Below are 72089 nucleotides of genomic sequence, written 5' to 3' on the forward strand. Positions count from 1 at the left end.
AAATAGCAATAAGACAATGGCAAAATAATGGAAAAACTACAATTGTTTTTTTGCAAAGTTGGTCCAGACTGGGGCCGGGAGCAAAAAAAGCTTACTCGAGGCTCGACCTATTTTCTAAATAAGTCTTATTTTTTTCCAAACCCATTTTTTAGACATATATTTTTATCCAAATCCTCTCACTTTCCGAGCGGGCCTTCGAGAAAGTCAATGTTTGACTTGAATTGTGAGTACTTTAACATAAATGCACAAATAATAATACATTTACGAATTATTATAATGAATGATAAAAAAACTAAAACAAGTGAGATTTAAATCGAAATAAACTCTAGAATGACGACAACTTTTTTAATTAAAAAGTTATTAATTTTGCCATAAAACAAAGTTTCAATGAAAATAGAAAATTTAAATACAAATACGATGAGATGAGATGAATAATACTAGATTATCTCAATATACTAATAATAATTATTTATGTATTTTTTTTTAAATCTAATTCAACTGTAAAAGTATCTAAAAGTTTTTAAGTTGATACAATGCTTAGAACTACACATAACTAAAGTTGTTCATGGGCCGGATTGGGTCCTAACAAAATTCTAGGCCCGATTGATAAGCCTGGGCCCAGCCTTGCCCGACCGTGTTAATTTTATTTTTTATCTAAAAAAATTTAAAAACATAATATTTCAAAAACACTGAAAATATTAAAATAAATGTTTACCAACAAATTGAAAATCATTTTTAAAAAAGTCTTTATACTTAAATAATATGTGTAATTTAACAAGCAAATACCTAAAAAAATAATAGCAAGATTAATATTAAAATAAGAGTTATACAATATCCAAACAATAACAACAAAATAGTAACAACATAAAAGTGAAATTGTAGCAAAATAGTGAAAAAAAAATAGAAAAACAACAGTAAAACAGTGGTAAAACAACAATAAAACAACAATTTTTTTTACAAATTCGAGCTGGGCTAGGTCCGAGGTCAAAAAACCTTACTTGAGGCTAGAAAACCTTACTTTAAGGCCCGACCCATTTTCTAAACGGGTCTTATTTTTTTGCCCAAGCTCATTTGTTGAGTTTATATTTTTTCTAAAATCCTCCCACTTTTTGAAAACCAGCTCATTTGTTGAGTTTATATTTTTTCTAAAATCCTCCCACTTTTTGAGCGACCTTTTGGGTTAGGCTATGGACAAGTCTACCCACAACTTAACTCAACCCTTAAATGGAAAGATAGGCGCACTTCAATATATACTCAAACTCACGTCCTTCTACACTACAATAATACCAACACTAATTAAATTAAAACTCAATCGAAAATTATCCATCTACTTTTAATTGAAACATTTGGTATCTTATTTTATTTTTTTGAACCTTTTAGATGTAGCTTATTCCATGAGTCCATGAAACATGCAATTTGCAATCACACTTAAATTCATGTGATTTTTTTGAAAAAATAAATCTTAAAACAAATTTAATTATAATAAATATCTAAATTATTATAAATTCTCCTTACATCAAATATTTAATTATTTTAAAAATTATAAATATATTTGTATTTGTAAGTACAAATATACACTCCAATTAATAAATCACCCTTAACCATTATAAAATATAATTCAAATCTAAATTAAAATAAATTTAGATAGAATTAACACAAAATAATATTAAACTAACTAAAATTTAAATTGTAAACTTACATATATATATAATTTACTCACTATATAATTCAAAATTAAAAATAAAAATTATGGTTAATTGAGTCTTAGCTTTAACTAGTATTGATAATATTGTCAGTACAATAGGACGTAGGTTCGAATGCGTTGAAGCGCATTATACTCTTATTTTATCAAAAAGAACAAATATGATAACCTATAATGAAATAAATTATGAACTTCAATCTTACCATTAACTCAGGCTTGAATGAGTTGGTTGTTTACCAAATTTTGAACAAACCAGTGACTAATATAATATCTCAATTAAACTTAAACATGCCATACCTAATTTTGTTTTTATTTCTAATCTTTTTCCACCAAACAAATAAACATTTAGTCTCAAAGATGAAAACAAAATCCTCAAATTTGTACTCAATACTACTAATACATATAGCTAATTTGGGTTTAAAATACTAAACAATCTAAAATTTAATATATCATACAATGAACTAGCTAGGAGGGAAGCATAATTCAAGAATGTCAGGACCCACAATCCATACATAGTCTTTTCACCCTTATCTAATTTGGGTGCTTAGCTACTTTATCATCACTCACATAAAGGCCACTACCTAGTTTTTGCAACATGTTCAATGCATCAAATCCAAAAAGAAAAGTCTCTCCCATTTGTCATTGAGCACATGTACATTAACTCCCTTGGCTCAATGACCCTCATCCACAAACTCACAATGGACCCCTATAATGGTAAAAAAGGAACCACCATTTAACTTTGTTGCCTTGTGTGTGTGCTTTGAATCTGATACATCAAGTACATTTTCAAAGATTGCAGCAACCAGACAAAGTAACTATTATATTTGATTTACCAAGTTTATTTGTTCATTGATGCAGATTTTTAGCTATGGCATTGGCATCTCTAAGTCATGTTTCTGAGTACAAGTGATTGTTAATGACAATTCTAACAACCACAGGAATTCTTACTACATGAATGCCATCTTCCCAGTATAGGTTTCCGAACGAGTATCTTCCTTGAACTTTTAGTTGAGAACAAAAGGTTACCTTGAACTTCAGCTTCTTTGTTGTTGAATTGAATGTCAAAATCCATGGCTCGACACTCACGTCAATGCCTGCGGGAGCTTGAATGCGGGCTACATAAATGGAGTTCACTGGACCGACATTTGTAACGGTTCTTGAGACGGTCATACGTTGCTTAAGCTCAGGTAATGTTATAGAAGGCAAATTTAGATTTCGGAGGAACTTGACTGATTTATGACATGGGGTGTGAACCCTAGTCATTAACCTGATGGCAGTGCTGTTATAACCCATTGCATAAAGGAAGCAGACATAATCTGAGGGTTTAATGTCATAAATGAGACCTGGGTCTAGAGCTTTATTTGGATCTACATTGCCACCTCCATAATCAAATGGGTCAGCTTGCTTGTGGGGTGCTCCCTCAGCTACTGTATTTTGGCCATATTCATCCTTCATAGAAGCTTCTCGAACCGAAAAAGAAAAAAAGAATGTTGCATTAACAAGTTTTAAAAGCAAACCAGAACTAAAAAAATTATGTTTTATTACCTGTTGTTACTAGTGCAGACTTAATTGCTGCAGGGCTCCACTTGGGATGGATTCCTTTGAGAAGTGCAACAATGCCGGATATATGGGGACAAGCCATGGAAGTTCCCGAATCAAGTTTAAAGTTAAATGGAGATGCTTTAGTTTGAGGAGAATTGAGTAGCTTGGATGAAGCAGCAGGTGACCAGGAGGCCAATATATCAACTCCTGGAGCAGCAATGTCTGGCTGAACAATGCATTGACATATGTTAAAACAGAAGGCTATGTAACTTCTCTATGGAAAAAGACTGCTAATACCTTCAACACTGATGGTGAAAGGGAACTAGGTCCTCGTGATGAAAAATACGCTATTTCTGGGGCTAGCTGTTGTCCGATAACCGTCTTTGAGAAGCTGAACTTGACGACTGGCTTTCTGTTACATGAAAGAGTTCATTAATATATCAGAGACCTTCTGATGGAATCTCAAGATATAGGGTTCAACTCATATCTGATGCAAATGACCTGCTTGCAGCCATGTAAGTCAGCAGAGATGTCCCAGCTTCAAAGTCCACTTGGACACAGGGAAAACTCCATGGACAAGAGACATCTTTAGTAGGAAACTGTGCAAATATAACTCCTGCACCCTTGAGCTCAAGTACAGATTTCGAAGCAATGGCAGCCGACCTCTGCCACCGAGATTGGAAACAAAGAATTACTTTACCTCTTGCTAGAGTGGCATTCAGAGTTTCCAAATCACAACTTCTGCAAAAGTAAACAATACCAAAATATTTAATCGTAGTCCGTATCTAGATCGCAAAGATTCATGTGACAAGAACCTAAGTACCAGTCTTACCCTGCACTGGTTCCATCAATATTAGTGGCTGCAATATCTGCTCCATATACAATAGGATGAAACTTGTTCAAGCCCCTTCCTGTATAGAAAGACTGGCCCTGTATGAAAAACGTAAAAGTCATAGCTAAATAAACAAAGAATACAATTGTACTTTTCTATCAATGACTTGCAATTTAGAATCGAATATCTACCAGTAGATGGTAGTTCCATCACGAGCAAAACATGTCAGTAAAACCTTGCAAAATTTTTTTGATCATTGAGAAGAAAATTATGAATTACCACTACAGTTTGGTTGTTCCCCAGGGTGATCACTGCAGGGAAATCTCGATCAATAGTGCTTGCAGCAACAGTCATAACCCAAGGAGCAGTATTAATGACAGTTTGAGGATAAGGACCAGTGTTGCCTGCAGAGCATACAACAGATATTCCTCTTGCTACAGCGTGGAAAGAACCAATAGCCAGCGCATCATCAACGTAAGTTGAAAGTGGAGGTGGTGAGCCCAAAGATGCCGAAATAATATCCACACCATCAAAGATAGCATCATCAATTGCGGCAAGAAGGTCAGCTGAGCTACAGCCACCAGTAGCCCAACAAACTTTGTAGATAGCTAACCATGATGAAGGAGCACCTCCTCTGGCTATTCCTTGGGCTAGTCCCCTAAAGTTTGCATTTTTTACTTCAGCACCACTTGCAGTAGATGAGGTGTGAGTACCATGGCCCACAGCATCTCGAGGAGACAAGAACTCAACCCCATCACTTGGGGAAAGCTTTCCAAATTCAGCTTCATACCCTTTAATGTACCAACGTGCACCGATAATTTTCCTGCTTCAAATACCCTAGAGTTAGATACCTTATACTTCAGCCAACCAGAACACCAAACACAACACACAGTTCATTTGAACTTCGAAATGTTCCCTTTTAACAAATTTATTAGATATTACTTTGACAATGAACTTTGAAAAATAAAAGAAAATTTGGTCTTGATACATAAGCTATATGAATTCGGCAGCATAGTACTAACAATGGAATAGTAATTGTCAACAGACAGCAGGTCTTCATAAACTTAAGCCAAATATGGCATCAAACTGCATTCATTCTTGAAAATCTGGGACTAAACAAATGTGAAAAAGAAAGGAGATTGCTCCTTAATAAAGGAATATTAATGGATTCTTGTAAATTTTAACCTGAAACATACTGCAAGTGTTAAGAAGTAAATTCTCCTATTTTGAAACTCATTAGATAAAAATTCCAGTGGTAACCCCTAAATTCAAGAGTGGACAGATATGAATTCCTTATGTTTATTTCAAATTATTCAACAAGTTGTTGCCTGCAACATGATGCACATAATCTTGACATTGATTTGATAAAGGATAGCAAAAAAAAATGTTAGAGCAAGAAATGGTAAGAGTATTGATCAAAGCAATTATACCTATTGCAATGCGAACGGTTAAATCTGTTTCCTTCCTGGCATATCCCTTTCCATCGAGATGGAAACTTTCCCATGCCATCATCTCTGAAGCTTTCGGACTCAGGCCATATACCTTCTCAGGAAAAAATGTATGATTAATGTCAAATTCCTAGAACAACAAAGTTATATAGCTTTCAAAAAGAAGTTGTAGGCTGACCAGTATCCATGACACCAATAATAGTCCCCAAGCCTGAATGGCCTTCTGAAAGAATACCATCCACAATTTGAGGCTTTACTTGCAGGAAATCCCAGCTTCTAGTAGTGTGCAGGTTTAGGATTCTATTTGGAACTACATGAACAACTCCGGGGACATCTGCATAGGCGACAAAAAAACCATCTAAAAGACTAGTTTGAGATAAATATGAAGGAGAAAAAAACAGAGTTTACAGTTCACCAACATTGTTACACCTGCAATAAGCTTAGCTTGAGACTGACTGAGGACTGCAGCAAACCCTGAAAACCCATGTTTGTAGCTGTATAAAATGGATTCCTTGGCAGATTCTTTGCTGTGTTCAATTGAGATCATGGCAGTTTTACTATTTTCCATGTTCCAATCAACTTGTCAAAAACAAAATTTGTTTATTCTTGTAAGCGGAAGTACTAACAGAACCAAGACACATTTCCTTCTTGAATGATATAATTAAGGATAAAGCTGTACCAATGGAATATAAGTGTATGCATATTTATAGCAAATCAAATCTTATTTATCAGTAATGGACTTTTTGCTACTAGTTCCATAATTGAACAACTTTTCACTATAAAATGAGTTAGCTAGCTCGAGATCTAGCATATCAACCACCTATACGCCATAGGTTATGGGGTCGATTCAAACCATAATATGAATAAAGATACAGAAAAGAAAAGCTATTGAATAACTAGTGGTGATTGGTGAAGAGAGTTGAAATTGAAACCTTCCAAGAATGTCTGAAAGAATCTGATGATGAGAATCTTCCAGTAGATTTGGCTCATCAGTGTGTCTCTCCCCCATATATACAATATAAACCTGTGAAAAACAAAAAAAAAACGAAGATTCTTATATTAAAGGCAAAGAATGATGATGAAGTGAAGCAAGAAACAAATAATGAAGAAAAACCCACATTGCTGGAAGCAAGCCCGAGAAGAAACAATGAACATAACAAAGCGATCAAAACAACACACGGCCATGAAGAAGGAAAAGAAGCCATAAGAGAGAAAAAGGAATATGATAATCAAAGAGAGAAGGGAATGAAAGAAGATTTACAGTACACAGTGATTTATATGATGAGCTTCTTGCTAGGTAAAAGTTGAGAATTTGATCGTATATAGACAAAGCATTGCGGGGACCGCATTTGATACCTGTTCCACTGCACTGCTACCGCCATTTACGATTAAAAGGCGCTTTGGGTGCTCCATGGATCAGTCGTTTGTCCGATTATGGCCATTGTTTTGTTTGCAATCTTCAGTGTCATCATGATTTGGAGACTGAGGGTCTAATTACGGTTTTAGTCCCTCTATTATATCAATTTGAGATTTAATTTTATGCTGTTTTAATATATGGTTTTGGTCCCTCTATTTTACTATATATGTTTGGGGTTTGTGGACAGTGGGGAATCTATAAATAATTTTATGAGGGGCTGAAATTGAATTATAAACTTTTGAGAGGTCAAAATATAATTTTATCATGTATTAGTTTATGATTTCATCATTTTTAAAAAGGACTAAACATTTTTTTTTCATTTTTGGGGGGACATGGCTCCTACCTACCCCTTTGCATTTCCCCTTATTCATGGATGTCTCTCTCAACAAAATGTCCGCTGGGCGAAGCCAAAATTTTGCTTAAAGTGGTTGAATTCGAATTATAAATTTCTAAGAGAGCTAAAAATGTAATTTAGCCATTGTATTGATGTAAAATCTTACAATTTTCAAGGGATTAAACTATAAATTTTATTTTTGGAGAGGGCATAATTTAATTTAATTTAAAATTTTAAGAGGGTCCAAAATATGATTTTACGATTATTAACTTAAAACTTTGCAAATACTCAAGGACTAAACTGATCATATTATCACCTTAACATGTTAATCAATTTAAAGTTGAGGATTAAATTATATCAAATTGAAATAAAAGATTAAATCTAAAATTTTAACATAGTTAAGGGACTACAACTATAATAAGAGCAAGACAAAGTTTGTGTGTGTGCTGTTTTTTTCTTCGTTTTAAGTTGAAATTTCGTAGTGGAAGAAGAAACGTTGACTTAATTTTGGTTGGCTGCATATTTTAGTAAACGAAAGGAGTTATGATGATATTTGATAGAAAATTTTGATTTAATAGATTAATGTTTTACTTATCAAAAAAATTGTTTTTAATTTTATATAATATAAATTATTAGAATATTACATTTTTCATTTCTAAGGGTATAACTGTTATACCCTATCCAAATTCGACATAGATTTTTAGCATTAGTGGCGTTTGGATTAAAAACGCCGCAAAGCTAAAATATTAACGATGTTTTTGCAAAAATGATGCAAAAAATAAAACAATAACAGCGCTTTTTCATAAACGCCGCCAAAGGTAAAGTAAGAGCGGCGCTTTTTACTTATATCGTGAGTATACCATACTCTATTATACATTATCTTTGTATTAATCACTAGTCTTTTTCTTGGCTTTCACAAAATTTGATTCCTTTATTTTCATAATATCATTACTAAGTCCAAATTGATAACGCCATTAGTTGTTGACGTTAAAGAGATGGCATAGGATTCTTTTACTATCATTTGATTACACAATCCGAGCTAAAAGAAAATTCAATCAACCACATTCAACTAATAATAAATTTATATGTCAGTTGACTATTTAAGAATGTTTTAAAAAAAATTCATATCATCACTTTAAGATAATAGTATTATCATTTTGGATCGAGTCATAACATTATAAAAGTAGAGGCACCAAATTATATCAAATTAAAATAAAAGGACTAAAACCAGAATTAGACCTTTTTATCGCCAAGCATTGATCAATCACAGAATGATGTCTCAAGTTCATTGCTTTGGCATGTACCAGGTTTTCTTGGTAAAACAGGTAGCTGAAATTACCTTGACATGGCTCCTAAAATACAAAAGAGGGAATGAGATGAAGAAATTAAAACTGATTATACAATGCTAAATAGGCACATAATCATAAACTTAATTCACCAAAAATAATGACTCTATACACACTCACTAGCCACACTGTATCTATTGGCAACCCTTCAAAGCCAACAATGCAGCTCCATAGGCAGCCTCGGTTTGAGTTGCTCGACTCACAGGTAGACCAAGTACTCTCTCTCGAATCTTTGTCCATTTTTCGTTCTTTGCACCGCCTCCGGCGGTGAACACTTCATCGACTTGGGTCGCGCCTAGATCCTTCAACAACATGTATGCCTTTGCCTAATGTATATCTCACCAAATTAAGGTGCAATTTAGAGTTAGCTTTCATCTGTACTAGCAAATAGAATGTTGAACAAGGAGCTATCTCTTTATACCTCTATACGGGCGATGGATTCCAAAATGCCATGCAAGTACTCCACGTCACTTTCTGGTCGTGGATGTAACCTGAACAAAATCGAAAACTCGATAGCATTTTGATCCAAACGCAATGTTTGTAAAAGCTATGTTGATCTCTGACTCTTCCTTTTTTTTCTTTAAGTGTCCATGTACAATGTATACCCGTACATGGGTGTGGGGATATAACTCTCTAAGACCCTCCAAATATAAGGAATAACTTAGAAAACTAAAAATACCTGTGTAAGATATATATCCTTATCCAACACTGACACACCCGAGTCCAAATAACATGGTTCCCCCTCTTCCATGTTCCAAACAAGCATTTTCACAATTCACCTAATGAATATGCCAGTCACTAGATTTCTTATGCAGTCAACTAACTTCAAAATCCTCAACAGTTCTCAATAACGCATTGTTATCGAGAACTGTAGAGTATCCTATAACAATGTTCTAATGTGGCGAGAGAGATTAAATACCTAGGCTCCATCTTCGGATTTGCCACGGGAAACCTCTCTCCAACTGATTTTAGGGGATAGTAGTCTAAGGGAGAGGCCTCCATGGGATTAATATGTTCACTCAGTTTTTCCAATTGCTCATCACTGAAATTTTCCTTTAAAACTGCTCCGCCAGTATTCGAAGCTCCTCCGACAAGCCACTTATCGTCAAGGCGATGACTGTACACTCCGTATCTTGCATCCTCTATCCTAGTAGTACTTAGTAGTTTAATTGCAAGGGTTGAACCCAAAGAGGTAACCTACATAAAAATAATAACCAAAATTACTGTTGAGGTCCCCAAAAAACAGCTGCAAAATGCACCATGGCAGTCAATAGACAAGAGCCTTATAATTTTACAAACAGAATTATAGCAGAAAGATGCTTGTCTATAGTTACTTTGGCAATAATGAACCCCATATGACACAGCCTGATGAATATAAGTATGACAACCACAAACAAAGACGCTTCCCATTTCCTGATAAAACACAAACTAAAGTGTAAGTCCGAAAAAAAAATACAAACCGCTTTCCCTGGTTTTGTTGCTCGTGCTGCAAGAAAGGCAGCTATGCTATCAGTGGTCCCGGTACATACAATACAATCTTCTGAAAAACCTGCTATGAAAGTGTTAGTAAAATATTAATGGCAGTTTCAGCAGCTTAGGCAGGTTTAACTTGCAATCAAAGAATCAACAGCAATCAGAACAAATAAATATAAAACTCAGAGCTATCATCACTTCATAATGCTTAACTCTTTTACAGGTGCTAAATCTCAAATTGAACTATTCCCAATGTAAATGCAAAATCTTACATTCTGAGGAGTGAAAAGTATAATGCTTAAACCCCGAAATTTCCTGCCCTTTGAACCATCTAGGAGGCACAGAAAGATATTTAATGGAACAAATTCATACCAAATTGTGTTCTAATATCGCCTTTCAAATGGCCGATTGAAGTTCCCGCGCCTTGACCATAGGTAAAAGTTGAGCATAAGGCTGAGATAACAACCAATCTGGATAGGAGTCAGCTTCGGGATCATAACCAACCTAGACACACATGAAGCAATATCTTAGCCATTTATTGCTTAAATTTGTTCTAGCCTGTAGATTACCAGTTAGGAATCAAAATCCTATACAGTGACTAACGAGTTATTGCATGCAAGACCTTCAGAGCGTTGTTATAATCAGAAACTCCAAGCTGACCATGAAGAAGCCACAACAACCAATCAGCTTGGTGTAATAACATTGTGGATTTTTTATCTGAATCGTCATTGTTCCACCATGAAACAAGCTTGCACAGAGTAGATGAACCAGAGCACACTGTATGGTTTATAGGAGCGATGGACTTTACCAATGGTAAAGCGTCAGGACAACTCTCATTGTAGAGGTAAGGTCTGGCTAATGGTTCTCCTGTTTTGCTGCAGGTGATAAAATTCATACACCATATTGAAATTCAATCCAGTAATTGAGGAGGAAAATGCCACATAGATCAGCAAATGGTAATGTTTAGTTCTTTTAGATAATAACCTGTCGATGATCAGCGTAGTGGCAGAAGTCCCATCAAGAGAGATGGAAGCGACAAGAGGCCGGAGATGAACCGGAACATCTTCAAGCAATGAGAAAAGAGTTGTTTTCCATGACAGCGCCCAATCCAGGGAGTCTTCCTTCTTTCTAGACAAAGAGAAACAGCTTCATCAAATATGATCACAAATCCAAATTTTCGAACTCTTAAACACATGCAATTTGTAAGGAACAATTTAAATCATCCAAGCAACTTAAAACTAGCGTGAAACATTATATCAAGGGTTTTTTTTCTTTTAATTCTTACCATGTAATTAGGGTACTCTCTTTTCCTTCAGCATGAATTGTCCCTTGCTTGTCAATCAAAGCATACCTAGCACCAGATGTACCGAAATCCATTCCAAGATAAAGCCTCTCACTAGCTTGAAAACCCATTTCTTGATTCTCAATCTTACATCCAACAACCATAGTTCTCAGCTTTACTGATTTCTCTACACTCTTCTCCCATGGATGAATTCGTACATTCAACTTCCTTGAACTACAACATCCTGGAGAAAGGGTGCAAACGATTACTCAATCAACCCTTGGCAATATACATCATGTTATATACGCCGTTTAAATCAGTGAATGACCAGTGGACCCGAATTTTATGGATGTCAAAGAGCTACTACTACTAAAATAAACAACTTACAAAAACTTTACAGTGACATCTTAATATGCAGAACATACACGAATTAAGAGAGACTTGAGAAAATGCACCATGGCAGTCAATAGACAAGAGCCTTATAATTTTACAAACAGAATTATAGCAGAAAGATGCTTGTCTATAGTTACTTTGGCAATAATGAACCCCATATGACACAGCCTGATGAATATAAGTATGACAACCACAAACAAAGACGCTTCCCATTTCCTGATAAAACACAAACTAAAGTGTAAGTCCGAAAAAAAAATACAAACCGCTTTCCCTGGTTTTGTTGCTCGTGCTGCAAGAAAGGCAGCTATGCTATCAGTGGTCCCGGTACATACAATACAATCTTCTGAAAAACCTGCTATGAAAGTGTTAGTAAAATATTAATGGCAGTTTCAGCAGCTTAGGGCAGGTTTAACTTGCAATCAAAGAATCAACAGCAATCAGAACAAATAAATATAAAACTCAGAGCTATCATCACTTCATAATGCTTAACTCTTTTACAGGTGCTAAATCTCAAATTGAACTATTCCCAATGTAAATGCAAAATCTTACATTCTGAGGAGTGAAAAGTATAATGCTTAAACCCCGAAATTTCCTGCCCTTTGAACCATCTAGGGAGGCACAGAAAGATATTTAATGGAACAAATTCATACCAAATTGTGTTCTAATATCGCCTTTCAAATGGCCGATTGAAGTTCCCGGCGCCTTGACCATAGGTAAAAGTTGAGCATAAGGCTGAGATAACAACCAATCTGGATAGGAGTCAGCTTCGGGATCATAACCAACCTAGACACACATGAAGCAATATCTTAGCCATTTATTGCTTAAATTTGTTCTAGCCTGTAGATTACCAGTTAGGAATCAAAATCCTATACAGTGACTAACGAGTTATTGCATGCAAGACCTTCAGAGCGTTGTTATAATCAGAAACTCCAAGCTGACCATGAAGAAGCCACAACAACCAATCAGCTTGGTGTAATAACATTGTGGATTTTTTATCTGAATCGTCATTGTTCCACCATGAAACAAGCTTGCACAGAGTAGATGAACCAGAGCACACTGTATGGTTTATAGGAGCGATGGACTTTACCAATGGTAAAGCGTCAGGACAACTCTCATTGTAGAGGTAAGGTCTGGCTAATGGTTCTCCTGTTTTGCTGCAGGTGATAAAATTCATACACCATATTGAAATTCAATCCAGTAATTGAGGAGGAAAATGCCACATAGATCAGCAAATGGTAATGTTTAGTTCTTTTAGATAATAACCTGTCGATGATCAGCGTAGTGGCAGAAGTCCCATCAAGAGAGATGGAAGCGACAAGAGGCCGGAGATGAACCGGAACATCTTCAAGCAATGAGAAAAGAGTTGTTTTCCATGACAGCGCCCAATCCAGGGAGTCTTCCTTCTTTCTAGACAAAGAGAAACAGCTTCATCAAATATGATCACAAATCCAAATTTTCGAACTCTTAAACACATGCAATTTGTAAGGAACAATTTAAATCATCCAAGCAACTTAAAAACTAGCGTGAAACATTATATCAAGGGTTTTTTTTTTCTTTTTAATTCTTACCATGTAATTAGGGTACTCTCTCTTTCCTTCAGCATGAATTGTCCCTTGCTTGTCAATCAAAGCATACCTAGCACCAGATGTACCGAAATCCATTCCAAGATAAAGCCTCTCACTAGCTTGAAAACCCATTTCTTGATTCTCAATCTTACATCCAACAACCATAGTTCTCAGCTTTACTGATTTCTCTACACTCTTCTCCCATGGATGAATTCGTACATTCAACTTCCTTGAACTACAACATCCTGGAGAAAGGGTGCAAACGATTACTCAATCAACCCTTGGCAATATACATCATGTTATATACGCCGTTTAAATCAGTGAATGACCAGTGGACCCGAATTTTATGGATGTCAAAGAGCTACTACTACTAAAATAAACAACTTACAAAAACTTTACAGTGACATCTTAATATGCAGAACATACACGAATTAAGAGAGACTTGAGAGAGAAAAAAAAATACCTGGTTTTGGGGACAATGGATAAAGCAGGATGGAGAGGGTGGATGAATGGTTAATAGAGCCAAGCATCTTTTGGCACCTTTGTTGTGTTGCCTTTCCTGTCTTTCACACTGTGAGCTTGTAACGGATAATGGGGAAATTTATTGAATACCGTTGTTGGAACTTGGATTATTGGACTGATTGATTATGTGTGCTTTAAGCTCCACCCTTTAATTGGACTGGGCTAGATAAACAGGCTTGGCCCACTTTGGTCCAATTCATTGTTTTCTCATTGATTGAGTCTTAACTCGATTGGCATAGATATTATTGTCAATACAGTAAGATATGTGTTCAAGTGCACTGAAGCACATTATCATCTTATTTATGGGTTGGGGAGAGGCTATGAGTAGTTGACACAATGCTTAGAACTATCTATTGCCCTTCCCAACCCATAAATAGGAGGATAATACGCTTCAACGCACTTGAACCCACTCCTGCATTGACAATAATGTTCATGCCAATTAAACTAAGATTCAATCAACTTTTTTTATTTTTTTTAATATATATTTTTAAGTTATTTTCACAAGTTTATTTATAAATATTTGCTTTTATACTATAAATATTAAAACTAATTATGAATCAAATAAAAAATTTAATTTAGTTTAAATAATAGTTGGTTTTAATCTTGTGAATCGAAAAACTAATCGAACCGAACATATTTAAGTAATAATTAAATTGAAACCAAATTAAATTTAAGTAATTGATTTTTGTATTTTTCTCAATCTATTATAAACCTTTGAAATTATATATATTTCCTAGTTTTCAAAACATACTCTTTTTTTTTGCTAACATTTTTACTCTCTCCAGTGACTACAATAATTTAGTATATCTAATAACATGTCCAATATTTTCAGTGATTGAATAAAAATTTTATTAAAATGTAAAATCTATTTGTTTAGTACTTTTGAATAAAAAATAATTAAATATTCTCACATGTTAATTAGTATAATTTTACAAGGCTTGTGGAGTTATGTCTCGGATTTTCAATCAAACAGTGTATGACATTGTAATGAAGAAATGTTTTTTGTCCCGACAATGCGATGCCACGTCACGACGTGGCGATATGCACCTCAAATTTTTTTGATTTTCTTCTCCTTGTTAAACTTTATATTTAGTTTCTCACTTAAACTATGGTTAACTAAGGGGTGTTGTAATCATATGTGCTATGAATTTCAGCCTATAAATAGTAGGGGTGTGCAAAATTCGGGTAAAACTGAAAAAATTCGGTTAACCGACCGAATTCGGTTAATCGGTCGGTTAACCGAATTTTTTCGGTCGGGGGTCGGTTAATTATTTTTTGATTTTTCGGTTAACAGTTAATTCGGTTCGAAACCGGTCGATTAACCGAATTTTTTCGGTTAACCGAAAAAATTAATAAATAAAATTATAATATATAAATAGGCCCACTATTCACCTAAACCCAATCTAAACCCAAGTATTCAACCCAACCCAACCCAATCATAAAATTAAATTACAAATAATTTAATAAATAAAGTAAAATTTTAAAACTAAGACTAAAACTAAAGTCTAAAAGTCTAAAAATAATTTAATTATGTAGTGATTCAATTTGGTTAATTCGGGTAATTCGGTTAATTCGGGTAATTCGGTTAATTTTTAACCAAAAATTAAAAAAAAACATATAATTTTCGGTTAATTCGGTTAACCGACAAAATTAACCGAAAAAATTTCGGTTCGGTTAATGGTTAAAGATTTTGAAAGGTCGGTTAATTCGGTTAATGTTATTTTAGGTCGGTTAACCGGTCGATTAACCGAATAAACACCCCTAATAAATAGGCATTAGTTACTCTAGATTTTACACAACAGAAATATTTAGATTGAGAGAATTGTATTCTTTGTTTTCGAAGGGTTTATTCTTTTGGGGCTTCAGGTTTTTCTTTAATTCTCTCCATCTTTGCATTCTCATTTATTATAATGAAATCTCATTTTACCCATGATTTTTTCTTCTTCTTTTAAGGAATTTTTCACGTAAAATTTACTTATTCTATATTTTTATTATAGTTTATTCACTAGTTCATTGCATAACACGGGTTAATTCCCAATAACGCTTTTAAATGTTTTTTATTGAAGTAAGATTTTAAATAAATTGATTGATTGAGTTGATTTTGATATACAAACTCAATAACCCTTTAAATATTTTAAAACGATTCAACATATTTAGATGAAATAAATTATTTTAAGATATTTTAATTTAAACAGTTGTATTAATAATCTTTTAATCTTATTAATGGTTATTTAAAGAGTAAAAATAATAGTTTTATTTTTAATCAAGTCATTAATACTAAATTTATAATTAAACATTGAATTAAATGATTAATGTCGCTACACTTTTATATGCTTTGTAGTGGGTCTTTTGGGATTACTCTTTTGTCTACCTACGTGCTTTATGCTGATTCTTTTTGGATGATAGGATTAAAGATGATCTAAAAGGTTGTTTACTTTTGCAAATACTAAAAAATAAAAAAGTTGAAATACACCGAGTTCTGTTCAAGTAAAATGTAAGTAAGATCTCTAGTTCAAATATTATAGATAAAGAAAATAACATTTCGAGAGCTTCGTCACTTGTTTATAAATCTAATCTCATTCGACTTTATATTTAATCGAAATTTAACGTGGTTACTAAATACTGAAAATAGATATCGAAAGAGACTTTAGAGGTTAGTTTTTTAATAGGTAGGGTTTGATGTTTTTAGTACTGTTTTGGGTTGTAGCTAGGTGTTAATATCTTTTCCTTCTCAATGAATATAACATAAGAGAAAAAAGTAGTAAGGTGGTTGATTCTCAGCCAATTCAAGGCAACAAACCAAACTTGATATATCAGAATTCCTACTGACAAATTGATTGGGAAATGATACTTGTAACCCTATGAAGTACTCTATATGAGATATTATATAAATGAGATATGAAAAAATATAGACTATACATCAAAAGTGGAAACCCCCCCCCCCCAACATGTGAAACGAGACAGGTAAGGTCTAGCATGTGAGCCATTGCTGTTAGCAACTCAAAAGCAAAGAGAAAAAGAGAGAGAGAAAGAGAGAGAGAGAGGTGACAGGTATGAGGGTTATGCTCTCTCACAGGGCTCACAATGCCAGCACTTAAAGTTCACATTTCGAAATCATTAGGCCACCAAGAGGACCCCCCCCCCCTCCTACACGAAGCCCCTCTCTGCACATGCTCATCAGTAAAATGGAAATGATAACCTCACACTGCTCTCACCCTTTTACCATTATTCCCCATTCTTTGCTTGCACTTCTTTCTATGGCATCATCAAAAAGTTTTTGCACACGAGAGGATTGATTTTATCTTGTACTAAGTTTACGAATGGTGGAAGCAAAGCCAAAATTGGGTTGGAAATAAAGGGCGCGACCTTTATTCATGTTTATTTCTTTATTTTTTTTTTATTTTGTTCATTTTGATTTATGTTCATTAAAATTATAAAATTAAACGTGGATAATGGCAGTAAAAAAATCACGGATAGAGGAGGAGAAATTTACTAATATTGAAAAACGAATGATACAAGAGAAGTTCCAATTACATAAATTTAAATGTTGAAAAATACTATTGTAATAAAAATCAAATAGAAAAAGAATAGTCTATATGGATTCAATTTGTGTTGTATGGTCCGTACTACGGGGCTCCACCCTGCAACCCCAATCCAACCTTGTGCCTAATGGGGATCTGTGGCAGGCTACGACCTTTCGCCCCCACAAGTCCCCTTATTTTGCCATTGTATTTATTTCTTCAATAAGTGACGGGATTCGGGTAGTGCAATCTCTAACAAAAATTTTCAAATCTATGTTTGTGTTTGAATATTAAATGAAAATATTCATAAATATATAATTAAATGTGTTTAGCAACATTAAAAATGTTAGTAAGAAATTGTGTCCAAAATAAAATTTATATATAAAGAGAGACATAAACATCTTTTTTATTTTTAGATATAAATAAAAATAGTAATAGTAATATTTCTAATTATATAATAATCTAACAATAAATGAACTTTATGAATATAAATGAATTGGTCATACTTTGTTCGTATTTTGTTTAATAAATAAGCTGAAAGTCTTTTTCGTGTTCATTTGTTTAACATACATAAATAAATAGAAAACGAGATGCTTTGTTCATTTATAACCTTAAAGTATTAGATAGCCGAGCTGAATTTTAGGTAAATTTTTAAATTTATTTGACTTGATTCAAATAATATAAAATAATAAATATTTTTATTTAAATTTAATTATTAAATATATAAATAAAACTAATAAATAATAAAATCGAATTACGAATATGTTATCTTTGACATTTTAATTCAAGATTTAAATTTAAAAAATCTTGGTCCAAGCTTTTGATTTTCTTTTACATATTTGTCTGCTTTTAACTTGCAATGGGTTTTTATCCCTAAGTGGTTGGTCAGTTCAAAGGAACCCACCTTTTAGCCCAGTTTTAATTTTGGACCCACATATATTGTCTTTTGTATATTTACTATTTTTGAGGTTCAATAATGTGCATGATTATGTTTAATTTTGGATAAATTTAGTTAGGTCTTAATCTTAAATGGAAGAAAGAAAAAAGAAATTGCACCAATGCTATTTTAATTTTGTCCTTATGTCACAAGCCACGGAATAAAGCTCGTGATTATTGCATCCATTAAGTTCTATGGAGGTCTACTAATCAGATGGGGTTTAGTTGACCTGTTTAAACTGGTCCGACTTGTGAAATATGTGGAGAAATCCATGTACTTGAAGCTCTGGTGGTCTAGTAAAACACTCCAGTAAAATTAGAATTATCAAGAGTAATTGATGTAAATACTAAGGAATAGAGATGTATAGAGTTTAAATCTCTTAAGACTCTTAAATTGTAGATATGCATAAATCTTGACCATCGATATAACTTAATCTATACCATTGAATTTGGGAGAGCTCAACTATAAATAGAGGCATTCTCCCTCATTTTTAAGCACTCGGTTGTAAACCTTTAAAATAGTAGAATACTTTTGAGAGCATTTATTCAAACACTTGGTTTGCGGCTTATTTATTTTTAAGTTTGTTTGCGCTATATTTTTTAATGCCTTCAATAATTTTTGAAAAAATTCTCTTTGTTCAAAAGTTAGACTGAATTAAACGAATTTGAAGTAAAAAAAATTGTCTAAAACTGCACAAATTGTAAGACAAAAGTTCTATTTACTCGAATTCCTTTCATTTTCAGTTCTTAATCTTGCTTTTAAGCCTGAGGTTTTCATTGTTGTCATAGACCCCATCTCTAAGTTTCCCTTCACATAAACATTGCATCACATATTTGATTTTAAAGCAATACTCATGAAAGCATTGTCTTTTTTTTTTCCATCCAAACAATCAAATACTTTACCTTTATTTTCTTCTTTTCTAACGTCAGCTTATTATTATTATTATTATTATTATTATTATTATTATTATCGTCCTCGTCTTATGTGTATATAAAAAATGAACCGTAAAACGAACATAAATAATATTTAAAAAAATAAAAGTTGAGTGAAAGTTGACCGCCTAAACAAATTTGTAATGTTTTCGATTCTCATTATAGGTTCTGATCATATCTATTTTTTTACACAAAAAATGTTTATAGCCCATCCCTAGCCCATAAAGAGGATAATGCGCTTCAGCACATTAGAACCCACGTACTCCTGCATTGACAACAATGCCCATACCAATCGAGCTAAAACTCACTCAATTAAACTTCAATTATTAAATTAAAATAATAAAGAGATTTAAATCTTAAAAATAAAATAAAATATTAATTTTCAAACGTACAATATCAAGAACATACCTAAACAAATCAAAACGTATAGAAATAAATTTATGCTCAATATTACATTTTTTGTTAGCCATTTTTAAATCTTGTTAGCATTCACTTTGATTTTTTTTATTTTCATTTTATTTTAATACTAATATTAGAACTAAACCCTAAACAATTACTTTGGTCAAAGATAGATTTTTAGATTTTTTTATGAAGACATCCACTGAAAAATAAATTAATTATGAAATTATTCATGATTGTGAGTATGATCCAAGAATGATAAAACCAAATATGTAATAATATATACATATATATATAATTTTAATTCTTCTAGGACCATAGCTTACGGATGAAGTTATAGGTAATGAAAGTTTATTAGTCTACCGGCAGTACTATTAGTCTAGGACCACAAATGAAAGTTTATATGATACTGGTATTGAGTTTGTGTCTTAATTCAGTTAATATTGTTAATATAAGAGGACGTAAATTCGAGTGTACTGAAATGTATTATCCTCTTATTTAAAGGGTGGGAAGGAGAGCTCTAGACATAATATAAAATATATATATTAAAAATCGTAATGTAATGTTGTTTCGGTCAAAAAATAAATTGGATTAGTTTGATGCAATTAAAATTTGAAATTATTGAAAGCATTAAATAAGGAAGTCAGTTGCGGGAGTGGAGGACAGTAACGTCCACCTCGAAATGAAGTTATTTGAACATAATAATGCCAGGCTAGGGATGTGGAGCCGTAATAGTTGGGCACGAATAGGCTGTTACAACGGAATGCTCGCCAAGATGCAAACTATATTATCTGCGGGTGCGCCTACGCAATTTATGTGGGGGTTGCTTTTACTAGTAATATAAAATTGTAGGCATTGGATACTGTCGAATACAATGTATCATATAATATCATTGTATAACTTTGGTTTACTAAAACTATACCATAGGGTCTAAATTTATGTGACATTCAACGTTAAATCATAAGACTTGTCAGATAATGACAGTTCAGTTATATGGGAAAAGTAAATGAAAGATGAAAAATATCAAAGTGTGAAGAGAACGAAAATGAAGCCTTTGTAGTTATTTAAGAGGCATCCAAACCATTAACATCGTTAAAAGTATAAAAGAGAGAATCATTTGTGAATAGGAATATAGTGGGGTGGGTGGGTAAATTATTGGAATCTTATCCGTAAAAGTATTATAAAGATTTTGTATTATTTATTTATTCAAATGAAAAAATAAATTAGTTTATGTACGTTAGATTAAAGAATAATTTAGTTTTTCTGTAAAAAAATTTATCAATTTATACTATTAAAAACTGAGGTGGTTGATTATATAATTGGATAGTTACACGTGGTGTGCAGGGGGGAAGCTAGAACAATTTTTTAGGGGGGCCGAATGAAATTTTAACTTTTTATAGTCTATATATTTATAATTTTTGAAGGATTAAATTGAATTTTTATAATTTTAGGGGGCCAAAGTACAATTTTACATTTACTATTTTTTTTAATTTAGAGGGCCTAAATAACAATTTTTTTTATTTTAGGGGGGACCGAAGCCCATGCCAACCCCCTTAGATTCACCTCTAGTGGTGTGGCACGTGTACTTTATGCTGATTTACAATGACTAATTTTTAACAACAAAAATTGATGGATTTTTTAATAAAATGACCAATTTGCTCTTTGAATTGATGTACGATGATTAATTTATCCATGTTTTAAGCATAAGGGACAAATTGCAATCTGACTCATAGTACAAAGGATCTCCATGTTAATTTTACCGACTCTTATCCTATCTTTAAAATTTACCAGCATTGTTGGAATCGAACTAGTTAAATTGAATCAGGAATTAGTTGGTATATAGTTTCAAACAAATAAGGTTGAATTGGTTTCTAAACTAACTGTTTGAAGCCGGTTTTATAATTTTATAATTATTTATTTAATTATTACTCAATTGGCGATTGAATTAGCGATTTGATCAATTTAATTATTGGTTCAATTATTAAAATATTAAATTATACTAAAAGAACAAAAAAAGGAAAGGAGCGTGGGGTAACACTACACCATTTCCCTTGTTTGGACTTTTTTTTCTTCTTTTGTATTTAAGCAAAGAAATGTAAAGGGAGTTGAATATCCAATGCTCTCTTGAATTATTTAATTTTGTTTACTCTAATTTGTGCAAAAGTTGGAAAAATAAATTTTACGAAATATCATTTTATCTTGTTAATATTGTACATAAATTATATTATTAAAAGAATATTATTGAAAAAAATAATTATAAATTTTTTTTCATTTTTGTTGTAATTCTCACTCTTTAGGTGTACCTCCTCGAGAAGACTCCACGAATACCACTTATTAGAAATTAAGACCCACCTACGGGAGCAACCACACACATTGGAGAGATCTCCCGGCACATCACCTCCCGAAACACCAAATACACGAACTCCTTGAACCAAACATGTTCATACATAAATCATACTAGAGTCTCACCTAATCGTTACCCAATAACCACAGTTAGGCTCATAGTTACCAAAGCAGGTCAACTAACGTAATCACCCTCGATCACCAATAACTCAATAGCATGTGGCATCTCGAGATTATAACCCGCCATATATAAATCATACCAGATCCCATAACATGGGACCAATCTTTCTCTCTCTCTCTCTCTCTCTCAACTGCCTACATCATTGGACCTTTTTCGATCATCATTCCTAACAGCTCTTCGTCATGCCTCAAGTCAGGTGAACCGTCGATTACTGCCGTATCATCACCTTATTGGATCTTTACATCAACAATTTCCACAATTTAATCAAACAATATTTGCGAAAATTCTTCTACTTTCCATCCCTTTACTAATTTTAACCATAGAAACAAAATATACACATACAAATTCCTTCTCTTTTTCTTTATATTTCTTTATTCAAATGTAGTATTAATTTATAAAACCAATAATTTGACTCTTTTTTTTTCAAAAATAATCTAAATAAATTAATTATTTATAAAAATGACCTGTTTTGCACTATAAATATCAGTGCCGCTATTGTCATTGACGGCACCACCCTTTGTAATGAGCCAACCATTAATTGATTTAAAAAAAAGAATAAATTTTCTAGGTGTCACCGTTAAATAATTTTCGTAAATAATTTATTTATTTAAGTTATTTTTGAAAAAAAAAACCCCAATAATTTTTTAAAGATGTCTTGAAGGAATTATTTTGCTTTTTATTTTTCTCGTAAGCTTTCACCTCGGTGAAAGGATATGCTGGTCGTTGGATGGAACTAGAAGCAAACAAAAACAATTAAAAAAAGAACAATTAAGAAGCTGGCATTATTATTGTCGTGATTAATTACTAATAAACCACTTTAATGAAGACAAATTATAACGCTCCACTTGAAAACTTGTCTCACTTAGAATGCACAGTCTGATTTGTGACTGTTGATTAATTGATCTGAAATTGGCCTATAAATACTGCATAAATACTTCAGTAGATGAACGGTAATGATCTTGATTCTATGGTGGATGTGGTTGTACTGGAATAATCGCTTCCTATATGCAACACCTCTATTAACTCTGCTGCATCCTCATTCACGCAAAGCTTAAATGGATGACGGTGGCTGTGGCGAGGGGCCTCGAATCACCACTGGTTTAAATCCTACGCGTAACGCGTAAAGACAAACATCACATGGGAGAATATCTCTCATCTCCACACCTCCACCGTCTATTATTATTTTTTACTACGAGATAATATTTGATGTATTATCGATGCATCATTAATAAATAGAAGAACATGACACATCATTATTAAGTAAAATAAAAATAAAAATTTAAAAATTAAATTTAAATAATATTATTAATATTCATTCATAGGCTGCATGTTAAATATTTCACTATATACATAAACCGTAGATTTTCTAAATTGAAAGAGATTATGTGTTTACTGGTTCAATTTATACCTTCTAAAACTTTACAATAAAAAGCTGTTGATATTTTTCGAGCTAGATCGATGGTGCGAGTTAATCAATATATTAAAATTAAAATAATAATTTCATCGTATTAAAAACCAAATGTAAAAATATATTTTGAAAAACACTCATTCCATAATATATATACATAATAAATCAATATATAATAAATCTTCACTTAACGTTGATTAAGTTAAGTTAACCTCGTTATTATTATAACAATTTAAGAAAACATGAATTTAAGCGTGCTTAAGCGTGTAATCTCTTCCTCTTTAATATGAAAGAGTTACAAATAGTTTAAACATTATCTGAAAACTCTTTAAAAATTTACTTTTATATTTTTAAATTTTTCACTTGTACATTTTACTACCTTATTACCAATAATTAATAATTTTCAAAATAATAATAATTTATTAAAATTCCTTGGTATTTAATTAACTATAATTAAAATATTTATAAGTAAAAGTGCTATAGAGGTTTTTATACAACGAGTTTGATTGTATTTTGTTCTTTTGACTTAAAAATAAGCAAACTAGTTTTTGTACATTAGATCAAAAAGTAAATTAGTCATTCTATTAAAAAATTATCTATTATTATTAGTTAAAATTTCATTTATATCGAATGAAGTATATGTGACACATTAGGTGTAATCGTCAAGTTATTCTATTAGTCATACCAGTTTTCAATTATATAAATGATTAATTTACTCATTGATCTAATATTCAAGAATTAATTTACTCATTTATTAAATAAAAAGAAAAATACAATTTAACTACTTATAAAAAAACTTCCATGAGAATTTTACCATTTATTTTCCAATTTGTCTTACTCCTAATCCTCCCCCGCGGTTATTCCCGCTCATTTTGGTCACTTTCTTTTTATTCAAAAATCCCTCAACTAATCCTTCAAGGATCCATTAAACCGCCAGCTACTCTCTCACCTTCCACGTCACCGTCAACCTCCACGTCACTTACTCACTTTTTTAAAGAAAACTAATAATTTCAAAATTGTAAAATTTTCAAAATCAGAAAAATTACATTAAAACACACACACAGGGACACACAAGCACATCGTCCTCTTTCTCCCACCAGTGGGCCCTTTGGATTGGAATTCCTTCATTTAAATTTCATGTCTTCAACTTATTTTTAAAAATATTTTCGTCTCTCTGCAACTCATTTTTTGTCATAAAGTCACTAGAAGAAACCATCTCCCGTTTTCTTGCTTTCTATTATCTTTGCAAGCAATAAAGCGTTAAATAAATTTTCTCTTTAAAGAAAAAAAGAGAAAAGGAAATGCTATTCGCTTTTGTGTGTCAAGACATGTGAACTTACTGACACAGTCGCTTCTTGTTCTTCGTTCTTCATATTCTCACGCATTCTCTTTACCGAGTTACCGACTCAGTGAGTGCTTCTTAAATGGCATCTTCTTCTCGAGCAAGGAGCAGTTCGCCGTTTTCGCATCGGAAAACTCCCAGTCCGTTCTCTTCAACTTCTTCAACTTCTTCGTTTATGAGCAACAAATTAATGCCTCGTACGTGCTCTTCGTCGGCGTCTTCCTTTTTCAATTCGGGAGGTGGATACGGTACTCGATCCATGACGCCGAGTCGGTCCAGGTATGATTCGACGTACCAGGGTTCACGTGGTTACAATGCTCACTCACCGGTGGCTTACGCGCCGGAGGAGATAGTTGGCGAGCCGATGGAAGCGTCGAGATCGGGAGATAGTATTTCAGTTACGATTCGGTTTCGGCCATTGAAGTAAGTGTAGATCTGAGTGTAGCTGGTGAGATCTATGTAGTGGATTCTTTTTCGATTATATTGCTGTCAATGTTTTATGTTCAGGTAATGTACGTGTTTTTTTATTTATTTACTCATTTTTATTTTTTCTGGTTATAGTGAAAGGGAATTTCAGAGAGGGGACGAGATCGCGTGGTATGCGGACGGGGATAAGATTGTGAGAAATGAGTATAATCCAGCTACAGCTTACGCATTTGGTAATTTCCTAATTGCTTTTCACTTTTACTGTTGAAACTTACTGCCGATAGTTTCCCCAACTTTTTAGTGTCAGTTTCGAAATTGATTAACTATCCCTTTGAAAAGTACTGCAATTAAATGAAGTGATTTATATTATTTTGTTGGGCGATTTGGTGGTGTTACATTAGGTAATCTAAAGTTTAATTTATAAAGATTTTATAATTTTGTTAAAACTGATTTAGTATGAATACGATGTTTAACCCTTGCAATGATGTGGATTGTGAATGAAGGTTATTGTTTTTTTTTTTTGATAGACAGAGTATTTGGACCTCATGCAACTTCTCAAGAGGTTTATGAAATAGCTGCTAAACCAGTAGTGAAGGCTGCAATGGAAGGTGTTAATGGTATGAAAATGAATTAAATATTGATTTGTTTAAGTTAATTTCTAATTAAAGTTTAAACAAAAACCTAAAAGATTAATTGATTGGAAGTCACTTATTGTCATGTTGCTCAATCTTGTTGGTTTGCGTCAATTCTGAAATTATATTACGTTCTCAATTGAAGCTAATATTGGCTTGTTGGAATTATAGGAACTGTTTTTGCTTATGGTGTTACAAGTAGTGGGAAGACGCACACCATGCATGTAAGCTTCGCACCAAACTTCTTTCATCTACTGTTTCCTATTTTTCATGGGAGTGTCATCAGAATTCTTATAATCTGGTCGTGTCAACTTTTGTTGCTTTGTATGAAGTAGATATTGTTTTTTATTATAGTATCAAATTCGGTTGTAAAACTGTACACATAGTATTTTAGCTGTAGCAAAGTTACAAGTTTATATTACATTTTATTGAATTTTCTTGATAGGGAAGTTGCGGAAGGGAACTCCTAAGATAAATAACCATAATATGGATTTTCTTCCCCAAATGGCACCTTCAAGTATACAATCTAAAATCTATTGGCAATAAATATGGGATAGCACCACTTAAGACTTCCTTGATGTGGACAACCTCAAATGGGGCTGAAAGAACAGCATAACAAATCTTGTGCTTTGATATCATCTTAAGGATCTTGTCTATAAATAATTGGTAAAAGGTGGAAAGTCCAACTTTGATAAAAGTCCACAGGAAATTCAATACTTAGCAGATAGGTCATGACACCACTTAACAATACAAATATCGAGTTGCAAACAGTAGATTTATTACACAATGCAAATTTGCAATACCTCTTTCTGGGCATAAGCACTGCCTTTTGAGTTTTTTGAAAGCACTCTGTTCTTTTGTCACTTTGTGCTTAGTAATTTGAGAACCTTAATCCAACTCCTAAATTTGCTTTCATCATGTTGTTCATTGATCAGAACATCTTTTACTTAAATATAAGTACTAAAGAACTGAACCATGTCTTCATTGTCAGCTTAAAATTTTATACTGTCTGCATCTCTTATACACCATGAGAAACGAAACTAAAAAGGAATTTTGAATTTGTGTTTCAAGTCATGTTTACCATCTAACTTTTGCAATAGAGTTGTATGCTCATTTGGACACCATTTTTCTGAAAAAAAAAACTGATTTTAGTAGTATACTCTTGAGGATTTTTATTTATATTACTATTCCAATCCAATTAATATTAACAAGCTTGGCATGATACATCCTTAAAAATTTCAATATTTTCCTATGTTCTTCAGTATGGGTCTTATGCGAGTGATCCTATCACATAACTATATGATCATTCCTGTCATCTTACTTTGACTTGTTTCTTTGATCATATATATACACAGGGAGACCATAATGCTCCTGGCATTATACCATTGGCAATAAAGGATGTGTTCAGCATTATCCAAGATGTAAGTGTTATAACATCATTTATTAGGCCTAACTAGATAACTGCAAGATCGATGCCATTTTTCCATTCCTTTTCATCAAGTATTGACCAACTCTGCTTATCATTCAGACTCCAGGGCGAGAATTCTTGCTACGTGTGTCATATCTTGAAATCTACAACGAGGTGAGTTGCACTTTTAAGTTTATGATTATATTTATGAAATGGCCTTGAAGTTAGAATTTCAGTTTTCACATATGTTACTGCTGTTTATTTTTTGGCTTAGTGAGATGTTAGAATGGTTTTGTTCAATTATTAATTGTATAACCTATGCGGTTCAATATCGGGCCTTCAGTTCCTTTCCTTCTAAGCACCAACTGTTTTGGTTTGATTTTGTGGTATTTGCTTCTTATATCAGGTGATAAATGACTTACTTGATCCAACTGGTCAAAATTTGCGTGTTAGAGAAGATGCCCAGGTCTTTTGCTCAACTTTTAAAAAATTTTTGCATTGTTGTTTGGCTTATGACTTCGGTCTTATTTTCTCAAAAAGTGACATGCAACGCAAAGACACTATTTGTCACATGTAATATCAATCTAAAGGATCCCGAGTGGCTCCAGGTTGAGATTGTCAACGATACAATAAAGTTGCTGATTTAAATGCTTGCAATCAATGTAATCAGTTTTGTACTTCTGCTTATGTTATCATTATTTTTTCAGGGAACATACGTTGAGGGCATAAAAGAAGAAGTGGTTTTGTCTCCTGGGCATGCCCTTTCTTTTATTGCAGCAGGGGAAGGTGCTTTCTGGGGTTCCTATTGCTGTTTTCCCGCCTATTATATGAAATGAATGATCTATTTGTGAGAGTTTTCTACTAATTTCCAATTTGTTTCTTTGTGGGTAGAGCATCGTCATGTTGGTTCAAATAACTTCAATCTGTTCAGTAGCCGAAGTCACACCATATTCACATTGGTAAACATTCTTGATTTAGGAACTTACTCATTTCCCTATCAAAATTTTGGACAAATCTCAAAATTGGCTTGTTCATTTAGTTTATCTTAGGGAATTTGGATGTCTGGTTTTTTGTTGTTTCACCACAATAGATACTTATGTTGCATATGCCTTTTTTAACTCTTGGCAAATTTGCAGATGATTGAGAGTAGTGCTCACGGTGATGAATATGATGGAGTGGTCTTCTCTCAGCTTGTATGATTTAATTCATCTGTCATTTTTCAAGAAAGAATATTGCTCTCTGATAAATGGCTTGACTTGCTACTTTCCTGGTTCCTTTGTCCAGAACTTGATTGATTTAGCCGGATCTGAGAGTTCAAAAACTGAGACAACTGGGTTAAGGAGAAAGGAAGGATCTTACATAAACAAAAGTCTTCTGACTCTTGGAACTGTAGGTGCCTTGTATAAGCTTTGTATTGATGAATGTTTATTATCTCCCATGCTGCATCTGCACTGTAGTCTAAGGGAAAACTATAGAAAGCCTTGAGTATGTCCCTTAAACAGCACTGTAGGATTACAGTTTCTGTTAAGTTGGCAGGAAAAAAATGGACAGAATCTTCAAATTTATTTTCTCCAACAGTTTCAATTAATTACTGATGGCATTAGCATCCTGGAGTGGATAAAAGTTTCTGGTCAAAGAAGTCATTGCAGACTTGTTTTGCGTGGTTGGTATCTATGACTATTATATTTAGTTTTATAAAATCATCTTGTTTCAATCTGCAGGTAATTGGAAAGTTAAGTGAAGGAAAAGCATCCCATGTTCCTTATCGAGACTCCAAGCTTACCCGCCTTTTGCAATCTTCACTTAGTGGGCATGGACATGTTTCGGTGAGTTGTTCATTTTATTTGAACTTTTTTTAATAATTATTTAGGTTTATTTGATTTTAATTATTTTTCTTGCATCTTTAATTTATTTTTCTAATTTTGATATGTAATTTTGATATGCAATTATATCATCCTTATCAATACTTGACAAAAAGTTCTTTATCTATTTTACCTTTTTTTTTCCCCTTCAAATTACAGCTTATTTGCACAGTTACACCTGCTTCTAGTAATATGGAAGAAACTCATAATACCCTGAAGTTTGCTAGCAGGGCAAAGCATGTCGAAATCTACGCTTCTCGTAATAAGGTTTCTATAGCCTATGCGTTATTTCTATTGGCTAGTTACACACATATATATTTAGGATCTAATCTCATGCTACTTTCAAAACTAAATCATTTCCAGATTATTGATGAAAAATCATTGATTAAGAAGTATCAAAAGGAAATTTCAGTCCTCAAACAGGAACTTGATCAGCTAAGGCAGGGAATGGTTGTTGGAGTTAATCATGAAGAACTTATGATCCTAAGGCAACAGGTTTGGCATTTTCGTTCCATTGTCATATTGTTCTATTTGATTGCACAACTATTTACTGTATTCTTCATTCTATTTATTGCATGGGACAGTTGGAAGAAGGTCAGGTGAAAATGCAGTCAAGACTAGAGGAAGAAGAGGAAGCCAAAGCTGCTTTGATGAGCAGAATTCAAAGGCTTACCAAGCTTATACTTGTTTCTTCCAAAAATACAATTCCTGGATGTTTGAGTGATTTACCAACACAACGGAGTCTTTCTGTTTGTGAGGATGATGTAAGTTTTTATTATAAATGGGTATTCTTTTATACTGATGGTTGATGAAGTAAGACTACACAAAGAGCAGGCACACACGTCTGTATATATATCCATATCTTTTTTTTTTTGAACAAAAATATATATATCCACATCTATTTCCAAGAAAAGGGTATGTATATCTTTATCTATTTCACAGAAAAGGGAAATGCTCCAATGAATAAGATGAAACAAATTATGTTCTATAACCTGGAAATTTTGAGTGTTGATACTTCACCTATGCATCTGTCTCTCTAAACCTATATCTCGTTTACTGAGTTTACAGCTATCCCTGTCTGATTTTCAGTAGTGACTGGATTATCTAGCCATGAGAACTTTTTGGAGGTCGTGTTTCCGTCTTGTAACATGATTGTGATGCTCACTTTTGGCACTTTTCCTTGACCAGAAACTGGATGTACAGGATGATGGTACCATACTCATAGATAGTGAGAATAAAAAGGGTTCTCCATCTTCTCTTGAGGCACTTGCTTCTGATCCATCTTATGAGTTTAAACACCGAAGATCCTCCAGCAGGAGGAATAATGAGCTCTCACCAACTAGCAGTTCTATCACTGAGGCAACTCAATCGGGTGATCTTATTAGTGGGACTAAACTGCTGGCAGTAAGCTTCACTTGTTTCAGTTATTTCTACATTTTAAAATCTTACCTTGCGAAGTTTTGTCGAAAGGATTCCTTTTATTTCCTTATTGAAGTTCTCTCCTTCTAACTTGACATTTGGATGGGCTGAAACCCTCCTAATTATGCCTGAAATTTTAGTCCTGTTAGATCCTTTCTTAAAAAAAATTATTTTTATAAGGGTATTAAGTCTCTTTTATTTTTGTTTAGTAGCCTCCAGAAATATGCGCCCTTAGACCTATTAGGTTAATTTTTTGGGGGAATGTTATATACAAATGAGCTATAAATGGATCTTGCTAACATTAGGCAATATAATGTGTGAAAATCATCAGGCACTTAAGTTGCCATTTTAGACATTTGCTTTTTGGTGGAGGAGCATCATTTCAGCAAGGGGCCGATAGTAGTTTGACTCTATTACTGTATTCCTTTTCTATTTTAGCTGCAGCTGAAATTTGGCATCCCCTGGCCATCACACAAACAGATTTGTGTGAAGATTCTTGCAAATCAAGATATAATAACATACCATCCTCCATCATTGCTTCATTGTATCACAAATCAGTGCTGCCTTCACCATTGGTTCAATCTTTCTAGTTTTCCTCAATTGTTGATTCTGTAATGATAAAATAAAACTCTTCTGTGGTTATAGGGTGGGATGACATCAGATCAGATGGACCTTCTTGTTGAGCAAGTTAAGATGCTTGCTGGAGAGATTGCATTTAGCACCAGTACCCTGAAACGCCTGGTGGACCAGTCTGTAAATGATCCTGATAGCTCAAAAACTCAGGTACTCTTTACTCTGTCTTACATTTATAGCACATCTTAGTTCAGAGGCATAACCAATAGATGTTCTTGTAGCTGGATGAATTGGTGGGTTTTGTTGGTATTCTAGGTGCAAGTGCGTCTTATATTTCTGTGGCAAAAAGGAAAGATTGTACTGATCTATTATTATTTATTAATACTTACTCTAGTGGCTGTTTATAAATTTTAATATTATCTGGATGTACATGAGGTTATAAGATTAAGATTGAAGCTAATAATGCAAAAGGAGTGTTATCATTTCTAGTTTTTGTGTATCTATCTACTCGATGGTAAATTTGCATATATCTTTTAAGGTCCTTAGTGTTTTTCTACATATAGATTCAGAATTTGGAAAGAGAGATTCAGGAGAAGAGAAGGCAAATGAGGGTGTTAGAGCAGCGTATAATTGAGAGTGGTGAAGCTTCAATCGCTAATGCTTCATTTGTGGATATGCAGCAGGTAGTTTTGCATCCTGTTTATTATGTTGTCCATAGTAATATTTCAAACTTATGTTAATTTGTTAGGGAACTAATGCCATTGGCATTGGCTTAACAAATTCTAAATGCTTTTTTGTTGCAACAGACAGTTATGAGATTGATGACACAATGTAATGAAAAGAGTTTTGAGCTGGAGGTGAGTGATTTGGTTTCATTCTTCTCATTTATGGAGTTGAAAGCATTTGATGGGCACTGTTCTGCCATTGATTAGGCTTGTTAAACAGTGATTCTTTATGTTAATTATGTTATCATGTTGATTCTTCTCCTTGATACAGATAAAATCAGCAGATAATCGTATCCTCCAAGAACAATTGCAGAACAAGGTGAAAGCTTTGTGCTTGATGTCTTTTTTTCCTCCATTCACAAAATGACATTATTTCTCTAATATAAATTTTAGAGTATAATTTGGTCAATCTTTAGAAGGTGCTAGCTTCTCTATTAAAGCAAACATATGTTTTTGACTTGTGGTTCTGGATGTTGGCAGTGTTCTGAGAATGAGGAATTGCAGAATAAGGTGAATCTCCTGGAGCAGCGGTTGGCATCTTTGTCCGGCGACAAATTATCCTTGTCCTCTGAGCAAGGAATATCTGAAGAATATGCTGATGAGTTAAGAAAAAAGGTTCAATATCAGGTAAACACTTATTGCTGGGATTGTCCAACTCTTAATAGCTTTAGTTTTCTGTTGTCACAAGTTTTGGGCTTCAACTGCTTTATTTTCATTTAGTAGTATTTCCTCTTCTTATATGACTTCATGAATACTGTCAACATGCTTCTGCCAGAACTCATCATTATGATAATTGCGAAGAATATCATTTTAATCATGTGTCAATCAATTGCTTGTTTCTTTTGTTTCATATACCTTGGGAATGTTTTACACAATAAGTTGCAAGTTGCAATTAAAGTTTTGCAACGCCATTTGATATCTTAGTGCAGCACGGCAATATCTTTAGACATTTCTCTGCTTTTTTCTCCTATTGAATGTTGATTCTACTTCCTACCTGTAAATCAGTTGCATTTTTTGGTTGATTTTAAGACCCTTGCTATGAAATTCTAAGGACAAATTTTGGGCTTTACCCTGTTCTTAAATATTTCCTCACAATTTAAAATTGGATGAATTTTTATATTAAGATGGTTCATTAGTTTGCCTTTTCATGTTAATAATTGTGTGTTATAACTTCCACGGGTTAAGAGAAAGATTTGCTTGTCTTTAGCATGGTCCTTTGTCTTCCTTGCACCTTTGAACTGATTAAGACTAAGTTGTGCTTATCTATGCAGGGGACTGAGAATGAAAAACTAAAACTAGAACAGGTACAGCTTTCAGAGGAGAACAGTGGGTTGCGTGTCCAAAACCAAAAACTGGCTGAAGAAGCTTCATATGCGAAAGAATTGGCGTCTGCTGCTGCTGTTGAGTTAAAGAATTTGGCTAGTGAGGTGACAAAGCTCTCAGTACAGAATGCAAAACTGGAGAAGGAATTATTGGCCGCTCGAGAGTCGGCAAACACTAGAGCTTCTTCTAATCAGGCTGTCAATGGTTTCAACCGCAAGTACAGTGACAGTGGGAGACCTGGGAGGAAGGGACGGCTCTCTGGCCGCCCTCATGACCTATCTGGAGCAGCTGGTGATGATTTTGAGTTTTGGAATCTTGATCTAGATGATCTAAAGATGGAACTGCAGGCTAGGAAACAACGGGAGGAAGCTCTTGAAGCTGCACTAGCTGAGAGGGAATTCATAGAAGATGAATACAGGAAAAAGATTGAAGAAGCAAAGAAGAAGGAGGAATCTCTAGAGAACGACTTAGCAAACATGTGGGTGCTTGTTGCTAAGTTGAAGAAAGAGGTATCTGCTACACTTGAGAGTAATACAGATAAGCAAAATAGTCATGGAATGGATAATGTTGAAGATCCAAAAGCAAACAACACTGAGAGTAACAATGTCCTGAAAGAGCGACAAGTTTCAGAAGTGTCATCAAAACCAGCCAATGAAATACCCAAGGAAGAACCCCTGGTTGTTCGGCTAAAGGTTTGTTCTCATTTCTCATGTACCACCCTAGCTCATTTCCTTCACTCTGCTTCTCACTTATAGGCTGTTTTAAGATTCTCTGATATATAGCATGTTTGCCCCTCTTTTTGTGCTAAACTCAGTCATACTAACATGCAGCACATCTAGCCATAGGCTCATTTTTCCTTATGTTAATTCTTTCATGCTTATTTAGTAGTTATTGTGCTTTTTTTTTTTCTTAATCTTGTCAAATCATACATTTTAGTATTCTGAGTATATCTTGCATTATTGAATAATATTGCTAATGTCGATAGTGTTAGGAACTTGTGATCGATTCATTACTGAGAATTTTTTGAAAGAGCTTGCTGTGTATGATTATTCCAATGCCATAATGGTTTCACATACACCACTGCAACTTAATATCTTTACCACTTGTAGGCTCGAATGCAAGAGATGAAGGAAAAAGAGCTCAAATCCCTGGGAAATGGAGATGCCAATTCCCATATGTGTAAAGTATGCTTCGAGTCACCAACTGCAGCAATTCTTCTCCCTTGCCGGCATTTCTGTTGTAAGTCCCTTTCTAATTCCATAACTAAATTCTCACACCTTAATAAACTATTTTCTGAAAATGCATCCATTTTGATGTTGGCAGTATGTAAATCTTGCTCGCTTGCTTGTTCCGAGTGTCCAATATGTCGCACAAAGATATCAGACAGGCTTTTTGCATTCCCTTCTTGATACACAACCTATTTCTACCCTCCTAATGAAGGTAATGTAAATCACTTTCTTTTTTTCTTTTCTATTTTTCAGTTTCTCATATGAAATGTTGACAATTTTTTTTACCTATCTGCAGGGGTTCGTGACCACCTGTTTGATATTTTCAATGTGAGAAGCGGGTGCAATTCTTTCATTAGTCTGTATGTAAACAGTCTAAAAAGGTATATCCATATCAATAGTTTGTTCCCTAGTCTCTACTCATTAAAAGGCTGTAAAAATAAGAACGAGATTAAAGGTTAAAAAGAAAGGAAGAAAAAAAGAAAAGAAAAGTAAATTCACTATTATATCCAAAAGTTCAAAAACAAGATGTTGCTCTGTTTTTCGAAGGGTATCCGTCGTTTCGAACTTTCAACTTTCAATTGTTTAATCACCACTGAGCATTGAGGATTTATAAATAAATATTAATAATTTTATTTGAATATATTTAAATATAATTATAATTCCTTTCCCTTTTTTCCTTTCTTTTATTACAACAAAAATTTTAAATGTTTAAGCTCTAAACTCAAAAAAAAAACTCTAAACTTAAATAATAATTTTAATGAATTTTAATTACGTAAAATAAAATTATTAATATTTATTTAGAAATTTTAATTTTGGTTGTAATGATGAATATATTTATTGACTATGTAGGAGAATTATATATTAATACTGCAGCAAATATTAATTTTAGAATATCAATGCATACTTTGAAAAAAAAAAACAATGCACCTCTTTTAGTGCAATTTGTTTTGTAAAACTTTGATAATGTATAATTATTTAGTGGGTGAAAAATTAATCTTATTATACACATTACATGAGTGAAAGAAACTAAAAGAATATTTAAGAAATATATTTTAAAAATGAATAATTATTGATAAGGTAATAAAAATATAATTAGTTTTTATGAAAAAATAAAATATTTTTGGTTAAAGAGTAAAAGCAGGAGAGTAGTTTTTTATTTTATGTTTTAAAAAAATTATCTATATAACATTATTAGTAAATCACTTTTTTATTATAACTTTTTATTTATTATCTAATTAAATTGATGTCCTATTAATTTGTTACATCAATTAAGTGTTTTAGTATAGATAAAAATAATGATTTAAATGTAATTAATATATATTTTATCAATTGAAACTCGGTTAAATTTGAATTATTATTATTGTAACAATAAAAAAATAAGTTTGAATATGCTAAAATGGATTAGTTGTCATTAAATATTAATAATAATTATTTTTGTAATAATATTCCAAAATGATCAAATGTCAATTTTACCGTTAATATAAAAATATAAACAACCTCTATACAAATTATCAAATTTATAATTGAAGAGTAATTCACTTATAGTGATATAAATAATTTTATATCTTTTCATATTTCTTTATATAATAAATATTTTGTAAGTGAATCCTTTTATTTATATATATATATATATATATATATATATATATATATAGCAATTACTCTGAAAGATATTGATAAATAACATAAAATAGCAAAACAAAACAAACTAAAGGCCGAAAAATAGAGCGAAACAGAGCACTACGTTGATATCCAAAGAAAATGAATTAAACATTCCACATTCACCCTCTCTATTTATTATTATTTCAACAATTTTATTATAAGTTTTGGTTATGTTGATTCTTTTAATTTTTCAATTCAAAAATAAGAAGATGATACGTTTTAGCGCACTTAAACCCATATATTCTGTATTAGCAACAATGTTTATACCAATCAAGTTAAGATTCAATCAATTTATTAATTTGATTATTAACACAGTATTAAATGAAAACTCAAATAGATAAAGTAAATTTAAAACGTGTGAAAGAAATAGTAAACAATCAACGATTTGAATATCACATATTAAAAATAAAATAAACTATATCAATAATTACTTTAAAATAAGATTTTCTTATTTTCGTCATATTAATTTTTAATTCAATAAATTTAATTAAAATAATTATTTAAATTAATCACTTTCATTAAAATTACTGTTAACCATTATCAGTAACGGATTGTTAACTCAGCAATTCATCTAATATTTTTTGAATATTAAATAATATTTCTTCTTCTTTTCTCTCTCACGTTGACTACCATCATTGACTAAAATAAAGAACAGAAAAAAATGGATATTATACTCTCTACCATCTTCTTCCTCGTATCATTGCCGCCTTTGTTTCTCTTGCTGATCTTCTCATTCCTCGCCATCAAAGTCGTCGCCGGAAAATCGATCAACGATCCCGATTACCCGCCGGTGAAGGGCTCCGTTTACAATCAGCTTTTATATCTAAACTATCTCTACGACTACCAAGCGGATGCAGCTAAAGAACGCTCAACTTACAGGCTACTGGCTTTAGAACAGAGTAAATACTTCATCTTTCAAATGCTCAACCTTAAACTCACACACTTTTAACAGGTTTTGTAGAGGAAGACAATCCTTATTCCACAGAAGGTCAGAAAGGAACATATTATTTCGAGTTCGCTAAGCCACTGAGAACCATGGATTATTTACAACAGGTTATATAATCTTCTTCTACCTTTGACCTTTTAGTGTATTTGCTTCTAGTTCTTTTTTGATGTGTAATATCCAGACAATTAGTAAACAAACATATAAACCTACTGCAAGAAAATTTGGCTCTCCCATGTCAACCACATAATGTCATACAGAGGTATGTGTTAATTTTTCATCATTACAAAGTAGCTTCTTTGTTCGGGATTGCAGGATGTTCAGTTCACAATTGATGGATCGAGCAAGATGTAATCGATGGGTCGGGTCTGGACATTATACCATCAACTGTGATTGGGTTCCATTGGATATTGCTTCAGGTGGTTCTATGTTAATCGAGTCTGCACCAAGTAGTTCCTGTGACACGGCCAGCGCCTTCGCTGGTAGCCTGTAAGTTGCCGGTTCTTTGGCTGCTTCCGCGTGGTAGTTGTAAAGATAGTTTAGGTATAAAAGCTGATCGAAAACGGAGCCCTTCACCGGCGGATAATCGGGATCGTTGATCGATTTCCGGCGACGGTTTTGATGGCGAGGAATGAGAAGATCAACAAGAGAAACAATGGCGGCAATGATATGAGGAAGAAGATGGTAGAGAGTATAACATCCATTTTTTCTTTCTTTTGCAAATGGTGGTAATCAACGGAAGAGAGAGAGAAAGAAGACATATTATTTAATATTAACGTAATTTTGTGATTCCTATAACTATTTTAATTAGTGGGATTAAATTGAGAAAAATATTAAAGTGATTAAAATAAAAAAACTATAGAGTGATTATTGGTGTAATTTACTCTAAAAGTAACAATCATCTTAGATTTTAATGACATGTAGGGTGAGCAAAACTAGATCCGATTTGAAAAATAAAAAAATTGAATTTCGAGTCATTGAATTATTTAAGTCAATTTGAATAATTAATTGAGTTTTCAGTTTGAATGGAGTTGAATTTTACAGTTTGAGTAATTTAAATAACAGATTGGTGTAAATACTCTTTTAATTCTGTTGAGTTTGAAAATGAACATATTGATATCTTTCTCAACAAAATTACAAAAATTCAAAATAATTTTAAAATTCAAAATATTTATAAAATTCTAAAACATATATAAAGAAAGTTAAAAATTTTAAAAGTTCTAGAATAATAATTTTGAGACTTAAATAAGTTAATTAATGATTCAAGTTTATCAAACTGAAGTATTTTTTTATTATTTTGTTTTGAAAAAAAATTCAAATATATATAGTTCCAATTTTATGGGTTCCATCATGAGATTAGTTATACTGTAACAATATTTTAATTTGACATGTTTAAATTTTTAATTTAACTCGAACATTTCACTCGAATCGATTCGAAAAAATTTCAAATCGAGTTAGGATGATAAAATAGGACTCGTCAACTCGAAATTTTTTTACTTGATTCGATCGAACACTCGCCCCCACTGACATGTCTTTTTTTTAGCATGTCATATGATTATATCTAAATTGTTATTGCATTAAGTACACACCTATTTACAATTGATTAACGTCTACATCGGATCTGAATTAATATTTAACACCTAAATTTTCAGCTAAATTAACGAAAGAAACTGATTAATTTATTAATGATAATTTGAAGACACAATCAGAACATTTTGAAATTCAGGGACCAATTTTAAAATCTAAACAATAAGTTAGGGAGGTTTAGTGAAATTAACCGAAAGAGAGATGGAAAAAAATATCCGCAAACAAAAACTTCAAATGCCCAGATTTCTTCGGATGATGAAAATGGAGCCATATTATTCCCCAAATAATCTCCGTTTCCTTGCTTAAAAGTCTGCTCACACAAACAAAACATTATTATTCAAAAAAAAGGGGTCCTTCCTTGATAAGATCAAAACCATGTTCTTAAATCTCAATTCAAGATCTAAAATTCTAAACCTTACAGAAACCATTAGCATCACCACCAGATGAAGGGTCGGGAAAATCATCCACATTCCAACCTGGTAACTTTTCCATCAAGTACTCCGATATATTATTGCTCGTCGAAATGGAAGCATTATCTTGGAGCCTGTAAGTGGTTGAAGTGGAAGCCAATGGTTTGTCCATTGGAGGAGGAGAAGTGAAGTTTTGGTTATTAGGAAGTGTAAAACGGGACCTCTTGGAAGAGTGGGATGAAGAGCTTTTGGTTTCAGAGGACGATGAAGCTGGGTTCAACGAAAGGGAAGGAGAGAGCTTAACGCCGGTGAGAAGAAACCTGTTATGTTTCTGGGTGTTTTCATTGGCTCTGTGAATCGAAAGGTCGCATTCTCTGCAAAACATTGCTCTATCTTCTTGACAAAATAGGAACGCGCGCCTCTCCTGCAACATTTCATATAAAAAAAAAGGTCAAATTCTGGTTTTGCTACCTCTATTATGCTTAAATTTGTGATTTAGTTTATATATTTTGATTTGCTACAATTTAGTCACCTATTTTTATATTTAATTTAAATATGTAACACAGATTAACCATTCCAAATAAAATGGTGGTGTGAAGTTTTTCTTTTAAATACCCTTTGCTTACATCAGCATTTTAGTCAAAATTGTTAAGGATTTTTATTATTTTGGTTAAAGTCTAGTTTAGCATTATTGTCGCGATTGAAAATTATTGTTCAAAATTTTCGTGTTTAGCACTGTTATTAAAAATATTAAGAAAAATTAAAATATTTATTTTAGATATAATGTTGAATAAAAAATAATGTAAATAAATAACTAATATAATCTTTTTTGTAAAATATACTTTTTTTAAAAAATTCATATCTATAAGTAAAGGGTAAAAATGTCTAACTTAGGGTAAATTTATATAAAATTAAAATATTGAGACTAAATCTCGAATTTAACCATAATAGATAGATCAAATTGTAACTCAACCACTATAAAAACTACCCATATATGTGTTTTTGATAATTTGAGCAGGGGAACGGGATTGCTTGATATTAACTCAAATTCTCGTGCTTACAACATAATACTTTTACTACTAAACCGACAAAGTTTCCCATAAATATTGATAATTTGGGGTAGAAAATGAGATTGCATGAAATTAACTCAAGTTATCGTTCCTACAAAAACTACCCATATTTTAAGAAAAGGGTAATTACCTGACAAATATCACAAAGTGGGAATTCATTGATAGAAGGGTGAAGGAGAGAGAAACGAGAGTGTTTGGTAGCAAGCTTGTTGGCATGGTGAACTCCAACATCACACCCTTGACAAAGAGCAGCTTCATCCGCACTGCAAAACACTGTGGCTTCTTCTTTATCGCACACATCACACCAAATCTTCATCCTTTCTTTTCTGGGTTTGCCTTTTTCTGGTTTGGTCGTAGGGTTTTTAATATCTATAAAAATGAGTTGATGAAAGGCTGAAAATGGGGAATAGAGACAAAGGTTTTATGGGCATATGAGGGGTGGGCAATGATTTGAACTGCCAACTTCATGTTCAACGATCTTCTACCTCTTCTCCTTTATATCTTTTTATTACTATTATTATATATTAAATATAAAATATTGCTACCCAATGTGAAATTTTGTAGAGATATTCCTATACTATACTTTTTGGTTGATTTAGTTTTTTTATTTATTGTAATTTAATCATTTTTAATCTACTTTTTTTTTTAAATATGTTGTTTCAATTTCAAGTACAACTTGTGTGTGTGTTAATTTCATCAAATATTTTGACTGTGATTTCTTCTAATATTTGTTTACGTGGGTTAAATTAATTAAATACGCTAGTAAAGTTTGTTATTGGTTATATAGATCGATTTTTTGAAAATTTAAGAAGATAAATTATTTTTAAAGAGAGTGTATGGACGCGCTTTCCAGTCGACATGTTATGAAAAGTACCCCAGTAGAAACTGTTTTCCAATAATTACAAAGAAAGCGCGTTCAACTAGGTGAGCTTTCCCTAACATGTCAGCAGGAAAACTCGCCAAATTGGACGCGCTTTCCTATCAATTGTGTTGGACGCGTTTTCTTTGAAATTATTAAAAAGCGTTTCTAGTTAGACGCACTTTCTTGTCAACTATGCAGAAAATGCGCCCAGCTAGAGTCACTTTCACACACACTCTCCAAAAATGGTCTATTTTTTAAAGTTAAAAAAAAAACCCGACATATTTAGCCAATTATCTTTTTTTTAGCTTAATTATCGAAATTAACGAAAAAATTGAATTCAAGATTGAAAATATATATTTCAAAAAGTAAAAAAGCTAAAAATTTAAGAAATATACATTAATATATATATATATTATTTTTTAAAATTTCATCATATATTTTATGTTATATACAAAATGAAGGGATATGCCTATTTCTTTTTCTCACATTCTCTTTAGTCTTTACATTGAATAAAAGTGCAAGTGGGAAGTTGGGGGGTTGTAGAGTTTTAATTACCAGTGTTCTTTTTTGCTGAACCTTTCACTCTCACTCTGAAATTATGGTCTGTAAGTTTTGGCCTTTGGGGCCATTGCCCTGCATTTATATTAAACCACCCCCCCCCCCTACCATTTATTCTTTAAAAAGAAAACTGGGTTAAGTGTACTTCAATGTCTTTAAATAGATGATTGTATTTTGATAAGGTATTTAACATCCCAATTAATGATTAGGTGTTGAATATTGTATTTTATTATTATTTTGTCTAAATTCTTGAGCCGATCAATATGTTATGGGTCAAATTATACGTCTAAACTCGAAGATTCGTCCAAAACGTGAGAGGATTTGAACAAAAATTTAGATTTGAAAAATGGGCTTGGATGAAAAATAAAACTCATTTTTTAAATTGGATAGAATTTCTTGGCCCGAAATTTATTTTAATGTTTTTAATGTATTTAATATATTATATTTTTTAAATTTATTTTTATATAAAAATAATCTAAAAGAATTGATATGGGCCGGCCGAAGCGAACTCTGATTTAACATTTTTAATTTAAATCAAATTTAAATAAAATTTTAAACTTATTTTTCGAACCAAACCTAAACTTCAACCTAACCCGAAATTTTGTATTGATCTAACCCATTCTCAACAGATTAATGATTAGGTCTCTTCCATACACGAACTACTTTTAAATTACTAAATTTAGAAAGGGTAGAACAAAATTTATTAAGTAGGAAAGCCAGAAATGGAGGCTCCTCACCTCTAGGCTCTAGTCCAGTGGGTAGATGAAATCTGACACTAAATTTAATACTTCCTTCCCCTATGCGGAAATATTTATTAGGTTAAATATGCTTCTAAACTGTGTACTATTCTTAAATTTGTATTTTTTTTAATTTAATCCCTTTATTTTTTAATTTAATTATTAATATAATTATATTTTTTATTAAATTTAAATTCATTATAACGTCTTTTCTTTTCAGTTATATATCTATCAAATAAATATTCTTTTTATTTCAAAAATGTCACAGTAATAAAATTAACAATGTCAACAATTAAATCTGAATTTTGAAATTTAAAAATAGAATGACAAAATATTTTTAGAAATAAAACAAATAGATTAAATTCTAAATTTATAAAGAGTACAAAAAATTAGAAAGCAGTTAAAATGTGCTACAAGCTCTTATATTTTTGAAAATTATAAGTTTAGTCCCTATACATTTATTTTATAGAATTTAGTCTCTTTATTTTCAAAATTCAAAATTCAGGCCCAACTATTAACATTGTTATTTTTTGGTTAATTACAATTTTTTTAATTACATGGCTACAAAGTGATTTTTTATTTAAAAAATGCCATAGCAACAAATTTAATTAAAAAATTTAACAGTGTTAATAATTGGACCTAAATTTTGAAATATAAAAAGTAGAAGAACTAGATTCCATGAAATAAAAGCATAGGGACTCAATTCTAATTTTCAAAAAGTACAAGGACTTATAGCATATTTTAACCATTAAAACTTATAGCATACTATATTTTATAACAAATAATTATGGGTGAAGTGGTAAAGAGATTTCTATTTGAATTTGTTGATCTTTGATTCTTGAGTAATGGTATTTTAGTAATTTCATAATCGAGTTGATGTGGAGTTGACTCATGACATCAACTTAGTCATTCATTTATATATACTAAATTTTATCACACTCACATTTTGGGTGTATGGAAATATTTTATATTAAAATAATATATTTATAAAAATATATTAACAAATGATTATTATTAGAGTGACAATGGTTTTTTACGGATGTGTTGTTAGTGTGTTTGAATCTTAAATAATGTTTCTTTCAATCGTTTTATTTGAAAATTATTAAAAAAGTATGAAAAAGATGAAAATACCCTTGTAATAATATTAATTGCCCTTTAAAGCAATGGCGAAGCTAGAAAAATTTTGAAGTAGAACTAAATTATATATTTTTACGAAAGTAAAATGTAAATTTACCATTTTAATAATCTTTATCTTTATAAATTTTAAAGAATTAAATCAACTTTTTATCATTTTAGGAGGGTAAAACGTAATTTTACTATTACTAATTTAAAATTTATAAACTATATAGGGGTCTAAATAAAAATTCTCCATTTTAAGGGGGACCGGGACCCTTGCCAGCCCCCTAGATTCACCGCTACTTTAAAAAAAAAATATGGCCTATTCGTGTTCTTAGGTAGAAATAGAATGCTTTTTGCATGGGTCATGGACTCACCCTTTGTATGGAAATAGTTTGTTATAAGAAAGAATTATTTATATTAATGAGGGGATATACAAGGGGATGAGCTTTTCTAAGAGAAATTTTCGAAGTATTGCTTGTCGAATAGTTGATATGGTCCGCAACAATTGTAGGTATAATCTCGGGATCCAGGTTTTATCTCCCAACTTTGCGGAAAATCTTGAAAGTTCACGTAATTTGAGATCTTTTTACTATATTCAAATTTGAGATTTAGTTCATGTAATTTTAATATAATTTAATTATCTATTTTTATAATATAATTAATTAGTCATGTTATCATGATGAGTTAGGTACTTTTATATGCATTTCAATTGAAAATATTAATGGTGTAAAATATATAAACAAATTAATGAAATTATAAAAATAAATAAATTAAATTATATCAAAATTAAAATAAAATAACTAATTTCTAAATTTGAGCATAGCAGAAACATCGAAGCTATAAATTACAAATAAGAACAGTAAAAGCCCAAACTCTTCTTCAACGTAAGCCCAAATTTGTGCCCCCAAAATACCCCGAAGCAGCCCATTAATTGGCCCGTCGTGCATGAAACAGCCAACTTCCTCTGAAAGAGCAACATTTTTAGAGATAATTTAGTTTAAAATTCTCAACAAAACGACTGAAGGTTCATGGTCTTCTGAATTTCACCTCTTTTAATTGAATATATGCAAGATGATATATCAGAAGCTATGGATCTTGGGATTAAATTTCGAGGGATCTGGTAAAATTTTTATAAATTTAAGAGTTCAATGAGATTTTTAAAAAAATTTAGGGGTTTAATTGAAAATTTTTAAACTTTTGTGAGATTAATGAGAATTTCTAAAAAAATTGAAAGATCTTAATTAAAATTTTCTAAAATTTTAAGGGAGAAATGTCAACTTTCAAAAAATTTGGGAGACCTAATTAAATTTTCTCATTTCCCAAATTTGAGGGCCACCATTTACCTTCGCTTCCGCTCTCACTCATTGCCTAGGGCAACTTTATTGCATGCACATCGTGTTACTTGAGATTTCACGCCTCTATGTTTTGTCTTTATTTTGCATTCTAATTATTAAAACTGGTGTACGGGGTAGACTTGTAGGCCGGATTAGTTTACATGTTGATAATGTTCTGCTTTGGTGTTGTGGTATTATCTTAACTATTGTTGTAATATTACGAGTATTAATTTAAAAGTTGACAAATTTGAGTTATATGTTTTATTATTTGTTATTTATTTTGAGATTATGAAATGAATATTAGGATTTGGTTTTCAATCAAATTTCATCATTACTTGGAGGACTTATCCTGAAATAAGGGCAAATTTAAAGGGGTGAGTAAGCCTCCGATGCCCTTAAACTTTTCAGATTATATTTTAGGTCGGATTAGTTTACATGTTGATAATGTTCTGCTTTGGTGTTGTGGTATTATCTTAACTATTGTTGTAATATTACGAGTATTAATTTAAAAGTTGACAAATTTGAGTTATATGTTTTATTATTTGTTATTTATTTTGAGATTATGAAATGAATATTAGGATTTGGTTTTCAATCAAATTTCATCATTACTTGGAGGACTTATCCTGAAATAAGGGCAAATTTAAAGGGGTGAGTAAGCCTCCGATGCCCTTAAACTTTTCAGATTATATTTTAGGTCTTATGAATTTTGAAATTTTTATTTTAATCCTTATAGTTAATATTTTATGTTTGGTCCCACTCAAGTTTTTAAATTGACTTTATTTTGTTTTTGGTTTCCAATATTTTTACATTGGACTTTTCTTAGGTTTTGTACTTTTCTGTAATAAAATTGGTAACATTTTTAGTTCAAATCTCATTTGTTTTATTATTTTAATATTTAGATTATATTTTCAATTAATTAAAAATATTTTTAATTATATGTAAAAGTTAAAAGGAAAAAATCTCAAATTTACACATGAATGGTCAAAAGCCTAGAAAAATACACAATAGAAAGCCCAATGGTTAAGCCCAACCAAAAATCAATTTCCGAAAAAAACCCTAGCAGCTACTTGATGATAGAATATGGTTACACATTTTAGGCCATAATTCACTCACATTTGGATTGTTTTTTTAGTAATTTTGTTTAGTTGTAGTTCGAGTTTGTTTTACATAAAATGAGTTTTAAATTATTTCTAATGTTTTTTTTGTTTTCTAGTGCTTTTAAATAAATAAGTTTTTGCAATGTTTTTTTGTAAGCATTGAATCGAGATCGAGAGAGAAAAATTTGACTTAGAAAATGTGAAACAAGGAAAAAGCTAAAATAAATGATGAAATCTCATCCTATCCAAGAAGACTACGACATTAGACCTTTCTAGAATTATTTTTATTCTTATTTTGATGGCTTTTTTTGTCTTTTCACCCCTAACTCGAGATTTTGTCCTAGAAAAAGCCTTGTAAACAACAAAAGCAAGTAAACCTCCTTAGCTTTTAGTATAGTTTTCAAATTTAGAGCTTTCTTAGTCATTTTTACATCTAATGTAACACCTTTCACTTGGGTCATCAATGATTTCAGCTAAACAATGTTACACCGAATGCCCTAATGCATTTATGGTTTCCCTATAAAGAATTACAGTTATTGAGAAATATGTTTTTTGACAATAAACAACCAATAAAAATCATTTTCCATAGTAAAACAATTCAATTATAAAAACTCATTCAATGATTGTGTAAAAAAGAATTGATGCAATTATTTGTAAACTCACATTAAAAGAGTTGTTATATACAATATTAACCTATGTACATGCCTTGTTGATAACAAATTGTAAAAGACTTGGACATAATTACACTTTTGACTAATATGACTTGACTCGTGTAGAACTTCAGCGACTATCTTCTCTCATCCAATCTATAACAGTCCGCCCGACGGAATCTTAGTATTCTATTATGGTTCGGCGTATAGTTAGTAAAGTTAATGGTAGAATCGAGTAAGTAAAGTATCTTGTTCTGGCTAAGTAGGGTTTTCTACATGTTTTTCCACTTGGCAAACTCCTAGTTTTGGTGAACAGTAGGGTTTAGTGGACTCTTCTGTTGACTATCTGCCCACCCTGGATGTTTAGTTGAGACTTAAATAGTCATGTTGGGATTTAGTTGAGACTTAGTTAGAATTGAATTAGACGATAAACTTAAAACTTATTAAGTGCGATTAATAACGGGAATCAAAGGAGTTAGTGGGATTAGCTGATTTCTCCATTAAACCTTGTCTCTGTTGCTTAGTATATAAGAGTATCGATGGCTATCATGAGTCACATTTACATCATCTTTCTTGATTTTTTCTACAATTATTTAGAAAACCTAAGTCTAAAAGAACTTCACCGAAGGGAAAGTTCGCAGTGTTTAGCGATCATCTACATTAGTGCCAACTCACTGGTAATTACTAATGAACCCTTAGGTTAATATCGAAGTAATTTACGTGTTTATCATACTATAAGCATAGACGTTGGAATTGTTTGTGAAGAAGGAAACTTCCTAATTCTAGATTGCGTGTTACTGGTTCTTGCATGCATGATAAGTTTTGATAGATTCATGATCTAATAAGAATAATTACATTCCTTTTAGCTCAATAAGCTAACGAGAGTTCCAGTGATAAGGGTAAATGACTAGTTGTGTAGATCTGTATTAGAATGGTGAGTTCCTTTATTCTTCCATGAGTTGTATATGTATTATATAAATTATGTAAGGTAAATAGTCTCTCTGTAATGTATGAATGATATACGTGTGAGTAATGATTGTCCAATGTCATCAACCTGTGTTCAATCAAATTGAGTTATAAAGTAAACACCATATTTCATGCTCAAGCCAATACCATCAGTTTGTGATATGTGAGATATGATCTGTGGTGACGGAAAATGGGAGATATGTTTGTGATGCCTTCGGTAGGGCAACTATATTGCAAACCTGACTGGCAAATCACGAGAAAACATACTGTTATAAAAAAATCGATATGAGGAGTTAAGGGGGAGCATGTATATGAATGAGATTGTATGATATGCTTCTGAATCTGAATTATGGGAGTATGTATATGAATGAGATTGTATGACAAGCTTCTGAATCTGAATGAGCTATTTATGTCGTGTTAAGTTGGCGTACTGTATCCGCCTATGAATTATGTGAGTTTGGATATTCTCCTCAATAAAGTTTACTTATTTGAATCTATACGCCAAATGAATTAAACATTATTTTTAAACTGTCAATGATATACATTTAAACTTGTGCGGAGTAATAGCTATTATATGTTTTACTATGCCCCTGTTTTTGAGTTTAGGTAAATTGTAATTAGATTTTATTTTATATATTTTAAAAATTATAAATATAAATTCAATATATATATATTTCAAGACGGGTTAATTCAATTTTTATTTTTTAAAATTGAAACTGATTCAACTTAATACTACCACATGACTTGTCAAATCAATTTACCAAAATGAATTTTAAAAAAATCGAAATTAATAATTGAGTTTTAACTCGATCAGCATCGACATTGTTGCTAGTGTAGGAGGACGTTAATTCAAGTGCGCTGAAACGCATTATCCTCCTACTTAAGTGTCAGGGAGGGACTATGAGTAGTTCTAGACATTATATCAAAATCGAGTAAATACGATAAGAACTTATAATAAGATTAATGTTAGAAAAAGACCGGAACTAATTTTTGAATAACATTGATTTACATACAGTCCGTACAAATATAATTTCGGAGCTATAGATTTTTGTAATAATAATAATAGAAAAAGAAGAGTTGCTTTTATGCCCAATAATTATTATTATTTTCTTCATTGAGGTGATGGCTTATGATTGAATATTAGAAACAATAGCATTAACATCTCCCACATGAATATGCAAATTCTAGATCCCGACAACAGGACAAAACGTGTAAGAGAACCGTTGCCCTTTCAAGTTGTCCCTAGTTCTGGTCCTGTTTATTTCGAGCAATCTGACATTTATAATCATAAACGCATCTACTAGACTAGTATCTTGATAGTCAATATTAATTGCATGCAATATGATGGTTGAATTGAGTGGTAAAAGATTCGATATTCTTTATATAAGATTTTGAATTTGAAAATGTGAACAAAAAAAAGAAAAAGTAAGATTGAGAGAATTTATCTTCTATCCACGAAGTTACGGGAATAGAGCTCCTCATGAGTTGAATTTGGGCAGAGTCAAGGTAAAATTTCTGGGCCCAACCCAAAAAATAGACCTGAATTTTTGTATAAAAAATGCTAGAATTCGAGCCCATCCGACCCCCTGTGTTAAAATTTTTTATATAAAAATAAATTTTAAAAATATAGCACATCAAACACAATAAAAATATTAAAATAAATGTTTTTAAAAATTTGAAAAAAATTATACTTAAATAATACTAAGATATGTGCAACTTAGCAAACAAACGTCTTTACAATAATAGCAAAATTAACAATAAAACAAGATTTATATAATATCCAAACAATAACGACAAAATAATAGCAATATAATAGCGAAATGATTGCAAAACAACAACAATTTTTTTCCCTTTTATGTAAATTCGAGCCGAGTTAGGTCGAGCCTAAGAAAAAAAAACTTACCCAAGATCCGTCCCATTTAGAAAAATGGTCTTATTATTTTGTTTAAATCTATTTTTCGGATTTATAATTTTATCCAAACCCTCTCACTTTTCGATCGATCTTGAGCTAGAATACCCATATTAGGTTTACGGAGATAGATAAGTGTATGGGTATTCTAGTATGGGTATTCTAGCTCAGTTCTAACACTTTTAACTCTTTCGGATAATATATATATATATATATATATATATATATATATCAACAATTAATAATTCAATTTAAACTATTTTAACACAACTTTTAGCTTTGGTCCCAAATGTTCTTTAATTTCATTCCACTCCCTACGAAAATTATTGGTTTTACACTATAATCCGACTTTGCTTTAGATTAAATTAGGGTCTAATATGATTACTATTATTAATTTATTTATTTTATTTCCTGGAAGAAAGATGGTAAATGGGAAGAAAGATGGTATTTATTTTGACATGAAAAAAATATAATTAAAAAATATATGCGTATGTGTGTAGAAATTACGTATTTAGAATATAGATTTGTATTTTAAAATAACATATAATAAATAATGAAATATATGGTTTGAAACTAATTAATAATAACACATAAAATATATACGATATTAAAAAAATTAGATTAAATTGTAAGTAAAAGCGAATTTAAACACATGAGCACGAAGAAAGAATACAAATATATAATTATTTATCATGGTGTTGTCATCAAACCTAAATTGGTGTCGAGTTAATTTGTGACATCATCTCAATCAACAATATTATTAATATATATATATATATATATACACACACACAATTGATGGAGGTAATAAAGTGTGCATAATGAAATTAAAATGTATAAACAAAATTAGAATAAAACTTTGGTTAAGTGGTAAATTTAAGATTTTACCAATGAAATTAGTGTAAGTTCAAATCCTTCCATATGAATAATTTTTATTGCTTTTAACAAAAATATTAAAATATATATCCTCAAATAATATAACTTATTTTAATTATGTTTTAATTATGAAATGACATTTTCATAATTTTCCTAACTAAGTTGGTGCTCAATTGACTTGTGGTACCAATTTAGTTAGGCCTTAAATAATAGTATAGATATATATACAACTGAACCCCAAGTTGTGACCTATTTGATTTACATACAGTCCGTACAAATATAATTTCGAGCTATAGATTTTGTAATAATAATAATAGAAAAGAAGAGTTGCTTTTATGCCCAATAATTATTATTATTTTCTTCATTGAGGTGATGGCTTATGATTGAATATTAGAAACAATAGCATTAACATCTCCCACATGAATATGCAAATTCTAGATCCCGACAACAGGACAAAACGTGTAAGAGAACCGTTGCCCTTTCAAGTTGTCCCTAGTTCTGGTCCTGTTTATTTCGAGCAATCTGACATTTATAATCATAAACGCATCTACTAGACTAGTATCTTGATAGTCAATATTAATTGCATGCAATATGATGGTTGAATTGAGTGGTAAAAGATTCGATATTCTTTATATAAGATTTTGAATTTGAAAATGTGAACAAAAAAAAGAAAAAGTAAGATTGAGAGAATTTATCTTCTATCCACGAAGTTACGGGAATAGAGCTCCTCATGAGTTGAATTTGGGCAGAGTCAAGGTAAAATTTCTGGGCCCAACCCAAAAAATAGACCTGAATTTTTGTATAAAAAATGCTAGAATTCGAGCCCATCCGACCCCTGTTAAAATTTTTATATAAAAATAAATTTTAAAATATAGCACATCAAACACAATAAAAATATTAAAATAAATGTTTTAAAAATTTGAAAAAATTATACTTAAATAATACTAAGATATGTGCAACTTAGCAAACAAACGTCTTTACAATAATAGCAAAATTAACAATAAAACAAGATTTATATAATATCCAAACAATAACGACAAAATAATAGCAATATAATAGCGAAATGATTGCAAAACAACAACAATTTTTTTCCCTTTTATGTAAATTCGAGCCGAGTTAGGTCGAGCCTAAGAAAAAAAAACTTACCCAAGATCCGTCCCATTTAGAAAAATGGTCTTATTATTTTGTTTAAATCTATTTTTCGGATTTATAATTTTATCCAAACCCTCTCACTTTTCGACCGGATCTTCGAGCTAGAATACCCATATTAGGTTTACACGGGAGATAGATAAGTGTATGGGTATTCTAGTATGGGTATTCTAGCTCAGTTCTAACACTTTTAACTCTTTCGGATAATATATATATATATATATATATATATATATATATCAACAATTAATAATTCAATTTAAACTATTTTAACACAACTTTTAGCTTTGGTCCCAAATGTTCTTTAATTTCATTCCACTCCCTACGAAAATTATTGGTTTTACACTATAATCCGACTTTGCTTTAGATTAAATTAGGGTCTAATATGATTACTATTATTAATTTATTTATTTTATTTCCTGGAAGAAAGATGGTAAATGGGAAGAAAGATGGTATTTATTTTGACATGAAAAAAATATAATTAAAAAATATATGCGTATGTGTGTAGAAATTACGTATTTAGAATATAGATTTGTATTTTAAAATAACATATAATAAATAATGAAATATATGGTTTGAAACTAATTAATAATAACACATAAAATATATACGATATTAAAAAAATTAGATTAAATTGTAAGTAAAACGAATTTAAACACATGAGCACGAAGAAAGAATACAAATATATAATTATTTATCATGGTGTTGTCATCAAACCTAAATTGGTGTCGAGTTAATTTGTGACATCATCTCAATCAACAATATTATTAATATATATATATATATATATACACACACACAATTGATGGAGGTAATAAAGTGTGCATAATGAAATTAAAATGTATAAACAAAATTAGAATAAAACTTTGGTTAAGTGGTAAATTTAAGATTTTACCAATGAAATTAGTGTAAGTTCAAATCCTTCCATATGAATAATTTTTATTGCTTTTAACAAAAATATTAAAATATATATCCTCAAATAATATAACTTATTTTAATTATGTTTTAATTATGAAATGACATTTTCATAATTTTCCTAACTAAGTTGGTGCTCAATTGACTTGTGGTACCAATTTAGTTAGGCCTTAAATAATAGTATAGATATATATACAACTGAACCCCAAGTTGTGACCTATGGACTGATTGTTCACCTGCCTAGGAATAACCTATGTTCAAATCATCGTTGTACCAAAAAATCATATATATATATATATATATATAATTGATGGAGGTAATAAGATATGCGTATTAAAATAAAACTATATAAAAAATTATAATAAAACTTTGATCGAGTTGTAAGTTTAAGATTTTATTGATGTAATTAGCATGGGTTCAATTCTTATTATATGCAAATTTTTATTGGTTTTTAAAAATTATAAAAAAAACACTAAATTACCCTCGAATAATATACATTGTTTTAATTACAGAAGGATATTTCTATAATTTTCCTAACCGAGTTGTTGCCTCGTTCACTCGTGACATCAACTCAGTCATGGACTTAAATAGTAATGTATATTAGATTATGGTACACTTACAATATATGTGAAAAATATACGTAATAAATATATTTATATTAAAAGTTAAAAGTTCATGTGTTCCAAGTTCAAATGCCATAATAAGTGGTGGAGCGTAGTGGAGATCCATGGGGCCATGACCCCTCTAAAATGGTAAATTTTTAATTTAGGGCCTTTATAATTTATAAAATTTTAAATTAATAATAATAAAATTACACTTTAGCCCCCCCAAAGATGAAAAAAATTTGATTTAACTCTTTAAAAATTATAAAGATACAAACTATTAAAATGATGAAATTACATTTTTACTATTATAAAAATATACAATTTAATTCTGTCCCCTCCAAAAAAATTTCGGGCTCTGCCACTGATAATAATATTGTTTTATTGTAAAAAAATGAAAACACAAAGACATCCTCGTATTTTAATAATTATTCGATTAAATTAATATCAATATTGATTCATGACACCGATTCAATCCGAGACTTAATACAAATATGGACACCCTAGTTGGAGATGTGCATGTGGTGGAAAGTGCTTGAAATGAAGTTGGTAGGAGGTCGTTTTCCTTTTATTTTTCTGATTTATGCGTCTTTGGAAGGCTATTTGTCTCAGGCTTTGTTCTTTCTTTCTATAATTGTCACCATTTCCTTTTATTTCAACACTAAAACAGTAATAATTGATTGAAATGGTAGACTTATAAGTTTAAAGTTTATATATGTCTAAAGTTCAAAAATACGAAAAGACAAAAATATTATCGTATTAGTATTTGTTATTTTGTATATAAAAGAGTATTTCAGTAAAATTCTAATTAAGTTGTTGTCTAGTTGAAAATGTAAAGTTAACGAGCTTAATGTTTTAGTTTTAAATCTAATTAAGTGCATTTTTTTAAATTTTACATAATTTAAAATGATAAAAATATTTCTATAATAATGTTTCTTATTTCATGAAAACAATAGTTTTTGGTAATTGTTCAACTGAGTTGGGACTAATTGATGAGTGACACAAACTCAATTAGCATTTTAAATATAACATAGAGATTCAATTATAACTCACCTGCGAGGTAGGTCTGATCATGGATCGGTCTGATGCAGAATTTTAGGCTCGGGCCGAAAAATAGGCTTAAAATTTTATCTAAGTCTAACCCATATTAAAAATGCTAAACCCAAGCTCGACCCGGCCCAACCATAATAATAATTTTTATATAAAAATAAATTTTAAAAATATAATACATCAAATACACTAAAAATGTTAAAATAAATTATTTCTCAATAAAATAAAAATCCAAAAAAAAAGTATGGGCATGTGATTTTGGTCGGGCCAAGTTGGGTTCAAGCAAAAAATTTGTCTGAGGCTGGCTCTATTCAGAAAACGAGATTTATTTTTTGCCCAAACTCATTTATTGAGTTTATATTTTTATTGAAATCCTACTGATAATCCAAATCATGGTAAATATATTTTGAAGTGAAAATTTTAGAGAGAAAGCAGAACCACCAGGAGAGTCGAAAAGCCGAGTTTAGTGGGAAGTGCAAAGGACGATTACAAAGTGGAAGGCTGTCATTTCTTTACCCATAGCCACAGCCACACTTCTAGATATGGTCTATAAATGATATTTTGACCAATTGGGGAGCAATGGGGATATCAACTTAAACCATTGGTTATAGAATTTTTAAGTTTGAGTTGGATTTAAAAAATAAATTTTTTTACTCAAGTTTAATTTAATTTAATTTAAGAAAAATAAATTTGGACCTGATTCGATCCGCTCATATTTATTTTTTTAGATTAGTTTTTATTTAGAAATATTTTTTAAAAAATATAATATACTAAATGCATTAGAAAATGCTAAAATAATAATTTTCTAACACATTAAAAAGTATTTTATTAAAAACACAAATATAAATATAATAAACAATTTATTGTATTAAATATAATTTTTAAAATTTTATATTTTGGGTTGAGTTATTTAGTTGGATACGTTTTAATTTTTTAGGTTTTGAGTAATGAGTTTAATTGTTGTTGGGTTAGTGATTGAATATAAATATAAATATATATAATTAATATAATAAATTTTTTATAACATAATATATTCGGGGGCTCAGGCCAAAAAAATCTTACCCAAGCCCCGACTTATATAGAAAACAGTCCTTAAATTTTATTGTAACACCCCAACCCGTATCCCTCGTCGGAACCGGGTTACGGAGCATTACCGGAGTCTACAAATTAAACAGACATAAATTTCAATCATTTCGTGTCATATAATATTTATGTCAGAACTAATTAAATTCATACATAATGCCCCTTATTTGAGCGATCGAGACCCAGAATACGTGTTAGAAACAAATCGAGACTAATTCGGAAACTCAAAGAATTTTTCAATAAATAATAAAAATTTCAAAGCTGCAGGGTTCACACGGCCATATGGCCAGGATGTACCTTAAATAACAAGTTTATCATTCCCTGCAAGCTTGGACATTAAGCAATTCGAAAATTATTCGTTTAACCAGTTCAAAACACAATCAAACATATTCAAAATATATTAAAATAATCATACTAGGTGCCTAACCAATGTACCGTCATTGGTACCACATTTATATAATCAATTTATATTATCAAAACATCATTCAAATTCAAATTATAAACATACCTAATTTAATCAAATTTATCTAGTTTAGGAATATTTAAACATCAATTTAACATGTCATAATTAAACTTCAAAAACAAACACATGTTTATATGTATATACCAAACCAATATTAAAATTATAATCTCATTTACATTTAATCCACAAAATAACTATTATTTAAACACCCTAGGTACATGCCGACACAAAAGGATAGACATCACCACGTTTGAGATCGGGATCGTTGTTGGATGCTGGATCGACGATCAAAATTAAGTACCTAACCTGCGCACGGAAAACAAACCGTACGCTAAGTAAAACTCGGTGGTATTTCTATAATTCGAATATTTAAAGACAAGTAATTCGAAATATACGATTGAAATAAAAACACATATTAATATTTAATTATTACAGCAACCATATCATATTTCATTTGTTTCACAAATATCTCAATGCTCATACTTGCTATATAAATAACTTTTCACATTTCATTTCTCATACCATGTCATTTCAATATCAATCCTAAAACTTTATTATTCATTTTCCCTATTAACACGACTCGGACGGATACACGGATCCAACCAAAACATACCAGTTTGGCACCCAGTGCCTCATCGGATAATTTGAAATAATAATTTGACACCCAATGTCTCATCGGCTAAACTGAAGTAAATTGGCACCCAATGCCTCATCGAATATATCCGAAGTAATAATTTGACACCCAGTGTCTCATCGACTCGAAGTCGAAGAAATCCCTAAACTATTCCAATCTTATGACATGCCATCTATTCCGGCTCAACCCGATATAAATAAGGTTTCAATTCACTTTTCAAATACAACTAATATTTATTTCAATTCAAATAATCAATATATATATTCAATATATACGCCAATTCAATTAATATAAATTCAATAAATTCATCACATACTAAATCAATCCATTTCAATTGCAAAACACAATAATTCTCACATCAACACTATATACATTAAATTGAATTATAACAATTAACAACTAAATTCGGATTATAGAAATACAAACCAGAAATTCCGAGCTATTTCTCGTCGACTTTATCTTTTCCCTTTTTGGTCGAGGGTTCCAGTACGACGTTAACTACGGAATTAAAACAATTAAAATTCATCAATACAACACAATTCAATCTCATATTTAATATTTCAATTTTTACTCAATATTTACCTAAATTCCAATTTAGTCTTTAAACTGAGACTAACTTTTATTCTTCACATTTAATTCTTTATGTTCATGTAAATTCCACTTTAGACTAAATTTAACTCCGTATTTTCACATAAATTCCTCAATTTTAAATTTTTACAATTTAGTCCTGTTACACAAAATTTACTATTTGTTCTACAATTTAATCCTTTTTCATTTATAACTTAAAATCTATCAATTTAGTCCCTAATACAAAATTATTCAACATTAACAACATCTAAAAACTCAATAATTTCTAAAATTTTGACATGAGTCGGGTAGTATTTAATATCGAGATTCCAAAAACATAAAATTACAAGGAAAAGGGACTAAATTAACTAACCAATTAAACTTTGAAAATTAAAATCCCTAGCTTTGTGTCTTTCTCCATCATTCTTTCTCTTTTCTTTTTTTTCTTTCTATTTCATTTAACCTTCTGTCTTTCTTTTTTTCTTTATTATATATAATATAATATAATATAATATAATATAATATAATATAATATAATATATATACTTAATAATTAAGATATAATATTATATTATAATATATATTTTAACTTTAAGTATCTTATGTCGCCTCATTTATAAGCAAGGATATAATTGCTTATTTAGTATCTTTAATTTTTCTTTAATCTATAATTCAATTTTCACTTTTTATGCAATTTAGTCCTTATACCTAATTTCTCTTAATTTATTCAAATTCACCTAACCAAAACCTAATTAACCACACAACTAATTTCGTAAATATTTCTAATAAATATTTACGAGTCTAATTATGAAAATAGAGTCTCGAAAATACATTTTTGACACCCATAACTCTCGGTCGTTACATTTATCAAGCCTATTTTTGAGTCTCGTTTGTCCAAATCATCTCATTTTCCGGTGAACCTTGGTTTAGGCGAATTATCAGCCTACAAACAGGTATAGTTATGCATAGGCATCTAGCTTCCAATTATTGGTAGGTTTAGGGCTATAAAAAGAATATTGGTTAAGGTGGTAGCCTTTCGTTGCATAAAGGAGGTGGTAAGGGTTTGCTTGTCGGATACTTTACTGTTCCCTAAGAGCAAACAAGACTATAGATTATCCGAACAGAGGAGCCCTAAATGGTTGGGTTGAGAAAAGAAACTGAAAATCAACTTCAACACTAGTATTTTGGACGGTTTTGCTTCATACAATCCAATTGAATTTTATTTTTTGTGATTTAAAAAATATTTTATATTTAAAATAGTAAAATAACTTTAAAAGATTGTAAAATATTAATTTTCAATATATATAAGAGTACTTATGGATTATTTTTATTTACTGGGAAAGTAAAAAAAAACATGTTTATAAAAAAGGGTAAATTTTGCTATTAGTCCTTATACTTTTAGTTTCTCTATTTTAAAATTTTAAAATTTTAGCCCTCGTCGAACAATAACAGTTAAAAGTTAAGTTATGCTATTTCCAAAATATAATAATGTAAACATATTATCATATGTGTAATGTTATGTTTGCTTGTTATTTCTACATATTCACTTATTAAAAATCTAGTTAATGGAACAACGAATGTCATTTACGTCAAAATTAAAATTTTAAAATTCGAGAAGCATAAAATTTGAATCTAAGGAATACTTGTCAGTGTCTCTCCCACTGACAATTTTCATCTAGTGGGGACTACGGCAAGGTTGCCCTCTTTTGCCTATCTAGCGCCGATGCCCTTAGCCTAGTGCTCTCCAAAACAATGTTTATTGGTTTATTTAAGGGAGTCGCAAGGGGACTTCTTTGTGTAAAATAATGCAAAAAAGAGAGAGAAATTGTTTGAAGTTAGTGTAGTTCTACTCTTGATGAAGGAGAGTTTACAACATATTTATTCAACTAGTGTAAAATATGAGGTAAGCACAAATGGTTACAGCAAAGATATAGCTATAATAATTGTAAAATAATCCTAAAAATAAATGGTATTTATCTACTCCGACACCCCCTCAAACTAATGCCAAAGTGCAATGGAGGCATGATTGCCTCTGTGAAATTCAAACAAGGCTAGACCAAGGGGTTCGGTCATAATGACGTTTTGGTCATCTACGACCGTTACTGATGATTTCTCCTTTTCCTCTTTTTACCCGCCGGGGGGGGGGGGGTTGCCCTCTTCTTATAGCCTCTTTGATAGCGTTCCTCAAACTAAGGTAATCCTTGGTGGAATCATTGTGATATAGGCATTATGCCGTGGGCTCCCTTACTCCTGACACTCCCTTCAGTTTGAGTTGTGGAAAATCATCTAGTTTCCTTTTTTGGGAGATCACAGTTTTCTGGGGTAAAGATATACCTTTTTTTTTTTAACTTCATTTACTACAGATAATGTTAATTGTTATAATATAAGCAATAAAATTACTTGCAATTGATATTCACATTGTAAGGGTTGTGAAGAGTCGTCAAATGGAGGGTGATTCACAATGAGAGACGTAGAAAGATGCTATTCTTAGAAGGCTATAGAGATGGTGAAAAGAGATTTTAGTAGGGTAAAAGTCCATTAATGCCCTTTCTTTCTCTCTCGTCAGAGGTATTTATAAGAAAAGAAGGGTCATGGGTTCCATCTATCAAGCTTAAGTGTCGTGGTTAGGTGGTGGATGATAATCTAGGGTATAATTAGATTTAACTCCGAGAATACCAGATGAGTAATTCTTAGATGTGATGGATTGATGGGTGCTTTTGAGGTTTCCCAATATAAATGGATTATATCGCCAAAGTTTAGGACAAGTTGTGGTGTTCATCCTTACAAGGTTGAACTTTTATATTGGTGGACATCTCATATAAAATACAACACAATAAAAAAAGAAAGAAAGAAATAGATTACAATATTAGAATTAAACTTTTCTTTATACAATGCTTAAAATTACCTATAATTATTCTCCATTCCTTAAATAAAATGATAAGTGTACTTGCCTTCAAATATAGTTGTCCATGGACCGGGCTCGCCCGAAAAATAGTAGGGCTCGGGTAAAAAATAATGCCCATTTAAAAAATAGGTCAAGCCTCGGGTAAGATTTTTTTGCCCAGCCCCAACCCGAATTTGCAATAAAAAAATCTCTGCTATTTTGCTATTGTTTTCCCACTTTTTGCCACTATTTTGCTATAATTTCACTACTATGTTGCTACTATTTTGTTGTTAATGTTTGGATATTGTATAACACTTGTTTTATTGTTAATTTTGCTAGTATTTTAGAGGTATTTGCTTGTTAAGTTGTACTTGTCTTAATGTTATTTAAGTATAAAGACTTTAAAAAAACTATTTTCAATTTGTTAGAAAATATTTATTTTAATATTTTTAGTGTATTTGGTGTATTACAATTTAATCCTTTTTCATTTATAACTTAAAATCTATCAATTTAGTCCCTAATACAAAAATTATTCAACATTAACAACATCTAAAAACTCAATAATTTCTAAAATTTTGACATGAGTCGGGTAGTATTTAATATCGAGATTCCAAAAACATAAAATTACAAGGAAAAGGGACTAAATTAACTAACCAATTAAACTTTGAAAATTAAAATCCCTAGCTTTGTGTCTTTCTCCATCATTCTTTCTCTTTTCTTTTTTTTTCTTTCTATTTCATTTAACCTTCTGTCTTTCTTTTTTTCTTTATTATATATAATATAATATAATATAATATAATATAATATAATATAATATAATATATATACTTAATAATTAAGATATAATATTATATTATAATATATATTTTAACTTTAAGTATCTTATGTCGCCTCATTTATAAGCAAGGATATAATTGCTTATTTAGTATCTTTAATTTTTCTTTAATCTATAATTCAATTTTCACTTTTTATGCAATTTAGTCCTTATACCTAATTTCTCTTAATTTATTCAAATTCACCTAACCAAAACCTAATTAACCACACAACTAATTTCGTAAATATTTCTAATAAATATTTACGAGTCTAATTTATGAAAATAGAGTCTCGAAAATACATTTTTTGACACCCATAACTCTCGGGTCGTTACATTTATCAAGCCTATTTTTTGAGTCTCGTTTGTCCAAATCATCTCATTTTCCAGGTGAACCTTCGGGTTTAGACGAATTATCAGCCTACAAACAGGTATAGTTATGCATAGGCATCTAGCTTCCAATTATTGGTAGGTTTAGGGCTATAAAAAGAATATTGGTTAAGGTGGTAGCCTTTCGTTGCATAAAGGAGGTGGTAAGGGTTTGCTTGTCGGATACTTTACTGTTCCCTAAGAGCAAACAAGACTATAGATTATCCGAACAGAGGAGCCCTAAATGGTTGGGTTGAGAAAAGAAACTGAAAATCAACTTCAACACTAGTATTTTGGACGGTTTTGCTTCATACAATCCAATTGAATTTTATTTTTTGTGATTTAAAAAAATATTTTATATTTAAAATAGTAAAATAACTTTAAAAGATTGTAAAATATTAATTTTCAATATATATAAGAGTACTTATGGATTATTTTTTATTTACTGGGAAAGTAAAAAAAAAACATGTTTATAAAAAAGGGTAAATTTTGCTATTAGTCCTTATACTTTTAGTTTCTCTATTTTTAAAATTTTAAAATTTTAGCCCTCGTCGAACAATAACAGTTAAAAGTTAAGTTATGCTATTTCCAAAATATAATAATGTAAACATATTATCATATGTGTAATGTTATGTTTGCTTGTTATTTCTACATATTCACTTATTAAAAATCTAGTTAATGGAACAACGAATGTCATTTACGTCAAAATTAAAATTTTAAAATTCGAGAAGCATAAAATTTGAATCTAAGGAATACTTGTCAGTGTCTCTCCCACTGACAATTTTCATCTAGTGGGGACTACGGCAAGGTTGCCCTCTTTTGCCTATCTAGCGCCGATGCCCTTAGCCTAGTGCTCTCCAAAACAATGTTTATTGGTTTATTTAAGGAGTCGCAAGGGACTTCTTTGTGTAAAATAATGCAAAAAGAGAGAAATTGTTTGAAGTTAGTGTAGTTCTACTCTTGATGAAGGAGAGTTTACAACATATTTATTCAACTAGTGTAAAATATGAGGTAAGCACAAATGGTTACAGCAAAGATATAGCTATAATAATTGTAAAATAATCCTAAAAATAAATGGTATTTATCTACTCCGACACCCCTCAAACTAATGCCAAAGTGCAATGGAGGCATGATTGCCTCTGTGAAATTCAAACAAGGCTAGACCAAGGGGTTCGGTCATAATGACGTTTTGGTCATCTACGACCGTTACTGATGATTTCTCCTTTTCCTCTTTTTACCCGCCGAAGGGTTGCCCTCTTCTTATAGCCTCTTTGATAGCGTTCCTCAAACTAAGGTAATCCTTGGTGGAATCATTGTGATATAGGCATTATGCCGTGGGCTCCCTTACTCCTGACACTCCTTCAGTTTGAGTTGTGGAAAATCATCTAGTTTCCTTTTTGGGAGATCACAGTTTTCTGGGGTAAAGATATACCTTTTTTTTTTTAACTTCATTTACTACAGATAATGTTAATTGTTATAATATAAGCAATAAAATTACTTGCAATTGATATTCACATTGTAAGGGTTGTGAAGAGTCGTCAAATGGAGGGTGATTCACAATGAGAGACGTAGAAAGATGCTATTCTTAGAAGGCTATAGAGATGGTGAAAAGAGATTTTAGTAGGGTAAAAGTCCATTAATGCCCCTTTCTTTCTCTCTCGTCAGAGGTATTTATAAGAAAAGAAGGGTCATGGGTTCCATCTATCAAGCTTAAGTGTCGTGGTTAGGTGGTGGATGATAATCTAGGGTATAATTAGATTTAACTCCGAGAATACCAGATGAGTAATTCTTAGATGTGATGGATTGATGGGTGCTTTTGAGGGTTTCCCCAATATAAATGGATTATATCGCCAAAGTTTAGGACAAGTTGTGGTGTTCATCCTTACAAGGTTGAACTTTTATATTGGTGGACATCTCATATAAAATACAACACAATAAAAAAAGAAAGAAAGAAATAGATTACAATATTAGAATTAAACTTTTCTTTATACAATGCTTAAAATTACCTATAATTATTCTCCATTCCTTAAATAAAATGATAAGTGTACTTGCCTTCAAATATAGTTGTCCATGGACGGGCTCTGAAAAATAGTAGGGCTCGGGTAAAAATAATGCCCATTTAAAAATAGGTCAAGCCTCGGGTAAGATTTTTTGCCCATTTCAACCAATTTGCAATAAAAAATCTCTGCTATTTTGCTATTGTTTTCCCACTTTTTGCCACTATTTTGCTATAATTTCACTACTATGTTGCTACTATTTTGTTGTTAATGTTTGGATATTGTATAACACTTGTTTTATTGTTAATTTTGCTAGTATTTTAGAGGTATTTGCTTGTTAAGTTGTACTTGTCTTAATGTTATTTAAGTATAAAGACTTTAAAAAACTATTTTCAATTTGTTAGAAAATATTTATTTTAATATTTTTAGTGTATTTGGTGTATTATATTTTTAAATTTTTTTATATAAAAAATAAAAATTAATTATTTAGTCCAGTCCAGGCAAGTTTATTAGGGCCCGGCCCAACCCATAAATAACTCTACTTTCGAACCCACGTCCTCCTTTACTAACAATAATATTGATATTAACCGAATTAAAAATCATGCAACTCCAAAAATTTGCCATAAACCAATTGCATCACAGCTTTTCTTTATGTTTATCATTTTTGTGGAAAGTGGATAACAGTTGGAAAATAAAATTTACACTTTTTTTGTTTTTTCAGCAATTGCATTCTCTCTTTTGAATTTACTACGAAGAAAGTAAGCAAAATGGATGAGGACAGATCTAATCATTTAATTTAAACAGGTCGATGTTAAAACAGCTTTTGCCGTGATAGATATATAGGATGACGTATAGGATCATTATCTGTAAAGATAAAAACAGCGAAAACTAAAAACTCTATTGTTGGGTGTTTTGTCGTGATATTTTAGAGTAAATTCTATGTATATCAACACGTACTCTAGGTTTATCATGTGTTTATATGGTCTATTGCGATCTTACATGTGATCTTACAGGAGGATGTATGTACCCCTTGTGTGAACATTCAATACCATGCGAGCTCGCTGTCCGAGCTCAACACGCGAACTTGATATGGGATCCATTCGAGTTATGGGTCGGTAATAATAAGAATCATAACAAAATAACTAAAAACTTGTTATTTTTTGTTAGTTTATATATATAGTGATATTATGATATTGATTGAATTTACTATTTTTGGGGATGAATTTATTCAATTTTCAATCTTTATTTGACTCGCTAAAAATGGTAACATTGTAATAATTATAGTAATAAGTACTAATAAATAATTAGAATTAGAATGTTATTTGAAAGAATATATTAAATGTCAAGAGCTTTATTAATTTTAATTATCTTGTCCTTACGATTTAAGGATGAAATTGATCAATTCATTAAAGGTTGAGAGTAAAATTGATACAGTTCAATATAAAATTATATAGGCGTTAAGGTTATTTGACAAATGAAAATACTGAAACTCAAGATAAAAATTGATGTGGCATTAAACTCTGAAAAATGGATACAAATGACATGGTGTTTCGTTTCATACAATTCTTCCTCTTGTTATGTTATCAAATCTTACGTCATTGGATTAATTTATCGAAATTTACTTTTTACCAATAAAGTGAGATGACTTGATAAGTGCCAACCGTTAAACCGACATGACTCGATTAATCTGAAATTTGAGATTGTTACGATGTTGAATAATATGTAAGTAATTTTAAAAAGATAATATTACATTACTATATAAAGTTAATTTTAGTTTTCCTATTAAATTTTATTTTAGAATAATTTTTAAACATTAAAATTTATTCAAATTATGATATCGTTACAATTTAACAATAAATTTCATCCATCTCTTAATTTAAATTTTATATAACAATATAGAGATTCCACTTAGACTTTGACCTAAAAACATCATCATGTTTAATGTTAAAATAAATGTCTCAAAATGACAAGCACCCAAAAAATGTTAGACCCTATAACCAGGGGCAAAGCGAACAATTTTTAGGGGGTGAATAAAATTTTAATTTTTATAGTCTATATTTTTATAATTTTATAATTTTAGGGTGACAAAGTACAATTTTACATTTACTAATTTAAAATTTTAAAAATTTAGAGGTCTAAATGACAATTTTTTATTTTAAGAATTGAGGCCATGCCGCTCCTCCTAGAATCTTCTCTTGCTATAACTTAGGATTTGACATATAATGGAAACCAAAGAAAAAATGGAAGGTTAAAACATATTGATATTGCGATGAATTCATAATTTTAATATTGCTAATTATTGGATTTATATTTTTAAATCTGAAAAATAGAGATTAAATATTTTGAAATAAAAGAAGTGTGACTAAATTCTAAACTTACGCAGAGTAGAGGACTTGGTGCATCTTTTAACCAAAATAAAATCCTACTTTTCTGGTTTCACAGCTTTATAAAAACCACTAAAAAATCATGTCTAAAACAACCCATAAACACAAACCAAATCAAGATAAAACACCACCATCTTCCCTAATTGTCACTATAAAAATAAGGCGAGCTAGAGGTTGAAGCAATAAAATTACTTGCAATTGATATTCACATTGTAAGGGTTGTGAAGAGTCGTCAAATGGAGGGTGATTCACAATGAGAGACGTAGAAAGATGCTATTCTTAGAAGGCTATAGAGATGGTGAAAAGAGATTTTAGTAGGGTAAAGTCCATTAATGCCCTTTCTTTCTCTCTCGTCAGAGGTATTTATAAGAAAAGAAGGGTCATGGGTTCCATCTATCAAGCTTAAGTGTCGTGGTTAGGTGGTGGATGATAATCTAGGGTATAATTAGATTTAACTCCGAGAATACCAGATGAGTAATTCTTAGATGTGATGGATTGATGGGTGCTTTTGAGGTTTCCCAATATAAATGGATTATATCGCCAAAGTTTAGGACAAGTTGTGGTGTTCATCCTTACAAGGTTGAACTTTTATATTGGTGGACATCTCATATAAAATACAACACAATAAAAAAGAAAGAAAGAAATAGATTACAATATTAGAATTAAACTTTTCTTTATACAATGCTTAAAATTACCTATAATTATTCTCCATTCCTTAAATAAAATGATAAGTGTACTTGCCTTCAAATATAGTTGTCCATGGACGGGCTGCCTGAAAAATAGTAGGGCTCGGGTAAAAATAATGCCCATTTAAAAATAGGTCAAGCCTCGGGTAAGATTTTTTGCCCATTTCAACCAATTTGCAATAAAAAATCTCTGCTATTTTGCTATTGTTTTCCCACTTTTTGCCACTATTTTGCTATAATTTCACTACTATGTTGCTACTATTTTGTTGTTAATGTTTGGATATTGTATAACACTTGTTTTATTGTTAATTTTGCTAGTATTTTAGAGGTATTTGCTTGTTAAGTTGTACTTGTCTTAATGTTATTTAAGTATAAAGACTTTAAAAAACTATTTTCAATTTGTTAGAAAATATTTATTTTAATATTTTTAGTGTATTTGGTGTATTATATTTTAAATTTTTTATATAAAAATAAAATTAATTATTTAGTCCAGTCGAGCAAGTTTATTAGGCCCGCCCAACCCATAAATAACTCTACTTTCGAACCCACGTCCTCCTTTACTAACAATAATATTGATATTAACCGAATTAAAAATCATGCAACTCAAAAATTTGCCATAAACCAATTGCATCACAGCTTTTCTTTATGTTTATCATTTTTGTGGAAAGTGGATAACAGTTGGAAAATAAAATTTACACTTTTTTTGTTTTTTCAGCAATTGCATTCTCTCTTTTGAATTTACTACGAAGAAAGTAAGCAAAATGGATGAGGACAGATCTAATCATTTAATTTAAACAGGTCGATGTTAAAACAGCTTTTGCCGTGATAGATATATAGGATGACGTATAGGATCATTATCTGTAAAGATAAAAACAGCGAAAACTAAAAACTCTATTGTTGGGTGTTTTTGTCGTGATATTTTAGAGTAAATTCTATGTATATCAACACGTACTCTAGGTTTATCATGTGTTTATATGGTCTATGTGCGATCTTACATGTGATCTTACAGGAGGATGTATGTACCCCTTGTGTGAACATTCAATACCATGCGAGCTCGCTGTCCGAGCTCAACACGCGAACTTGATATGGGATCCATTCGAGTTATGGGTCGGTAATAATAAGAATCATAACAAAATAACTAAAAACTTGTTATTTTTTGTTAGTTTATATATATAGTGATATTATGATATTGATTGAATTTACTATTTTTTGGGGATGAATTTATTCAATTTTCAATCTTTATTTGACTCGCTAAAAATGGTAACATTGTAATAATTATAGTAATAAGTACTAATAAATAATTAGAATTAGAATGTTATTTGAAAGAATATATTAAATGTCAAGAGCTTTATTAATTTTAATTATCTTGTCCTTACGATTTAAGGATGAAATTGATCGAATTCATTAAAGGTTGAGAGTAAAATTGATACAGTTCAATATAAAATTATATGGGCGTTAAGGTTATTTGACAAATGAAAATACTGAAACTCAAGATAAAAATGCTGATGTGGCATTAAACTACTGAAAAATGGATACAAATGACATGGTGTTTCTGTTTCATACAATTCTTCCTCTGTTCGTTATGTTATCAAATCTTACGTCATTGGATTAATTTATCAGAAATTTACTTTTTACCAATAAAGTGAGATGACTTGATAAGTGCCAACCGTTAAACTGACATGACTCGATTAATGCTGAAATTTGAGATTGTTACGATGTTGAATAATATGTAAGTAATTTTAAAAAAGATAATATTACATTACTATATAAAGTTAATTTTAGTTTTCCTATTAAATTTTATTTTAGAATAATTTTTAAACATTAAAAATTTATTCAAATTATGATATCGTTACAATTTAACAATAAATTTCATCCATCTCTTAATTTAAATTTTATATAACAATATAGAGATTCCACTTAGACTTTGACCTAAAAACATCATCATGTTTAATGTTAAAAATAAATGTCTCAAAATGACAAGCACCCAAAAAAATGTTAGACCCTATAACCAGGGGCAAAGCCAGAACAATTTTTTAGGGGGGTCGAATAAAATTTTAATTTTTTATAGTCTATATTTTTATAATTTTTATAATTTTAGGGTGACAAAGTACAATTTTACATTTACTAATTTAAAATTTTAAAAAATTTAGAGGGTCTAAATGACAATTTTTTATTTTAAGGGGGTCGGGGCCATGCCAGCTCCTCCTAGAATCTTCTCTTGCTATAACTTAGGATTTGACATATAATGGAAACCAAAGAAAAAATGGAAGGTTAAAACATATTGATATTGCGATGAATTCATAATTTTAATATTGCTAATTATTGGATTTATATTTTTAAATCTGAAAAATAGAGATTAAATATTTTGAAATAAAAGAAGTGTGACTAAATTCTAAACTTACGCAGAGTAGAGGGACTTGGTGCATCTTTTAACCAAAATAAAATCCTACTTTTTCTGGTTTCACAGCTTTATAAAAACCACTAAAAAAATCATGTCTAAAACAACCCATAAACACAAACCAAATCAAGATAAAACACCACCATCTTCCCTAATTGTCACTATAAAAATAAGGCGAGCTAGAGGTTGAAGAAGATCCAAGATGAAATTTGTTTTTTTGAAACTGGAAAAATGAATTGGGTTTTAAGCAAGTGTTTGAATGAATGAATTAAGGAGGATGATGATGTTGAGGCAAGGCAGCACAAGGTGTGAAGACTGTGGCAACAAAGCCAAGAAAGAATGTGGGTTCACGAGGTGCCGGACTTGTTGTAGGAGCAAAGGGTATCAGTGCCAAACTCATATCAAAAGCACTTGGGTTCCTGCCTATAGAAGGATTAGACAAAACCCACAGATCTCTCGTAACCCTACAAGGCTTAGACAAAATCCTTCTTCAGGTACACACCTATACCTTTGCCCTTTTCCATGTATACACATACATAGATCTATTTGTACTGTGTTGACTGATTGGAACCCTAGCAGCTGTTATATCTTTCTTTTCTTTTTATTGGTTGTCCTTGTTTAGGGTTAGAAGTGGGGAAATTTCCGGCGGAAGTGATTTCTCCGGCGACATTCCAGTGTGTTCGAGTGAGCTCCGTGGAAGATGCAGATGATGAATATGCTTATAGGACAAGTGTGAACATTGAAGGACGTGTGTTCAAGGGTATTCTCTATGATCAAGGCCCTCACCACTCATTAGGCGAAAGCTCCTCTCGAGATCAGACACATTTGCAGCAACAGCAGCCGAATCAAATCATTGCTGCCGACCCTCTAACAATGGCTACCACAACTACTTCGGCTACTGTAGAAACTCTTCTTCCCTTCGCGTATGCATCTCCCTTTAATGCTTTCATGTCACCTAGTACGCAGTTTTTCCTCCACCAACCAAAGCCTTAGTAACTGCGAGGGAAGAAGGGTAAAATTGCTTTAGGAAAAAAAATAACTTTTTGTTCTTGCAAATTTTACTCACTTTCAGTGAGTTGGAACTCCCATTTCCCTCTGCCTTCTTTGGTTATAGCAGGTGATCGCTTTGTATTTGCCCTAATACATATCTAATATTCATCACAGTTTTAAGAAATAAAAAGGTTTAATTATGTCCAGAGTCTTTGTAACCATCAGACTGTTGAAATTTAGTCCACTTGTTTTTATTTTTCAGGAATTTAATCCTTATCCTTGTCTGTTTTAAAATTAAACTACAATTCATAAAACTGTGAATGAATTTTCATTAAATATTCAATATGTACAAAATTTAGTTAGCAATATTATCAGGGAGATTTTAATTTAAAATTAAAAATAAATAGATTAAATTTAAAAAAATTCAAAGAGTAAAAAAAAAAAAACAGCATAATTAGACCAAATAAAAATTGTAAGGCCCGATTTTGACATATAAGTTTAGGGAAGATGATACACTTCAGTGCATTTGAACTCACGTCCTTTTACATTTACAACAATGTCTATACCAATCGAACTAAAGACTCAATCAATAATTTTTAATATTGAAAGAATTTTAATTTTTAAATTACGATGACTTTTAACTTTTTTTTTGTTGTAATAAAGACGCAATTACTCTTACTAAAGGAAAAAAATTTTATGCCCTTTTGAATGAAAAAATTAGAATAATATCATTTCTACTTGGAAAAAGAATATTACAAAAAAATATTATATAAGAATAAACTTCATCAAAGGTTAGGTTTGTTTAAGATCGAAATCCCATTTAATATTTAAAAGGTTAGTTTATTATTTCTAACTTTCATTTAGGGGTGAGCAGGATTCGATTCGAAAAATTCGATAAAAAATTCAAATTTTGAATTAAATAGTTCGAGTTATTTAAGTTAATTGAGTTATTCGGATCAGCTCGAATAAGAAAATCAAATTTTTTAGTTTAACTCGAATATGAATTACACAATTCGAGTTATCCGAAAATCCGAATAAGAAAAGGCACAATTGTGTCGTTTTGATAAATGTTTACATTTTCTAAAGTTAAAAGTAAAAACCATGAAATTATAAGGCAAAACTACGTTGTTTTGATAATTATTTACCCATTAAGTTAAAAGGCAAAGCCATTATATTGTTTATATAATTAAATAATCTTATCCTTTGTCTACTATTTAAATAATCGTTCCATGTAAACGCAACATTGAGTATAAATAATATGATTTGTTAACTCGACTTGACTTTAAAATTTTCAACTCAATTAGATTCGATTCGAAAAAAATTCAAATTGAGTTCAGTTGTTAAAATAGGATTCGTCAACTTGTCTAACTCAAAATTTTTTTATAGTTTCGATCGAATACTCACCCCTAATTAAGGTACCAATCCTTCAAAATAATTGGTTTTATTATTTAGAAAATAATAAATACTTTATTTGAATTTAATTATGAAAATATATAAATATTAATATAAAATTATTTTTATTATTTTTTCAATAATAAAGTGAGTTGTATCTGTAACACCCCTAATCCACATCTGTTGTCGAAATAGGGTTTCGAAACATTACCGAAACTTATCTATCAAACAGACATAAATTTCAAACATTTCTTGTCCTATAATATTCAGGTCAAAAACCAATTAAACTCATACATACTGTCCCTTATTCGAGCCCCGGAGGCCCAAAATACACGTTAGAGACAAATCGGGACTAATTCAAAAACTCAGAAATTTTTTCGAAAAATAATAAAATTTTTCAAAGCTGCAGGGTTCACACAGCCGTGTGACTCATACGGTCAGGAGACATGTTCGTTTCTCAGGCTGTGTGGGTATTCGAAATAGGGACACACGGGTGTGCCCCAACCTGTGTCTATACCCGTGTAACTCTTTAAATTGGGTCACACGGCCGACCCACACGCCCGTGTGACAGACTGTGTGCCCTTTCGAAATGGTCTTGCACGCCCATGTGCTAGCCGTGTGTTTCACACGACCCAGTCACACACTCGTGTGTCTAGCCGTGTTGACTCAAAATGTACCTTAAACAACAAGTTTACCATTCCCTACAAGCTTGCACACTAAGCAACTCAAAAATCATTCTTTTAACTATTTCAAATCACAATCAAACAAATTCAAAACATGTCAAAACAATCATCCTAGGTGCCTAACCAATGTACCCTCATTGGTACCACAATTATATCATTAATTCATATCATCAAAACATCATTCGAATCTAAATCATAAACATACCTAATTCAATTCATTTGCCTAGTTTATGAACACTTAAACATCAATTAAACATGCCATAATATAGCTTTAACACAAACACATATTCATATGTTTATAACCAACCAATATTAAACTTATAATCTCATTACAATTAATTCACAAAATATCTAATAGTTAGACACCCTGGGTACACGCCGACACAAAAGGATAAGCATCACCACGTTTGAGATCAGGACCGTTGTTGGATGCTAAATCGGCGATCTAAATTAAGTACCTAACTTGTGCATGGAAAACAAAACCGTACGCTGAGTAAAACACAATGGTATTTTTATGATCTGAATATTTAAATATAAGAAATTACAAATATACAATTGAAATATAAACACATATTAATATTTAAATATTACAACAACCATATCATATTTCATTTGTTTCACAAATATCTAATTCTCATACTTGCTATATAAATAGCTTTTCACACTTTATTTCACATTTCATTATACAATTGCATTATATTCCATATTCATTTTATGAGTATGTAACTCATATATT

At 31.1% G+C, this 72089-nt stretch overlaps 5 protein-coding genes across 20 annotated transcripts; 2 read left to right on the plus strand and 3 right to left on the minus strand.

Moving 5' to 3' along the window:
• Positions 1-2105: 2105 nt before the first annotated feature.
• Positions 2106-6961, minus strand: LOC105783451 (subtilisin-like protease SBT3.6). 15 transcript variants are annotated; one of them, XM_052626775.1, is made up of 11 exons: positions 6881-6961; positions 6457-6548; positions 5954-6051; positions 5703-5858; positions 5507-5618; positions 4356-4899; positions 4077-4174; positions 3746-3985; positions 3542-3656; positions 3248-3470; positions 2106-3162 (listed from the first exon to the last, which is right to left on the minus strand). In XM_052626775.1, the coding sequence occupies exons 1-11, from the start codon at positions 6935-6937 to the stop codon at positions 2591-2593; spliced, it is 2307 nt and encodes a 768-aa protein (XP_052482735.1). In that variant the 5' UTR covers positions 6938-6961; the 3' UTR covers positions 2106-2590. The 15 variants fall into 15 exon arrangements, with proteins under 15 accessions (XP_052482735.1, XP_052482733.1, XP_052482740.1 ...); XM_052626773.1 differs by having other exon boundaries at positions 5954-6081; positions 6881-6952; XM_052626780.1 differs by having other exon boundaries at positions 5954-5998; positions 6881-6921.
• Positions 6962-8450: 1489 nt separating this feature from the next.
• Positions 8451-13952, minus strand: LOC105783604 (D-ribulose kinase). The gene is given in 10 exon segments (XM_012609162.2): positions 8451-8947; positions 9043-9112; positions 9541-9818; positions 10082-10170; positions 10467-10514; positions 10517-10598; positions 10717-10969; positions 11079-11218; positions 13338-13579; positions 13798-13952. Coding segments are annotated over 10 exon segments (1461 nt in total). The 5' UTR covers positions 13865-13952; the 3' UTR covers positions 8451-8755.
• A 10781-nt stretch (positions 13953-24733) lies between these two features.
• On the plus strand, positions 24734-35156 carry LOC105782682 (kinesin-like protein KIN-7D, mitochondrial). The gene is made up of 25 exons (XM_012607582.2): positions 24734-25342; positions 25481-25578; positions 25873-25962; positions 26149-26201; positions 27333-27398; positions 27506-27559; positions 27792-27851; positions 28093-28171; positions 28277-28344; positions 28522-28578; positions 28670-28774; positions 29107-29211; positions 29407-29514; positions 29611-29742; positions 29832-30011; positions 30436-30651; positions 31312-31449; positions 31803-31922; positions 32046-32096; positions 32236-32283; positions 32445-32591; positions 33236-33979; positions 34397-34526; positions 34611-34727; positions 34812-35156. The coding sequence occupies exons 1-24, from the start codon at positions 25002-25004 to the stop codon at positions 34694-34696; spliced, it is 3276 nt and encodes a 1091-aa protein (XP_012463036.1). The 5' UTR covers positions 24734-25001; the 3' UTR covers positions 34697-34727; positions 34812-35156.
• A 3622-nt stretch (positions 35157-38778) lies between these two features.
• Positions 38779-40665, minus strand: LOC105782683 (B-box zinc finger protein 21). 2 transcript variants are annotated; one of them, XM_012607584.2, is made up of 3 exons: positions 40319-40665; positions 39123-39542; positions 38779-39018 (listed from the first exon to the last, which is right to left on the minus strand). In XM_012607584.2, the coding sequence occupies exons 1-3, from the start codon at positions 40502-40504 to the stop codon at positions 38857-38859; spliced, it is 768 nt and encodes a 255-aa protein (XP_012463038.1). In that variant the 5' UTR covers positions 40505-40665; the 3' UTR covers positions 38779-38856. The 2 variants fall into 2 exon arrangements, with proteins under 2 accessions (XP_012463038.1, XP_012463040.1); XM_012607586.2 differs by having other exon boundaries at positions 38928-39018; positions 39128-39542.
• Positions 40666-68422: 27757 nt separating this feature from the next.
• Positions 68423-69477, plus strand: LOC105782017 (protein SHI RELATED SEQUENCE 3). Its single transcript, XM_012606519.2, has 2 exons — positions 68423-68782; positions 68911-69477. Exons 1-2 carry the CDS (start codon positions 68548-68550, stop codon positions 69279-69281), a joined length of 606 nt encoding a protein of 201 aa, XP_012461973.1. The 5' UTR covers positions 68423-68547; the 3' UTR covers positions 69282-69477.
• Positions 69478-72089: the final 2612 nt, after the last annotated feature.

The sequence above is a fragment of the Gossypium raimondii genome, chromosome 13 (assembly GCF_025698545.1).
Source record: "Gossypium raimondii isolate GPD5lz chromosome 13, ASM2569854v1, whole genome shotgun sequence".
Classification (NCBI taxonomy): domain Eukaryota; kingdom Viridiplantae; phylum Streptophyta; class Magnoliopsida; order Malvales; family Malvaceae; genus Gossypium; species Gossypium raimondii.

What these genes read in the sequence shown, in the direction of transcription:
- LOC105782683 (XM_012607584.2), bottom strand. Translation starts at nt 40,504, where the DNA reads ATGAAGATTTGGTGTGATGTGTGCGATAAAGAAGAAGCCACAGTGTTT. An exon ending in CACTTTGTGATATTTGTCAG is followed by an intron (nt 39,543 to 40,318) that starts GTAATTACCCTT and finishes GAAATGTTGCAG; the next exon opens with GAGAGGCGCGCGTTCCTATT. An exon ending in ATGCTAATGGTTTCTGTAAG is followed by an intron (nt 39,019 to 39,122) that starts GTTTAGAATTTT and finishes TTGTGTGAGCAG; the next exon opens with ACTTTTAAGCAAGGAAACGG.
- LOC105783451 (XM_052626772.1), bottom strand. Translation starts at nt 6,729, where the DNA reads ATGGCTTCTTTTCCTTCTTCATGGCCGTGTGTTGTTTTGATCGCTTTG. An exon ending in TCAAGCTAAGCTTATTGCAG is followed by an intron (nt 5,859 to 5,953) that starts GTGTAACAATGT and finishes TCGCCTATGCAG; the next exon opens with ATGTCCCCGGAGTTGTTCAT. An exon ending in ATTGATGGAACCAGTGCAGG is followed by an intron (nt 3,986 to 4,076) that starts GTAAGACTGGTA and finishes TTACTTTTGCAG; the next exon opens with AAGTTGTGATTTGGAAACTC.
- LOC105782682 (XM_012607582.2), top strand. Translation starts at nt 25,002, where the DNA reads ATGGCATCTTCTTCTCGAGCAAGGAGCAGTTCGCCGTTTTCGCATCGG. An exon ending in TTTCTGTTTGTGAGGATGAT is followed by an intron (nt 30,012 to 30,435) that starts GTAAGTTTTTAT and finishes TTCCTTGACCAG; the next exon opens with AAACTGGATGTACAGGATGA. An exon ending in CCCTGGTTGTTCGGCTAAAG is followed by an intron (nt 33,980 to 34,396) that starts GTTTGTTCTCAT and finishes TACCACTTGTAG; the next exon opens with GCTCGAATGCAAGAGATGAA.
- LOC105782017 (XM_012606519.2), top strand. Translation starts at nt 68,548, where the DNA reads ATGAATGAATTAAGGAGGATGATGATGTTGAGGCAAGGCAGCACAAGG. An exon ending in TAGACAAAATCCTTCTTCAG is followed by an intron (nt 68,783 to 68,910) that starts GTACACACCTAT and finishes GTCCTTGTTTAG; the next exon opens with GGTTAGAAGTGGGGAAATTT.